At 35.3% G+C, this 68,785-nt stretch overlaps 9 protein-coding genes and 1 pseudogene across 15 annotated transcripts in view; 3 read left to right on the forward strand and 7 right to left on the reverse strand.

Moving 5' to 3' along the window:
• Positions 1–8,688: 8,688 nt before the first annotated feature.
• Positions 8,689–12,298, forward strand: LOC130820700 (mitochondrial outer membrane protein porin of 36 kDa-like). 2 transcript variants are annotated; one of them, XM_057686173.1, is made up of 7 exons: positions 8,689–8,768; positions 8,881–8,938; positions 9,036–9,103; positions 10,215–10,325; positions 10,516–10,602; positions 10,703–10,911; positions 11,676–12,298. In XM_057686173.1, the coding sequence occupies exons 2-7, from the start codon at positions 8,890–8,892 to the stop codon at positions 11,980–11,982; spliced, it is 831 nt and encodes a 276-aa protein (XP_057542156.1). In that variant the 5' UTR covers positions 8,689–8,768; positions 8,881–8,889; the 3' UTR covers positions 11,983–12,298. The 2 variants fall into 2 exon arrangements, with proteins under 2 accessions (XP_057542156.1, XP_057542155.1); XM_057686172.1 differs by having other exon boundaries at positions 8,721–8,804.
• A 99-nt stretch (positions 12,299–12,397) lies between these two features.
• LOC130820699 (hypersensitive-induced response protein-like protein 2) lies at positions 12,398–16,561 on the reverse strand. Of its 2 annotated transcripts, XM_057686170.1 has the most exons (7): positions 16,422–16,561; positions 15,411–15,515; positions 14,619–14,816; positions 14,225–14,345; positions 13,786–13,877; positions 13,606–13,702; positions 12,398–13,086 (listed from the first exon to the last, which is right to left on the reverse strand). In XM_057686170.1, exons 3-7 carry the CDS (start codon positions 14,805–14,807, stop codon positions 12,725–12,727), a joined length of 861 nt encoding a protein of 286 aa, XP_057542153.1. In that variant the 5' UTR covers positions 14,808–14,816; positions 15,411–15,515; positions 16,422–16,561; the 3' UTR covers positions 12,398–12,724. The 2 variants fall into 2 exon arrangements, with proteins under 2 accessions (XP_057542153.1, XP_057542154.1); XM_057686171.1 differs by lacking the exon at positions 15,411–15,515.
• Positions 16,562–18,491: 1,930 nt separating this feature from the next.
• LOC130820975 (protein NRT1/ PTR FAMILY 6.1-like) lies at positions 18,492–21,024 on the forward strand. 2 transcript variants are annotated; one of them, XM_057686556.1, is made up of 4 exons: positions 18,492–18,943; positions 19,019–19,236; positions 19,341–19,921; positions 20,020–21,024. In XM_057686556.1, the coding sequence occupies exons 1-4, from the start codon at positions 18,766–18,768 to the stop codon at positions 20,849–20,851; spliced, it is 1,809 nt and encodes a 602-aa protein (XP_057542539.1). In that variant the 5' UTR covers positions 18,492–18,765; the 3' UTR covers positions 20,852–21,024. The 2 variants fall into 2 exon arrangements, with proteins under 2 accessions (XP_057542539.1, XP_057542540.1); XM_057686557.1 differs by having other exon boundaries at positions 18,560–18,943; positions 19,377–19,921.
• LOC130821789 (receptor-like protein 9DC3) lies at positions 20,922–25,337 on the reverse strand. Its single transcript, XM_057687568.1, has 4 exons — positions 22,581–25,337; positions 22,246–22,371; positions 21,997–22,143; positions 20,922–20,939 (listed from the first exon to the last, which is right to left on the reverse strand). Exons 1-4 carry the CDS (start codon positions 25,335–25,337, stop codon positions 20,922–20,924), a joined length of 3,048 nt encoding a protein of 1,015 aa, XP_057543551.1.
• A 5,994-nt stretch (positions 25,338–31,331) lies between these two features.
• On the reverse strand, positions 31,332–32,314 carry LOC130821790 (histone H3.2-like; annotated as a pseudogene).
• Positions 32,315–43,268: 10,954 nt separating this feature from the next.
• LOC130820921 (DNA repair RAD52-like protein 2, chloroplastic) lies at positions 43,269–48,571 on the forward strand. The gene is made up of 5 exons (XM_057686472.1): positions 43,269–43,705; positions 43,802–43,839; positions 46,759–46,850; positions 47,840–47,970; positions 48,077–48,571. Exons 1-5 carry the CDS (start codon positions 43,359–43,361, stop codon positions 48,078–48,080), a joined length of 612 nt encoding a protein of 203 aa, XP_057542455.1. The 5' UTR covers positions 43,269–43,358; the 3' UTR covers positions 48,081–48,571.
• Positions 48,534–50,486, reverse strand: LOC130820922 (MLP-like protein 28). Its single transcript, XM_057686473.1, has 2 exons — positions 50,157–50,486; positions 48,534–49,089 (listed from the first exon to the last, which is right to left on the reverse strand). The coding sequence occupies exons 1-2, from the start codon at positions 50,338–50,340 to the stop codon at positions 48,824–48,826; spliced, it is 450 nt and encodes a 149-aa protein (XP_057542456.1). The 5' UTR covers positions 50,341–50,486; the 3' UTR covers positions 48,534–48,823.
• A 132-nt stretch (positions 50,487–50,618) lies between these two features.
• On the reverse strand, positions 50,619–55,070 carry LOC130820919 (probable inactive purple acid phosphatase 16). 2 transcript variants are annotated; one of them, XM_057686469.1, is made up of 5 exons: positions 54,092–55,070; positions 52,911–53,135; positions 52,305–52,581; positions 51,807–51,978; positions 50,619–51,273 (listed from the first exon to the last, which is right to left on the reverse strand). In XM_057686469.1, exons 1-5 carry the CDS (start codon positions 54,348–54,350, stop codon positions 50,923–50,925), a joined length of 1,284 nt encoding a protein of 427 aa, XP_057542452.1. In that variant the 5' UTR covers positions 54,351–55,070; the 3' UTR covers positions 50,619–50,922. The 2 variants fall into 2 exon arrangements, with proteins under 2 accessions (XP_057542452.1, XP_057542453.1); XM_057686470.1 differs by having other exon boundaries at positions 50,947–51,277.
• Positions 55,071–55,211: 141 nt separating this feature from the next.
• LOC130820920 (OVARIAN TUMOR DOMAIN-containing deubiquitinating enzyme 1) lies at positions 55,212–60,203 on the reverse strand. The gene is made up of 8 exons (XM_057686471.1): positions 59,783–60,203; positions 58,213–58,278; positions 58,024–58,107; positions 57,807–57,929; positions 57,422–57,474; positions 57,258–57,307; positions 57,066–57,166; positions 55,212–55,844 (listed from the first exon to the last, which is right to left on the reverse strand). Exons 1-8 carry the CDS (start codon positions 59,948–59,950, stop codon positions 55,587–55,589), a joined length of 903 nt encoding a protein of 300 aa, XP_057542454.1. The 5' UTR covers positions 59,951–60,203; the 3' UTR covers positions 55,212–55,586.
• Positions 60,204–60,518: 315 nt separating this feature from the next.
• LOC130820918 (protein MEI2-like 4) overlaps positions 60,519–68,785 on the reverse strand; it is a 9,101-nt gene continuing 834 nt past the window's right edge. Inside the window, exons 1-15 of one of the 3 annotated variants that reach the window (XM_057686467.1) lie at positions 67,463–67,539; positions 67,209–67,254; positions 66,455–66,565; positions 65,692–65,991; positions 65,141–65,550; positions 64,848–65,006; positions 64,467–64,583; positions 64,183–64,334; positions 63,918–63,988; positions 63,457–63,843; positions 62,656–63,301; positions 62,413–62,497; positions 62,207–62,275; positions 61,916–62,095; positions 60,519–61,224 (exon numbers count right to left, since the gene is read on the reverse strand). In XM_057686467.1, coding sequence (XP_057542450.1) covers positions 61,072–61,224; positions 61,916–62,095; positions 62,207–62,275; positions 62,413–62,497; positions 62,656–63,301; positions 63,457–63,843; positions 63,918–63,988; positions 64,183–64,334; positions 64,467–64,583; positions 64,848–65,006; positions 65,141–65,550; positions 65,692–65,989 — 2,727 coding nt within the window. In that variant the 5' untranslated portion in view covers positions 65,990–65,991; positions 66,455–66,565; positions 67,209–67,254; positions 67,463–67,539 and the 3' untranslated portion in view covers positions 60,519–61,071. Of the gene's footprint in view, positions 61,225–61,915; positions 62,096–62,206; positions 62,276–62,412; positions 62,498–62,655; positions 63,302–63,456; positions 63,844–63,917; positions 63,989–64,182; positions 64,335–64,466; positions 64,584–64,847; positions 65,007–65,140; positions 65,551–65,691; positions 65,992–66,454; positions 66,566–67,208; positions 67,255–67,462; positions 67,597–68,785 lie in introns of those variants that run through there. The other 2 variants (XM_057686466.1, XM_057686465.1) reach the window with 2 other exon arrangements.

The raw sequence follows: 68,785 nt of genomic DNA on the forward strand, positions 1-68,785 counted from the left end.
ATGGGTGGTTTAAGGTTTAAAACGATTGATGAAAGTTGTTTGATTAAAGCAACAAGAAAAGAAGCAAACTGTGAGTGGCTCGACCAGGCGCTCGCTCGAGCAGTGCCTAGCTTGACCGATCGAGCGGTGTTGGCTCGGTTGAGCAGAATGTCCAGAACAAGTCAGTAGCTTCATTGGAAGCTCGCTCGACCGAGCGAGGTAGTGGCTCGATCGAGCGGTAGTCGAACATACTACATTAAATCCTGTTTTTGGTCAGAATTTATAGTGATTATGCAATAATGTGGTGTATTACTCTATTGTTTATTGTAACGTTTATTATCATAGTTAATTGGGGTGTTAAAAGTGCTTTATGGTGAGTAATTGAGAGGTTCTAAGAATGATTGTAACACCCCGTCATTTTATGACATCATTAATTATTATTATTATTATTATTATTATTATTATTACTATTATTATTATCACTTTTGGAGATTTTATAATATATTAAGTATTTTGAGTTAGTCTCAGTAAATTTCATTCACATGAGAATTTAAATATTGACATATTTAGATTAAAAATAGATTTGCGACAACTAAACTAAAGAGGTTCGAATTAAAATTATTATTTTATTAAAATTTGTGAGCACACGAAGGTCCATCGCAAGAAGAAGAATCTAGATAAATAAATAAATAAATGAATAAACAAAATAAAAAGGATCGGTTAGGACTTTTAAGTGAGATAACCCTTCCCTCACCTTGCGAAACCCACGGCTGCCATCTCCTTCCTTCCCTCTCCTCTTCTCTTCCCTCACCTCTCTGTGAGCCGCTACAACCACCAAGACAGCAGCCGACAACCCTCACTCCCACCAATAGCAACCGACGCACCTACCTCCTCCCTCCTGGAAGTAGCAACAACTGCGATTTCTCCCCCCTAAAAAGCAAAATCAGTTGTGTTTTCTTGCACCCCAACAACAGCTACGGCTGCCTGCACCGCCACCAAGGCCACCGCAGTGTCTTGACCCTCCTGCGCCACCACCACTATATTAAACACTTGTCTTCTCACCCCTCCTTTTCTAGTTCTCCCATTGTGTGCCTCTCATCTTTACTCTTAGTAATTTTCCTAGTTTCTAATTAGAATTTTATTAAGCTTATGAGTATAGTGTTGAATTTTGCCTTATGATTAGTGAATCTTATTATGAGAAATAATTAAAGGTGCTATCTTTGAATATTAAATAATTAGGGTTTGATTTAGAGTTGAAATTAGTAATGGTGTGGACTTTCATGTTATATTTTGGTGCTGTATTAGTTTTATTGATTCTTGCTATGGATAATGGTTAAAAGTGTTATCTTTGAACATGAAATGACTAGGTTTGGATTTAAAGATGAAATTACTAATGATATGTGTTTTATGCTATATTTTGGGTGGTGTGATGATTGATTAAATAACCTTAAAATTTGTTTTGAAACTTAGTTGATTGATTATTGTTGTGATAATTAATAATGGTGATGATTGTAGCCGACTATGGAAGTGATTTTGGTGGTTAAATTGGGAATAATAGTTGCTAATTGCTGTGATTTGATTGTTGTGAATTACAAGTATTCTTATTAGGGTGTTATTAAATTCATAATGCGTAATCTTAGTAAGGCCATGAGAATGATATCAACTTATTGTAGAAGGTTGTTAAGTTGCTTGTGGTGATGCTCAATTGTAGCCTCTCTAACTCTGGAGAATGTAGCGAATGATGTCGCAATCCGACCACTTTAAGAATTGTCATCATGTCATATTAGTGTTATATTTAACCTTATGAGACTTAAGTGTGAATCGTCGTTTTTATTTTAAGATAATGTGAATCGTTATAACTCAAAGTTAGTTGATGTAAGGAAACAGTTGACATAATCCTTTTATTCTTAGTCGAAGGAAAGACTTGTGTTATTGTTGAATTGACGATTATGTTTGGTGTTGAATGAGTTGCGTACGTGCTAGAAGTAATTGAAAACTTGTCGTGAATGGATGATAGTGGTTACTTTGGCTTTTAGCTGGTATGACAAATTAGTTAAGGGAACTTATTAGTTCTATTCCTAACTTGTATAGGTTTCCGGTTCATAAGAGAAAAGTAGAATCTTAGTTGGGTGATTTTTATAACTTTTGGTCGTGCAGTGACGCTTACAGGTACGTACACGCAGTAATTAATTATCATATTCATCGTTTCAAGGTATTATCAATATTTCATGATTATATGTATCATATTAGAATTATAGAGCGTCAGAAAGTAAACTACACTATCGAATAGTCATAATAGTGGTATAGGCAAGTAGAATGAAAGTATTAGGAGACTATGAGAACAAATTCCTAAATAGTAGAGAACGCACTATGATTGTGTGTGGTATCGAAGTGATTTCCTACTTATTGAGCCTTGATTATGAATAGTTGGCGAGACTCAACTGGATTATGTCTGGTTGATTTAGTAGTCCCCTAAGTGAGATCCGACGGGATCACCGCAAGGGGGGTGTGAGCATACTTTTGTCATTAGGCACTGGGTGGCCGATACTGCCTCTTGACCGAGGTGTTACCATGCGGGCCTTGCAAACCCCAATATGGTGGCCTCTTCACCGGATCGGTACTGACAAAGCTATTTTTACAGTTGCTTATGCTTGCCAAAGTAATTTACAACTACTCCTAAATACAATAAAACTAAGTAATATAATAGTAAGCAGAGGTTCGATCCACAGAGAAAATATGACCTCCAGCTAATTCAGGTGTATCTTCTTAGATATGAACACTAATATAGGAGGGAGGGTTAAGTGTAATGAGGAGCAAACTTGTTTTAAATTAACTAAGAACAACTAATAAAGATTATGTGGTTGTAAGAAAGTGAAACCTATTGAGTACTTGTTGGTATTCCAAATTCATACATTAATTTCCAATCTTCTCAAATCAACACAACCAACTAGTCTATTGAATGGAAAAGTATCCCTATCTTGATTATAATTGCATAAATAAAAAGCATCAAATATACATCATAACAAGTCAACAAACTTAAGGAAGTGTAAATTAAAGAAAACTTACAATTAACCAAAATGATGATACTTCTTAAACAACTTATAAACTAAAGCAAGACTTGTAAATTGTTCAAGTTGCTACCACATTCAAATTAGACAAAACAATCCAATTCAATAGCATGTGAATAAGCAATTAGAGAACCTATTTGCAACTAAGCATTCCAATTAACCCAATTCCATTCATATTCAAAAGCAAAGAGATTATCAAAGATGATTGTATTAATAAAAGAGAAAGACTTACAATTAATGACAAAAGAGGACACTAACTTTCCTCAAGATGAGTACCTTAACCAACAATGGCCATCTCCAACAAAAGCATGAGGAAGAATGAGTTTTAAAGATTTTCCCAATTTACAACCCTAATACAAATTCAGCTAAAGTTTCTTGATTGCAAAAAACTTTTCCTAAACTATTACAATCCATTCCTTTTATATTTGTTTACAAAAGTTTACTTGCATAAGAGAAGAGAAGAAATCATTACTCCGATTTTTGCCATTTCTTCGTCAACCATGCTGCTTCTTTTATCCAATCGCATCCCAAAAGTGAAGGCAGCAAGTTTCAAATCATATAAAGTTGGGGCGCTCAGGTCGTGGGCCGCGACTAAACTCGCGAGCCGTGAGTTGCTGCTGTTTCATTTTCTGCTTTAATTCTTTCCCTCTTTCTTGATTCTAATACTAATAATATTAAAACTAATAATTAAAATAATAATAATAATAATAATAATAATAATAATAATAATAATAATAATAATAATAATAATATTTAGTAGTAATATTAATAATAATTATTAATTATACTGATAATAATATTAATAATAATATATACATATATAGTAATAAAAGTAGAAGATGGTAATATTTAGCTAATAAAAAATTTAATAAAAAGAAAATAAAGATAATAAAATAATATAAAAATAAAGCTCTATCAGGTACCCTAGTGTGTTAGTTTTCCCGAAGGTAGGACTCGTGAGGGTCAACTGGTGGGGGTATGAGCTCATACTTTGCCATGGGCGCCGAGTGGCCGATAACGCCCTTGGCCGTGTCATTATGCCATGAATAGAGAAAAGATCCACTACCTTTGAATATACTTTAAGGGATTAGTAGTTTAAAAGAGAAATCATGAGTAAATAGAGGTGTTTAAACAAATGAGTAGATTCGTTATTGCTATGCTATATCGTTGTCTATAGTTTTGTTCAATGGCTCTAATTGTTATAAGTTCATTGATTACTGACATGTATGTGTTTGTTGTTGTTTGTTCATGACTTCCTATGATGTTCCTGCTACGACACATTTGACTATGGTCATTATGTTGAGCAGCAGGAGGATCATAGCTTGGCATGGCAGGTATAGGAGCTTCTTTTGCTTCGCATTGGGGGAAAGAGTGGAGCACAATTGTAGCAATTGTGTACAAGTTGCCTAACGCTTGTAGCTTTTACATTACTTGTAAAGTTTTCTTTTTAGGATTGTATAATTCTTTCGTATGGAGCCATATGACTTCTTGTATGATCCATAGTTCCGCTGCGTAGTTTTTGGATGTATGGTAGTGAGAATACTCCTTTAGTATCCGTCAAACCGATGCATTAACACTGGAACCACGATCCTCGTTAGAGTTAATGATTTGAGAAGCCGACGATGATTCATTCCGTTGTGACGTATTTTTAAAAGGCATTAAAGGCCTCAGATTAGTTTAGTTATGTTATCCATTATCTTTGTCACATCCTCAGTTTTTAACAGAAATGTTGTCGAAATTTTCACTCACTCACCTTTTTAATTAATCTTTAACGTTTATTTAATTTATTTTCCTTTTCTTTTTTGTAACACCTAAATTTCCTCCCATCCTTCACGATTTCTGGTTTCGTTTAAGGGGTTGGAAATTCAGGGGTGTTACAATGATACTCACCTTCCACTATTAAAGGGAGTATCATTCATAGAACAAAGGTCACCAAAAACACACATATTGTTAAGAGGGCTATTGCATTGTTAGAAACTTGAAAGTGTGCTTTAGTATTTGTGATCTTGAGAGATTGTTCTTAAAAGAAGGGGAGGTTTATTATACTTGTAATTGTTGAATTCAATATAATAAACTACATTGAGGGGGAGATATCCAAAATATCTCATAAAAAACTTGTGTTCATCTTTGCATTATATTTTTCATTGTTGAACCTTTTTGAGGCTTTCATTTCATTGAAAAATGGTTAGAAATCAATGGTGAACTCAACTGCCCCCTAAACTAGGTAGAAAAGACGTTTAAATTTTAATATATATTTATTGGTATTGAATTTTTGCTTGTATTTATTAAATTTTAATATTTGCTATGATTTTCATAATGTGATTGTTTGTTCATGAATTTAATGTAGAAAATGTTTGAATTTAATGTAGAGGATATTTGAATGCAAACCCTAATTCAAAGTCTACCTCTATTCCTTCTTTAGAGTTATATGTAGAAGAGGTACCCCTAGGGGATCAAGATGTCAATGTTGTAGAAACAAATGCATTCTTGAATGTAACTTCTTCTGCTCCTTCTCATACGCCCTTCCCTACCAAAGAAACTAAAAATCTTATTATGCCATCTTCCTCTTCTCCTTCTGATGAACCCAATCAACTTCAAATTCAAGTCTCAAATGACTTAGAAGATACAAATGAGCCTTGGGGTGATGTTAATAGTGAGAGTAATAAATTCGTCGAAGCTTCTTCTGAGGACGATGTGGGTGTTGACGAGGAGGCTCTAGCTAATGACATGAGCTTAGGCAACATTCAAACAATCATTGCTCCTACACATTATGCACTAGTTCCCCCTCTAGATGAACACGTTGAGGACAACTCTTGGAGGTCTTGGGCTTGTGATACAACCTATACCAATGAAGGAGAGTTTCAAAAGGGTGTGATGTTTAATAACAAGGATGCGTTGTTGGATGCTGTTAGATTGTATCATATTCGTAAGAACGTTGAGTACCGAACTGAGACTTCGAATCAAACCGTGCTCACCTTGAAGTGTAAGAGAGCGTGTGCTTGGAGGCTTAGGGCTAGGAAGAGCTCCTATTCACCTTCATGGGAGATTGTTACATATAAAGGGAAGCATGGGGGTTGTGTATTAAGTACTGAAAATGTGTCAGCTGGACACATTCATTTGACATCTTCCGTGATTAACAATCTTATTAGAAATTGTGTTGCTGAAGACCCATCAATTAAGGTCTCTGTGGTGCGACAAATGGTGAAAGACCAATTTGGTGTCGAAGTAACCTATAAGCGGGCATGGTGTGCTAAACAGCAAGCCCTTCTCTCCATCTACGGGACATAGGAAGACTCTTATCCTCTCCTTTCACGCTTCTTGAAAGCAATGCAAGTTTCTAACCCCGAGACTGTAGTTGAGTGGTTCTTTAAGGAAGATAATGATGTTGGTTTAGAATTTTCCAACGTGTGTTCTGGGCTTTTAAACCTAGTATTGAGGGCTTCAAGTATTACAAACCCCTTATTGCCATTGACGGAACACATTTGTATGGTAAGTATCGCCATACGTTGTTAACTGCGATTGCTCAAGATGGGAACAAGGGAATCTTCCCGCTTGCCTTTCCTTTGGTAGAGAAAGAATGCATAGCCGCGTGGTCTTGGTTTATAGCGTGTGTTCGTAAGCATGTGAAGCATAGTCCAGGTTTATGTGTTATTTCCGATAGACATGCGAGCATTCTAGCAACCATGGAGGAGCCGAAATGGCAACCTCCGAATGCCCATCATAGGTTTTGCTTGCGGCATTTGTTAAGTAACTTCAACTGTCAAATGGGTAATGTGAAGCTGAAGAAGATGTATGGAAGGACTGCAGAGCAAAGACAACCACATAAGGTCATTGAGGGATTGAAAGCTATTGGTGTTGCTAATCGAGAAGCTCTTTTTTGGATTGATCAAGTTGGTGATATGTGTAAATGGTCAATATGTCATGATGAAGGGTATAGGTATGGTGTTACTAATATCAATTTAGCCGAAGTATTCAATAACGTGATAAAGGGTGTACGTTTCTTGCCTATAACTACTCTTGTGGAGTTCACCTTCTACCGTGTTAATGATTATATTGTTAAAAGACGCGAGAATGCAAATTCATGGCTAATTGGGGGAAGTAAGTACACTTCACACGCCACAAGAATTATTACCCGTAACACTGAGAAGGCAAACTTTTATGAGATCGTCGCATTTGACTACAGACGAGGCCTTTTTCAAGTTAAGACTGGACGTGGTAATAGAGGATCTGCCAAGGGTGGTAAAATACAAAGTGTCGATTTGAGAGAAATGAAATGCACTTGTAACATACCCTTCATATGTCACTTACCTTGTTCTCATGTTCTTGTCGTTTGTATTAAAAGACACTTATCGTATAAGCGTTTTGTGGACTCTTGCTACACTACCCAGAGCTATGTAAATACATATGAATCCATATTTATGCCGTTGATTGATAAGAGGTCATGGCCTCAATACACCGGTGTTGAGGTGATACACGATCCAGATTACATTCGTGGACTAGGAAAACTTAAGTCAAGGAGGATCACCAACGAGATGGACGAAGGATTAAGGAGACGCAACGCTTGTCGACGGTGTGGTAGTGAAGGTCACAACACTAGAACTTGCACGTAAAGGTAAACAGTATTTGTATTTGAGTATATAAACATAAACAGTATCTTAAGTCTTTTTACGTATAATCATAACTACAACTTCGTTATTGTTGAATTGCAGTAGAGATGGATCCCGCAGCTCCGGGCCCTCGAGACCTTAGTGTACTGACGATGCAGGCGGATCACAGGAGCATCGACGATGACACACTTTGTAAGTATTCTTCAACGTTGATTATTATCCATAAAACTTACATGTTATACATTTCATTAATACTTCAGTCTTAATGCAGGCACAGGGCATTGCATCTGTCATCAGCTCCAACCGAGCGTCATGCGACGGCCTCTTACTATCGTAGGAGGCGTCGTAAACCGTCACAGTTAGACAGGGCACAGGAGGAGGATTAGCATTAGTATACTGTTTGTATATATTGAACATTATTGACATTTTGTATATATTGAACATTTGCACATATGCAATATTTGTAACATTTAGACTTTTGTGTATAATTGTAATATATATGTAGACGTATATATTTTTATCGTATTATCACACGTTTATTATGAATGAAATGATGTTAAGTACTCAGAGTTTTCGGCGATGAATCATTCTGCCAAGAATGCGGTATGAATTTAATCAAAAACAAACAGACAATCATATTCAAATAGGGAAAATACTCTCGAAAATTCAACACAATTTCATTCATGTTCAACGAATCCATATCAAATTCCATATCAACGGCTATTTTCAACTTCATAACGGCTATTTTTCAATTTTACAAAGGTTAGTTTAAATCATACAAAAAGATCAATAAAAGTCAAACCAGGTCAAGGGATATGTCGCTGTTAGTAACAGCGACGTAATAGTTTGACTAATCAACCAGTCGCTGTTAGTAACTTGACTAAATTTTTGACCATTTCTTTTAATTCGCTGTTAGTAAGTGCGAGTATACACCAAGCTTAGGTTTGGAGGCAATGACGCTTATTTTGGGTATGAATAAGCTTATTTTTTTTAAATAAAATTGTTAAATAATCTTATTTTTTTTCAAATACTCACGTTACAACAACATTTTAGTCCTAACTCCTAATTTATGTACATCAAGGTGCGAGTGTGCGACTTCTCCAAATAAAAAAAGGTGCGATTTTGTAATATTCTTTGATTCTCATCCCTGGTATGTCATTTCATCTTCATCTTCATCTTCATCTTCATCTTCCCAAACCCTAATTTCTCTCTGTTAAATCCGTTAGTTGAAGAAAATGGTGAAGGGTCCTGGACTTTACTCTGAAATCGGCAAGAAAGCCAAAGGTTCCTTTTTTCATCTTTTCTTTTTCTGCGTTGACAATTTTCAATTTCTTCAATTAATCGGTCAATTAATTTGGTATTGATTTTGTTTCTATTATAGATCTTTTGTACAAGGATTATCAAAGTGATCACAAATTTACCCTTACCACCATCACCTCCGCCGGAGTTGTATGTTACATCATCGCCCTTTCTTTCTCTCATTTGATACTTTCGAACTTAGATGATGTTCATTTGCGTTTTTGTTTGATGGAATTCTTTGTTAGAATTATGAATGATAGAAATTTAATTTTTCAGATGAATGATAGATTTGTTTTTACTTTTTAGGGTTTAGTCTGAATGTTTGATTATGCTTATGGGTTTTGAATTTCTTCTGGGTTTCATCTTGATGGGTTGAATTGCTTGTGAAAATATGCAAAACAATGGATGCTGAGGGAATGATCAATGTTTAGGATTGTACCTACGATTAGTTCGTATTTTCTGGGCTTTTGTGTGTTGCAATTGTTCATGCCTGTGAAGTGATTGAAAAGTTTGTAATCAAATTGTGTCTATAAGAGATGGATAGATAGAATCCAGCTCCTATATATTAGTGCTTTTGCGTTTTGGTTTGGTGGAGTTGGATTTACGATTGGTAGAAGTTGAAATTTTTTAAATTAACGATAGATGGATGTATAGGGTTTGGTCTGATCTGATTGTTTGATTATGCTTTGCTTGAGATAATATGCAGAACAATGTATGCTGGGGAAATCATTAATGTTTAGGATTTATCAAGATTAGTTGTTATTTCAGGGCCTTTTTGTGTTTCAATTGTTCATGCTTAATAAGTTTGTGACTGTCCATTGGGGTCTATAAAAGGGTGGAATTCTTTAGATTCACGTATTATTTCGGTTAAGAATTTAATTCTATTTCTTCACTTTTACGTAGATTGTTTAATGGATATTGTTCAACAAAATCTGAGCAGGATGACACTTTTGTTTCATTTTCCATCATTGGCTTCATGATATAAAACCTTTGTGCCTTTGTATATTACTTGTTTGATATATGGAGTATGAATGTAATTTGAGCGAGTACAGAAACGCATTACAAAGGGCAGTTGCAATCATAATTTATTCTGTGGCATGGGTATGAGTTAAGAAAAACTAACCTAAGTTTAAATATAGAGTATTTCGGATTGCTAGTTATTGCTGAATGGTTTACTTTACTATATGGTTAGAGGATGAATTTCCGACATGCATGACATGATTCTTTGTAAACTTACAGTGTTAAACTTTTTATCTTGCAGGCTATCACTTCTACTGGTTCAAAGAAGGGAGAGTTGTTTTTAGCTGATGTTGGAACTAAGTTTACAAACAAGAACATTACCACAGATGTCAAAGTTGATACTAACTCCAACGTGAGTAGTATATTTTTATGTATATTACTACCAATTTTCTAAGTTTATGATACGATGAATATGATTTATATAGTTTGTATAACTGTTGATTGAGTCATGAGATAACAGTTTATGTTTGAACATTTGTAAATATTTGGATTCTGTATAGACCTGACCTTCCTACTTTGTTGTCTCTGGCTTTTCCCCATAGCTTCTCACTACAATTACAGTTGATGAACCTGCCCCTGGTTTGAAGGCTATTTTCAGTTTTCGTGTTCCGGATCAGAGATCTGGCAAGGTAATAATCAATCAGCCATCATCTAGTGTTTTTCTTTATTAATCTATATTGGTTCAAGACATTGAACGGATACTCTAATTTTTATAAATTATGTCAACAGGTTGAACTGCAGTACTTGCATGAGTATGCTGGCATCAGCACAAGCTTTGGTTTGACAGCAAACCCCATTGTTAACTTCTCCGGAGTTTTTGGAAACAGTACTCTTGCTTTGGGGACTGACCTTTCATTTGACACTGCTTCTGGAAATTTCACTAAGTGCAATGCTGGACTGAGCTTTACCAATGCTGATTTGATTGCATCTTTAAATTTGTAAGTTTCTTTGCATATGGTATGCTGTTACACATCTGTTATCTTCTTTTCTATATCCGTGTGCTACACATTACTGCTGCTAAAAGAGAAAACTATAAGTTGCAATTTGATGTTATTGTGTCACAATATTATTAGTTCATAATTCATATTACATTACAACAATCAAAACAATGCTAAAGTGTTTATCCCATCGGATGGGTTTGGCAACACCAAGGATCTAATTCTTCCTCCATTCACTTCTATCTTATATCCCTGTAAATTACTAAGCTTCTTTGGACTTCTTACATCCAAATAATCTTTGGTTTTCATCTTCTTTTGAAAGTCCATAGTATGTTATAAGGTGTATTCTTTCATCATGGTAGCAATTTTTGTTGGTTATTATCGTGAATAATTCCATAGAGTTGTATGCATTTGTCCTAGAAGAAATTTTGGAGCGTGTTTGTTTGATATTTACTTGTTCCTTTTCTAATTTTTTAGTTGGATATTTGTTTTTACTCTTGTGTTGGCTATTGGGTGCTGCAGAAACAAAAATTCCTAATCAATAACCGCGGTTTGTAAATCACCATAAAGACAAAAAAAAAAAATATAATAAACAAAACCAAAAAAGATAAATTAAAATAACTCGAACCCTATCAAATACTACCACATAAGGGTGATTAACTTCACAAATAACCGTTATTTACCAAGAACCCTATCAAATACTTACCATATAAGGGTGATTAACTTCACAAATAACCGTTATTTACCAAGACCTTCTTCTGCAGGAATGACAAAGCTGACACCTTGATTGCTTCATACTATCATATCGTGAGCCCACTGACCAAGGCAGCTGTTGGTGCAGAATTGAGCCACAGCTTCTCAACTAATGGGAATACACTCACCTTTGGTACTCAACATGCATTGGACCCACTGACTTCAGTGAAGGCTCGTGTTGACAACTATGGGAAAGCAAGTGCGCTCATCCAGCATGAATGGCGTCCTAAATCAACTATCACCATTTCTGGGGAGGTGGATACTAGTGCTATCGACAAGACTGCTAAGGTTGGATTGGCTTTGGCTTTGAAACCTTAAGAGCTGCCCTGTTTTTCTGTTTGGTGAAGATCTATGAAATCGGGGAAATAAGAAGGGCAAGTCTTGTAGAGAACTTTTTGTTCGGAATTCGTTCACCATGGGCTTGTGAACTTGCTTCTTGGTGGTCAATTGTATACAATAATTATGGCTGGTGGTGCACCAGTTCTATTTATTTTTTTTCAGAAGTTCGTTTGTTGATGAGAAGGTTTTGAGTAACAGTTCAATTTGAGTGTTGCATTTTTGTAATTGCAATGTAATCATATTTTTTGAAATCCTGTATCATTTTCACTTTATGCTAATGATTTTATTTTTACTATGATCAATGTTTGGGTGGAAAATCCCCTACAGTTTAAGGGAATTAATCATTCCTATATATTCACAATCGCAAATTGAAAAACCTTAAACCAGTAGGGCAATTCGATAGGTAGCACGTGACTTTTGCTGCTTCTGATCAAATATCTAAGACTCAATTGATGAACAATCTCAAACAATATGCACAATCAAGTCGTAAACTCAGAACATATGTACAATCGAGTCGCAAACTCACCATAAAAAAAATAATCTTAAAAGGTTGCATATAAGATTTTCCTACACGTATTACTAAAACCACTGTGGTAAGGTATTCTATAAATAGCTGCAATACAATACTATAAGGAACTTCAACAATACCAAATCAAACCACCCCATGCTAAATATTTCCAAGCAATATCTACACAATATTTTCCACATAAGATTGTACCCATTACCGCTCCATTGTTTGTGCTTGAAGGAGGCCATCTCTGATTTGTGTTGCGATGTCTTTAACAGCACCTGGCCCGTGAGGAATGAACACAGAGGATGCCTTTGATGACGCACCAATCTCTCTCATTGTATCAAAATACTGGGTCACCAAAACCATGTCCATCACATCCTTGGCAGTTGTTCCTGGCACACTCTCAGAGAAGTTGAGCACACTGTCTCTCAATCCATCTACAATAGCTTGTCGCTGTCGCGCGATACCCAACCCTGCAAGATACTTGGATTCTGCCTCCCCTTCAGCTTTCTTTATTTGCAGTATCTTTTCTGCTTCAGCCTTCTCGTTTGCAGCCAGTCTCATCCTAGCAGCTATTAGGAATCGAAAGGCATAAGTCAGAATGCTTTCATATTTACAGTCCAGAAAGATACTAGTATGAATCCTAGATAATCCAAAATGTGTGCAGATATTTCAATCACAAGGTACAAGTAAAATGACTAGCTACAAAAGTAGAAATCGTAGATACTTCGGCATAATATTATGCATAAAACGGCTGAGCAGGCATCAAAGCATGGTGCATCTTGGAATTTTAACACAAAGCTTCATATGTTAGTATGTCAGAAATGCAAAACCTGTCTGAGTGATGTTTAATTTATTTTAATTTTCACAGACAAAAGTGAGGATATGGAAATCTAAAAGAATCTAGGAGACTAGGAGTGATCTCTATGAATTCACGAAACATCCACGGGAGTGATTACATATTCGAAGTGGTGGTTTGCACTAGATTACCATTTATCAGTTATTAAGTACTCCTAGCTTATATCGGAGAAAGGTGCTGGAAATTTTATAACTGAGGCATAGAGATTATAAGATCAAGTTATACGCATTACCAGCATTGATCTCATTCATTGCTCTCTTGACATTCACGTCAGGCTCAATGTCCACAATAAGAGTCTGAACTATCTCATACCCGTAGGCTGACATAGCCTGTACAAACACAAGAAAAACAATTAGTTGCTTAAATTGTTGGACAGTTCACTCAGCACACAATTTTTGTGAATCAAAACTACCTTTTCCAGCTCTTGTTCAACAGCCTTTGCAATATCATTCTTCTGCTCAAATGAAGAATCAAGTTCCAGCTTTGGTACACTAGCACGGATAACTGTCATGATAAGAGATGCAGATCAGCACAATTCAGAGACATGAAGCAAAAACAGAACCATATATCAGTTCCATAAGTCTACCAACCCACACCAAACTGGAGCTCAATAAATTATAGAAGGACCGAAACAAATCTCATCAATGAAATCAATTTCGGCCTAGATTACGGGGCCAGCCAAAAAAGAATTTCAGAGATAGCCAAATTCTATCTAATATTCATAGCGCTAAAAAGATAATAATATCAACCAGTGTTGATAATATCAGAAACACTCCTAAATCACTGATACTTATCGAGCTAAAAGCCTATAGAAAAACTGAAACCATGACCGTAAAAATTTATAATCATACCATCAAACACATAAGCTTGGATCTGTTCCCTAGTGTTACTGAGCTTATAAAATGCATCTGATGCCTTTTCTGCCAGTGCTCGATATTGCACGGAGGCAACCACTGTTACGAACACATTATCCTGAAGAAATTAGAAGATTAAACTGTTATAGAGATAACAAGTAGCACAAGAAGAAGGTAGGATCCATAAGTTCATTAAACAAATTAAACTTCAAAATTCATAAAGGCGCTTGATTTATAAAACAAAGAAAAGCAGTTCAAAGAAATAATTATCGATGGGGCCCATTAAAGTCAGTGGTCATAGAATAATATGTCAAATTAAATAAAAGTAGCTAAAAAATCCCACAGTTATCATAAAGTCCATGTACATTGCCAAATAAAATGGAAATTAAACCTTAGTTTTGGTTTCACAACGAACATCAAGTTGCTGCACACGCAAAGTGAGCTGACCCGCTAACTGGCTCCCAAGGCACCATGGAACACAGTGGCATCCAGGTTCAAGAATATCTTCAAATTTACCAAATCTTTCACTGATTCCCACAGTTGACTGACCCACTTGAATACAGCCCAAAGCTTGTCCCATGATTTAGTTCTGGGGACAAGTAAGCATCAAGGTTAATGAAAGACCTCTTCAATTACAAAAAAAGCCAATACTCAAAAAATGTCAATTATTTCCCAAGACACATAAAGGATCATCACGCACAACACTTAGTTTATTCCATGCTCACCAATAAGCTAGACCAAAATTTCCAAGACTAATTTTTAATCCCTTATTGACAAACAGAAGAATATATCTAGGTGTTACAAATTGCAGGCAAAAAACATATTAGGGTACTTTTTAAGCTGCTGGACCGATAAATTGTATTCAGATTCCGTTGCAGATCCTATATAACGGTACTAAGAATAACGTTCCTATATTTCTTTAGCATTTTACCATCCCCAAACATTCAAGCCAGTTACAGGCCTTAAAAAAGATTCCCATGCCAACAATCAGCTATATACTTTGGATTTGTTTGGACTTAGACATCATGTAGATTTGAATAAGAAAAACCATTAAAACTACACAACCAAGAAAAGAAAAAGTGAATCAATGAAGAGATATACATGAAAACCTATTCCCAAAGACATCAAATAACAAAATGAACAAAAGAAAACGCAAAGCTTCGCAAATAAATAAAAACTTCACCTTTCTGACTATAAGCAGGTAGAGAAATCAGAGGTATAGATGCTTTCCAACTTTCACACCATACCCAAGTAGAATATGTATATAGAATTCAGAGGCAATAGATATCTAGGAGAGTGGTATATAGAAGTATGTCAAATGTAGTATATATCAACAATGATGCTAGCTTCCTAGAAAATTTCTAGGAAAGCAACATCAAGAAGTCCACATTAAGATTACCAAAAAAATGAGAAAATTCAAAAACAAGACCAATCAAATCTAATTAACGTGTTCTAGGTATGTGCAAGGTGCTCAATTACTTGTTTTAAGTTCTAAAAAATTTTAAAATACACAAAATAAATAGAATCTCATATATTAATTTTGTGTTTTTACTCCGCCTATGTTATTAAAAATGCATACACTATCACCTAAGTAGGGTTTGAGGGACCGGGTATATCAATCTTATCCTTATAATAATCAAAGGTTTCCAATTAACCGTTAGTAAATTATCTCCGACTTCACATAAATTATATATAAAAAAATTATGACAATGATCAAGAAAAAGATAATTTTTAAAAATTTCAAGATAAGACCTATTGACTATGAAGCTATCGACAATGATTAAAAATGCCAGACTCAAAACTCAAAAGGCAAGAAAAGCACGTCTTCCACAAACAATAATGTATCATAATGACTGAATTATTAGTCAAAATGCACATAATTTTACAAACTTTTTCCAAAATTGTGTGCAGAAACAATAAATTAAGTCATCAACTAAAATCGATTCAGAGTATAATATATATCAAGATTTAAGACTGATACTTTCGTCATCATTCGGTGAATTTAAGGTCACACGAAACTAAAGAATTAACAAAGTCATAAATCTTATAAAAACGCTAAATTTAGACGAAAACTATCAAATAGATCACAAATTGCGACGACTCCAAACCCTAGATTGAAATGAAAATCAGGAAAAATTTAAACATAATAGAGGTTTGATTAGAAATTTAAGAAAGAATGAATTGAGTGGAGTACCTTGGAGATTGAATAGGAGAGTGAGAGAAAAACCTACGAAGAACGAAAAGTAAGATTTGGGAATTGAAGTGAAGGAGAAAAGAAAAAGTACAGCAAACAAAAAGATGGCAGAGAAGGACAACAAGGAAGGTACTTCCTTTGGAAGTATTTGCAAAATGCCATTAAATATTTTATTGATTTATAAAAATATTAAACCTGATAACCCAAATGACTTGTTATAGTAAGTTTTATTTTTTTAAAAAAAAGATAAATTAAAATAAAATGTGAAAAAAGTATTTAAAAAATTTTTAATTTTTTTTAAGTATTCGGAATTTTTTATGTGAATTTTTAAAATATTTTTTTAATTTTACATTAATTTTCAATTTACTTTTTTCGATGTATTACGTACTATTACAGGTCATCGATTTACTCAAGCTTACTCTAGGCAAATGCTCCCTAAAATTAGGATTATTCATGATTAATCAATAAGTGGGATTATTATAGAAAAATCATAAAAAAAATTAGATTATTCTAGATAATCTTTCCTTTATAAATTAAATAAGTTCAATAGATATTGTATCTTGTCTCGATTGGAAACAAGTATCACTTTTTACTGTAAAATCTTAGTTTTGTATAATAAATCAGAAAAATAGTTTGTCATATTAAATAAGTTTAATTTCTTGAAAAAGAGTTTTTTTTTTAAAATAAGTTTAAAGACCGGGCAATTAAACCAATCAATAAAAATATTATTTTATTAAATTAAAGTAAGATATTATTTATGGTAAGAAGCTATGTATTGATACTATTGAAATATTGTCCATCATAGATATCTATGATGGTTTAGTATAAGAAGTTTATAGTATCTATTGAAGTAAGATAGTAAAAGTTAAGCTAGTAATAAGATATATGTAGATTGTTGAGAAGTGGAGTTTTATTTTCTATTCTTTTGAAAACAGAAAACCTTATAAATAATTTAAAAAATACAAATTTAGAAAATACATAAAAACGAAGAAGTTTAATTAAAAATCAACAGTTAAAGTAGTCTGCAAGATTATAAAAGTATATTAATAATCCTTCCTCTATTATCGACTTGCTATGTCTTAATTTTATATTCTAGAATACTTTTTTATTCGAGTATTTTTTTTATTTGTTACACTTTCCTTTTTATAAAAGAAGTATATTGATCATGTATTGAGAGCATACATAGCCATTTGCTTTTCATCAGGAGCTAATGATGGATTAGTTGATTAAATTGCTTACATAATTACATGATAAGTTTTTGATTTAGTGTAAGATTAGTGTCATTACAATTTACAAATTTAAAATTGCTAATCATTATGATCCTTTAGAAAGCTATTTTTTGTTACCCATTTGACATTTCAATACGCTAGCATTATAACGGATTTTTTTAAGTGCTAATGTATAGTGGTATAAGTGATTATTATTCACCCACTCTAGCACTTGTTGAGATTTACAAATTTACAATTGCCCATAATTGTACTCTAGTTATATTGTATATCTTTTGTCACTCTTCCTTACACTGAGAGTTCATTAGACAAAAAATGTATATGCAACACATATTCTTCTTAACTATGACGTTATATATTGCATTTAGAAAACAATAAATGTTGATTGAGATTCAAACTCATAATCTTTTGTCATTTTGATTCTCCTACGAACTGATGATAAAATATACAAGTCTTATAAAACTGTCTCACCATAATACGAGTGCATATAATCAATCTATTTCTCTAATTGATCACTTTAAAGTTATAAGTGATTACATTCCAAAGAATAAGTATACATTAGATCAGACCAATATAGATGATCTCACCGTAAGACCGTCTTATTTGATAATTTGCCTAAAATCTATATGATTAAGATTAAAAATAGGGCGTTTAGTGCAATGTTAATGATGGCATGTTGACAGATTGGTAGTAGTGCCTTACAGAAACTGGTTGATGGTATCGTGCATTGCAGTTTGGGCAATAATATTAATGTAATCAGCCCTACAAAGATTAACTTTTAGTGGGAAGCTATGCCTCCAATAAACTTCTTGCACGTTACAGTAAGATTGTCACCAGTTATGACTAAAATGATAAGAAAACAAAATTTGATAAATATTGTCAAAAATAGGTGAGCATAAAATCTCTGTCAACCACAACAACTAATAACAGATCTTCAAAATTAATAAATTAATGTGGTCCATCATGTGTAGCATACACCCAAAATGAAATTCTCACATATTTTGTGCCACAGATTAACAAAACACAGATAAATTTCAGCTACGAGGCTGTGTACCTGACGTTGGTAGTAGAAAAACCGGTCGCCTGAAGGTGAAGTCTTCGTGATATCAGCACCAGCGATGGAAATGGAGCGAAGTGGAATCATAAACTCGCCTGAAAGTGAGTCGGATGACAGACGAACGCCTCTTGGTGGAGGTTATACTGTAGGAAGTATACCTGTTAATATTCGCGGGAAGCCTATGTTTGATGCGGATCTCTCTAAGACAGGAGGCTGGATTGCGGCCTTTTTCATCTTTGGTAGGTGGTTTGCTACAAAATTAAGATAGTTTCAAGTAGTATTTCCGTTTGAAATTCACATTGATGGGTTCACAGGAAATGAAATGGCCGAGAGAATGGCTTACTTTGGTCTGTCGGTGAACATGGTGGCTTTTATGTTTTATGTCATGCATCGACCCTTCTCGAGTTCTGCCAATGCTGTAAATAATTTCCTCGGGATATCACAAGTGTCTTCTGTGCTTGGAGGCTTTCTAGCTGATGCCTATCTTGGTCGATATTGGACTATTGCAATCTTTACAACCATCTATCTAATGGTAAGTTACCAACTGTAAGTCATTTTGTTTCCTGTTTTTCCTCATGTATACTGTGCGCTTGTGGCGGCTTTTCCCTTAATTTATCTCGTGTATGTTGAATTAAGGGGCTGACAGGAATAACGATATGTGCAACAATGAAGGTATTTATGCCAAACCAAGAACAATGTGATGAGATATCACTCCTCCTAGGCAGTTGTGAGCCTGCAAAGACATGGCAGATGTTTTATCTATACACGGTTCTCTATATAACAGGATTTGGAGCAGCTGGCATAAGGCCGTGTGTCTCTTCTTTCGGAGCTGATCAGTTTGATGAAAAGAGTAAAGACTACAAGGCTCATTTGGACAAGTTCTTCAACGTGTTTTACCTCTCCGTCACCGTTGGAGCTATCATAGCCTTCACTGCAATCGTCTATATCCAAATGCAACATGGCTGGGGACTGGCATTTGGTTCGTTAGCCTTAGGGATGGGCATATCTAATGTACTCTTCTTTATCGGCACTCCTACTTACCGGCATAGGCTGCCTGGTGGAAGTCCATTGACACGTGTAGCACAAGTTCTGGTCTCAGCCTTCCGAAAAAGAAATGCTTCTTTCACTACCAGTGAGACGGTTGCCTTATACGAGCTTCCGGGAAAACAATGTGCCATCAAAGGCAGTGCCAAAATTCCCCATACTGATGACTTCAGGTATACATCCAAGTGAATGCTTTTGTTTGGATAACATAAATGCCTAAGATCTTCAGAACAGTTTCATAATAGTACGCTTGCTTACTGTTTAATGCCAGATGTTTGGACAAAGCATCCCTAAAGCTGCCAGAAGATGGCCCAAATCCAAGCCCATGGAGACTTTGTACAGTTACCCAAGTGGAAGAAGTTAAAATCTTGATTAAATTGTTACCTATACCAGCCTGCACGATTATGCTGAGTGTCGTCCTAACTGAGTTTCTGACTCTGTCGGTTCAACAAGCCTACACTTTAAATACCCACTTAGGCCATTTCAAAGTACCTGTGACATGCATGCCTGTATTTCCTGCCCTAAGCATCTTCCTTGTGCTCTCCCTTTATTACTACGTATTCGTTCCAATAGCAAGACGCATCACAGGACATCCTCATGGAGCCTCTCAGCTTCAAAGAGTAGGCATCGGCCTTGGAATCTCCATCCTCTCAGTTGCATGGGCGGGAGTTTTCGAGAGGATCAGGAGACATTATGCCATAAGCCATGATTACGAGTACAACTTTCTCACCCCGATGCCAAATCTGAGTGCTTATTGGCTGCTAATTCAGTACTGTCTCCTCGGTATTGCTGAAGTCTTCTGCATCGTGGGATTACTAGAGTTCTTATATGAAGAGGCTCCAGATGCCATGAGAAGCATAGGATCAGCCTATGCAGCAGTTGCAGGAGGCCTGGGCTGTTTTGCAGCAACCATTTTGAACAACATTATTAAGGCTGCCACGGTCGATAAGCGACGGAGCAACCTTTCTTGGCTATCCCAGAACATCAACACTAGCAGATTTGATTACTTATATTGGCTTCTTACAGGACTCAGTATCATCAACTTCTGTGTTTTCCTTTATGTTGCTCACAGATACAAATACAGAATAGTTCAAGCAGGATAACAATGGAGGAAAGAAGCATCAGATCAGCTTTACATCAAAAACTTTTTTAACCCAAAGTGACTGATTTATTTTACTGCAGTTCTGCAGCCTTTACACAAAACAGAAAGCATGTGAAAAGTTCATCCCTAGTTACACTGTGTAATCTACATTCTTTCTGCCACTTTTAACTTCAACTTTGATTCACATAGCATTTTATACTTAGTTTCTTAACTTCTATAGGCCTTTCACATCAACTAAATGTAGTAATATTTGTTAATTAGGAAGGTTATCTGTTGTCTGACTTTTAGATATAGCCAAATGATTTGGATTAGCCTACTACGTTTGATAGGTGATACTAGGCTAGTTTAGCAAGGGCATGAAGAGACACTCAAACAGCTAAGAAGTGTGAGCAGCAAACAAGGCAAGTCAAGCCGTCAAGGTGAACGACATTCTATTTCCGTGTGCGTTTATGCAATATACATTGGTTAGAAAAAAATCATTAGAAGGTTAATCAAGGCAAGTTAAGTGTTGAACAGGTGGTCAAAAAGATACAATTTGCAACCGCTAAGAGATGCACGGAGGCTCAGAAGGAAATGATGTTGGTGTAGGTTACTAGATTCTGTGTTGCATATGAAAAGTAGACCAGCACACCCTTCCTAAAAGGTTAGGCTGGTACTAACTAAACTTGAGCAAATTTGTGCAGAACAGTTTAGTCAATCTATTTTGAGTGTATAGTTTTCCAAAGGTGACCTCTTTCGGTTGTTAATGACATTTGGATTGCCAAAAAAAACAATGTATCAAGTTATGTTAGTAACTTAGCTTTATACTACAAAATCGTATATAGTAGCTACAATGGGTCCGCCTTCATCCAAACCTTCTCATACCCTCGTCATAATTTCTATGAGTGGGATATACTGCGTATAATACGATGATAATTATGTTATTAGGAACTTTGGTTTTCAATCTTGAGGAGGAAGGCAATGTCCAAGTCTACAATTTAGTTTTTATCCTGACAATAGATCTTCAACACCCTTTTTTGCTAGCGTAGAAGCTTAATCATAATCCAAATTTCAAAAGGCATGAGCATGCAAGTAAATACTTTCAGTCTATAGCTCAATGAATGGCAAATATCTCGATACAAATAAGCAAAAACAGAAGTCACATACCAAAATAGAGAATCTCAATACAATTGCACCAACAGCACTAGTAACAACACCCAATGTGAGAAATCCCATAGAAAGGATCGTGCTCGTAACAAAAAGAATTTTGAATGATGTAAAGGTTATAACTTTACCATTGAAAATCTCAAATCTCTGCATTTACAAAATTTCCCCATATGGAAAATGACGTATGGGAAACTATTATCAAACCTGTGCTTAACTGAATTATGCGGATCATCTTAGGGCGGACCATACCCTCAACAAAAGAGATAAAGATGTTGCGGCTAGGTAAGACAAGGCAAGTAGCAAGACTAACAATATAAACCAAGTAACAATCATAAAGGCACGAACAATAATCATGGCAAAGTTGCTAATAACGTTCTTATAAATGATTACACATTTATTATGTACTATCCTCCATTGTTTTTAACTACCTGCAATTCTCTCTTTTATGTGAGAGTTTTTTGAGAGAAATGTAGTCAATAGAACAAAACGGAGAATAGTAGAATATAGAAGTACAATAACAATACTGGGAAAAGATAGTACTCATACAAATGACGTTAAAATTCTTAGTTCCTTGTTGTTCTTACTGTTCTTCCTCGTCTACCAAAATGTAGCTCACAAAAACTATGTAAAACCAACTCCATTTTGGTAGCCAATCTAATAAACAAAAAGGGTTTACCTACTGATAACATATAGTAACCCCAAGCGAAACCAACCACCACACCACTTCCAAACCCCATTGCTATGATATCCCACATTGATACTAAGCTTTCCTCATCTTCAGGATCATTATCTCCGGAACTGTCTAGAAATGGTGCAACATTTCCTCCACAGTTGGGCAATGGTTGTCCGCACAACCCATGATTTCCCTTGTATGAATCGGTTGAGAATGTACCAAAGTTACTCCCATGAGGAACAAGTCCATCCAACATATTGTATGACACATTAAAGACACCAAGAAAAGTTAAACTAACTAGTTCTTGAGGAATATGGCCAGTAAGCATGTTGAATGAGAGGTCTAATGAGTCGAGCATGGACAACTTTCCAATGGATGAAGGGATGTGCCCTATAAAGTGATTGTGTGACAAATTAAGGAGACGGATTGAGAACATTTGCCCGATAGGATCTGGAATCTCTCCCTCCAATCTATTGTTTGACATGTCTAAAACAGCCAAAGATGTGATGATCTTCACAAAAAGTTGTTGGTACCCATCTTTTGTCAACACAACTGAAAACGAGTAAAAATCTGTAATTTCATCTTTTAAGTACTTTGGACTTCCTGTAGAGTCCATACTTTTATTCATCATTGCTCTTAAATTTTTGAGAAACTGGACTGGTAATTTTCCACTAAAGTTATTGTTTGAAAGATCAAGAATACGTAACTTTGGAAATGGATTATCGACTTCTAAAGAACTCATTAATGGACCATGGAAGCTATTGAATCGTAGGCTTAGAACTTGTAGCTCTGGAATGCTGTCAAGCCAAGTGGGAAATGTACCACTCAACTTATTGTTTCCAATATTTAAGACGGTCAGTTTTTGGCATTGAGACAATGACTTAGGCACCCCTCCTTCCAATTGATTCTCACTTAAATCTAGATACTGCATAAAATCTGAACATTTTTGTATTGATATGGTACCATTGAGCCTATTTGATTGTAGATTCAATACTTGAAACACATTACCAGATCCCAAGCAAGAAGGAATTTCACCACTTAGATCATTTTTTGCTAAATTAAGGATTGATAATTGACTAAAATTGCAAATAGATGGAGTTATGGTTCCACTTAATCTGTTATTTGAGGCAAGAAAGAATACTAAATGAGGTGCACTTGGATAAATTTGTAAAGAGTCTTGTAACATGTTGTATGAAAGGTCGAGATAGGACAATTTCTTCCAAGGGATATGCTTTAGACCATGTGTTAGAGAGTTCCAAGAGAGGTTCACAGACAGAAGCATGACATTCTGATGAATGTCCAATAACTTACCAGCATTTTGTAGCCATATCGGAATCTCTCCTTGGAGATTGTTGTTTGATAAGTCCAACCACTCCAAATATTCAGGGGTTTCCAAAGAAGGAAACTCACTAATATTGCAAGATGATAGGGCTAAAGAGCTGAGCTTAGGCCAGATTAAAGAGGAGTTGAATTTATTAGTGCTGGTAGAGGTAGTTATCAGTGAAAGACCTGTATTTGATAAATCAAGATTACTCAAATCTTTGAATCCTGAAAATGCGTTAATGTGTACACTACCACCAATGGTGTGGGAGCTAAGGATCAATTCTTTTAAAGATACGAGACGGGAAAGTGTGGAAGGTAAGGTTACATGTAGTAAATTACTTCCAAGGTCAATTGCTTCTGAGATGTTCCACACCCATGGTGGTATCATCCCGTACAAATTACACCCATTTAATTTTAACTGTCTCAGGTTAGGCTTTGGTTGGTTAAGGGAATATGGAAAGTGAGCCTGCTGTTTAGTGAATTTTACTGATGAAAGGTTTATTATCTCGAGGGAGTTGCTCCAGTTGCCCAATTGCTTATCTATGTATAGATCTGGTTTAGATCCTACATTGAGAACTTTCAATTGAGGTAAGTCCAAAATCTCAGAAGGAAATCTACCATGCAAAAGGCAATTGGATAACGATAAATATGTTAAGGAAGTCATGTTCATCAATAAGCTAGGAACATCTGAATCAACGCTAACCCCATCAAGTTTAAGCCTAGTTAAAGCAGTTAGATTCTCCATAAAAACTTTGAAATTTGACAAGATAAGATCAGAATTATAAGAAAGATCAAGGGTAGTCAAACCTTTAAGATGAGAGATTTCAGATGGAATTTCACCTTGAAACATTGAAAAGGAAAGATTAAGGTGTGTCAAATATTGAAACTGGCCAAACTTTGGAGAAATACGAGAGTCATACAAGACATTGTTAGCCAAATTAAGTGTTTGGAGATGGCGGAGATGAAACAGTGTGCTGTTAGACTCAATAGTTCCGTAAAACATAGCACAACTAAGATCGAGACCAATAACATGGCCTGTAAAAGGATGGCAAGTTACACCATTCCATTCACAACAGTCACTTCCCAGCTTCCATGGTTTATCTTTCAGCTTAGTAGCTTCTTTGGAGCACAGGGTTACGATTGGGAAAGTGACAAGGTTGAGAGACTTCCTGAATTCTATCAAGGCCAAACTGTCTTTACTGTCACAGAGATGTTTGGAAGAGTTGGAAAAGGAAAGACTATAGCTTACTGGAATACAACTCAAACCCAACACAAGACAAACTAATACTATTAGACTCACACAGGATCCCCAAAGATTGTACTGTAAGATCATAGGTGCGCACATTTTTCTGGTTTTGGTCATCAATACAAACTCCAAATAGAGGTACAGAATACACTAACCTGCTAAACGAAGGTTTTGGACGGATGATGAATGTTATCAACCTTGTTTATATACTAGTACTTGTAACTTGTAAGTCTCTAGTTCACAAAATTCAAAGGTTTGCGTAGAACTAAGAATTTTAGGAGAAAATTCAAAGTAGTAGTCATTTTAAGATGAGAAAATTTTAATTATTAAACCTACTATTGCAGCTCATCACATATGACCTGTGGAGAGAACTGTCAATTATGAACCCGACCCGCTAAATCCAAAAAAACCCAACCCGCAAAAAGTGGGTTTTGAATAAATTTTTTAAAAAAGTGACCCGTTTAACCCGCTTTTTTAAACCCGCAAAAAGTGGGTCAAAAACGGTTCGGATCGGGTTGGACCCGTCGGGATTCAACCCTTAAAAGTTAAAACTTAAAAGAGAAAAAGCAAGCGTGAATGTGTGATAAATTCTTAGCCCTAAATCATTTCTTCTTCATCCTCAGCCGCTTCTTCTTCATCCTCAGCCTCAGGCGACCTCAGCCCTAAATCTATGGGACGTCGACCTTCAAGAAGTAGCCGCCGCCGCCCTCCGTTCCCACGAAAAGGGTGTTCGCCATCACCTCTTGGACAATTCTTTTCTTCTTCATCATCTCCCACTCCTCAAGAAGGTAATTTGAAGTACCAATTTCATTTGTTTACTTTAGAGGTGATCATGGGCGGCCCGGTCCAACCCGGCCCGAAAAAGTGAGGGTTTGGGTGTCAAAATATGGCCCGATGGGCGGGTTTGGGTAGAAAATAAGTGGCCCAATTTTTTTGGGACGGGTTTGGGATTTGGTGTTTGGCCCGCGGGCCGACCCGGCCCGGCCCGAAAAAGTGTGTGTTCATGATTTGCATTTTAAATTTGTTTTATATTATGTATAATATGTAACAATTGTATTTGATTATTTCAATTATTTTTAATTTGTGTTTTAAATTATGTATAATATGCAACAATTGTATTTGTAGTTTTGTGAATTTCTTTGTCTTTTTTGGTTTTATTTATTTTAGTTTTATATTTTTATTTTTTTGGTTATTTACAAATCACGGTGATTGATTAGAAATTATTAAATAAAAAATGAGAGTTTTTAATTTAAAGCATTATTGATGAGTGCTTTAAGTTATAGTGAAATAATCATGGTTATCTTAAAATTAATTTAAAATTAAAAAAATAGAAGAAATTGTTTGGTACAACAGTGCAAGCAGTAGGAGGGAGGCAGGGACCATGAGTTTGTCATTTATATTGGCTGCTTCAATCTCTTTAGATTTTCAATACTTCATAATAGTACCTTTTAGATTGAATAAATAAATTTTACATAAAAATTTAAAAATTATAAAGTTATTTAAATTTTACATAATATATATAAATAATATATAACATAGGCCCGCAAAGCCCGCACAGTACGGGTTTGGGCAAGAACTTTTTGGCCCGCACTTCGGCCCGGCCCGCATCAATGGACATATTTTTTCCTCTCGGCCCGGCCCGGCCCGGTGTTTGATCACCTCTAGTTTACTTGTTGCCTTGTTGTGTTGCTCTCGAATTTCTGCAAAGCAATGGGTTTCTGATTGGGAATTGCCGAATTGGGTATTAGTTTTCTGCAATACTTGTTGACTGACGAGAAAGAAATGGGAATTGGGAGCAATGGGTTGCTGTTCTGATTTTAGGTATTACAGTTACTGTATTAGTTTTACTCACTTGATTCATGCTAATTTTCTTAATTAATTTAAAGCCCAAAATGAAATCCATTGCTTTAACTGATATTGTTGAATCTGGCTGTACTTTTTATTCTTTTGATATGGCTGATTTACTAGTGTTCATAGTTGCAATTTTCGAAATGTGATTGAATCTGGCTGATTGATGAAAGTTTAGGAAGGGGGAGGAGATACATTACTCTGTAATCTACATGGACCATTTCCATAATTCGTGTTGGTTTAGTGATCTAGCTTTAGGGAGGATACACTACAGAGAATTGCATCATAATTCTTAAAGTATCTTGATAGAGAAGACTAGTCGTAAAAAAGATGGGAATGGGAAATCTCAACTCTATATTTCGGGGAGTTTAGTCAAGAGAAAAAAACTGATTGTCGTTTTAATTTTGAGTACTACCTATAAAAGTTTCTAACTAATTGGGAGAGAGCCATACCTCCTGAAAGCCTGCTCATTATACTACGATCTAGTTCTTTACATGTTTGATCTGCCATGGCAGTTCACAACATTTAATTTAATGCAGATCTATTACCCATGACCTCAATTTATGACTTTATACCAACTACAGATACCATACCCTATAGATCACCCCCGTTTTCCTTAGAGCCAAATGATGATAGTTGAGCCAAATGAAATCCATTCTTGCTTCCTTTTGTTTTGTAGGAGTTGAGCCAAATGATGATAGTAACAATCCTGGAACAGATGGAAGTTATGGAACAGATGTTGAGACTCCTAACATTGGGCAAGAAGCTACTCCCACATTCGGAACTCGCAAGAGAAAATGGACATCAGATTGTTGGGAGTTGGGACCATTACAATACTTTCAATGGTGATGAATTCGCTGATAAGAGATTCATTAAGTATTCCAATTACTACTGTTGCTTCCGAGTCGAGTTTTAGCTTGGGAAGTAGGATACTAACAAAATGGAGAGCTTCCTTACTACCGGAGAGTGCCGAGACTTTGGTCACAACCCGAAGTTGGCTATATGAATATGATGTTGAAAAAGGTAAATTGTCTTTCTTTTTTTGCATTTTGAGAAATAAAGAGATTCATAGCTAATTAAATAGTTCGTTTTTTATTTGTGTGAAGATAACAATTCTCTTGAAGACGGTGTTGAAATTCCGATTTTGCGGGATCCAAACAAAGAACCTCAAGTTATCGGCGTAGAAGAAAGCGGAGTTGAAATTCTTGAAGATGATGATTTTTAGTAAATGTTGTCTTAGATTATTAAATAGTAGACTATGAACAAGTTTATTAAATTGTAATTATCATACTTTGTTGAACTAATTTTATTTTTTGTTTCATGCAACTTTTGATATGTACTCAATTACTCATTCTTGGTGGATTGAAAAATTAGAATTGCAATGCAGTTGGGTCAACTAATTATATACTCTCTTTTTTAGGATGTTGCATTGAAGAGCAACTCTATATAAGTTACAATTTTATCGTAATAGGTACATATTAATATATTATCGTAATAGGTACATATTAATATATTATCATTGACGTAAATTATTTTTTCAAAAAAGTGCAAAACCCGTTGGGTCAACCCAAACCCGACAACTTAGGGTCTTAAATAAGGTAGTCAAAACCCGAAACCATAATTTTTTAAACCCGTTCAACCCGAACCCGAAAATATTTTTATACAAACCCGACCCGTCCGACCTGTTTGACAAGTCTATGTGGAGTATTTTAAGTGGGTTGTATCCATCATATAAATAAAATACTCTACATTTAGTCTACATTTTATGAACAAAAAAACACAGTTGATCAACTAGGGTGAATGTGTGTCTAGAATTCTTAAAGTTGATCAGATGAATGTTAAGTTAGTGATGATTCGTCATGTAATTACCCCAAGAGGCCACTCGTGTAAACACACCCACTGGGTACTCGTGGGTTCGGGCTCACAAACCCACAGCCCCACGGGTAATGACGGTTGACTTGCATACACACTTGATAATATTCACTCTTTCCTAAAATCATATGGTATTGGGAGGATTACCCACTAAACATTATATACAAGTTCGCAACCCACTACTTTAATGATGTGGGATCTTCCTCACATGTGAAGTATATCGGATAGCGACATCATATCCAATTACCACCTTCTCCTCCGATACCATGTTAATTAGGTTAGACTTATTGTCATTCAACATATAATCAGAAAACACGAGGTGCACACACTTCATAAGCCAAAGAGATATCATCTCAAAACCATATGGTTTTGGGAAAGAGTGAAGCTCATCAAGTATATATGCAAGTCGATGCTTATTACCCGTGAGTTTGTGGGCCCGAGCCTACGGGTGCCCCGTTGGTGTTTTCACACAAGTGGACCCACGAGGTGCTCTGGTGATAAATAGTCCAACCTAACATGGTATATGCGCCGATGGTTAGATAGAAAAATAATAAATGATAGATCCGAAAAGAATGGTTTTTCTACCCTAATTGATTACATTACACCCACATGTGAACCTAACCTGATGGGGGTTCAAATGTAAGGGGGTGTTGGAATAATGGGTTGTAAAACATCGACGAATTAAAGATAGTGTGCACACTTTATAACTCATTCGAGTATTTCTTCCAATTGCCATATGGTTATGGAAAGGTATCTCCTTAGATTATAAAGCGTGTACACCTCGTGTTTTCTAATTATATGCTAGCGTTGGTAATAAGAAAATATTAAATAACTAGGGTGGCTTTGTCCAACCCGTCCTAGAATATAGATGCATCGTCCATACCGATGCTTTGTCAAGGGTTTCAGTTTTGTTTCTTTGTGTTTCGGGTCTCCTTTCATTTGGCCTTTTGCCTTGTGCTTTTTCGCTATTTATTTATAGATATTGAGACTCAAACGTGTTTTTAAAACTATGCAAAAATCAAATGAGACTAACTTACTTATTGAGACAGAGAGTATTAAAACAGAGAAAGTTTTGAGGTGGTGGTGGACTTGAAAATAAAAAATATTCACATATGCTTAAGTGATCATACAAGCCTTCAGTGATTACATTAAAAGTGATTACATAATCCTTAAAAATAATCATATGTGCGGCTTGATCCTAATTTTAGGATCGCGGCATACAAGAATTCCTCCAGCTGCTGACTCAAGAAACTCGCGAGGTGCAAGATAAGTCTCGAGTCGCGACCTGCTGGACGCCTGCTTCCAGAATGTTTCTGACCTTGTTCGCGAGCCGCAAGCTGCTTCTCTAATTGCGAGGCCTTTGCCGCACTGTTCCAGAAACTTTATGCCCTTCACTCGCGAGCCGCCAAACTTATTTTTTAGGTTTTTCAAATCCCAATCTTTAAACTTCGCCACCTTTTCATTTTATCCCCACCCCTTCAAATGAAATTACGAATTTGCCCCTCATTTTTTAAAAATTACAATTTTACCACTCTCTACAAATTTCTTATTTATAATAATAATAATAATAATAATAATATAAATAACAACAATAATAATAATAATTAACTTTTTTTGTATTCTTCAAAAAGAATATAAATAAAATTAATAATAATAACAGTAATAATAATCATAATAACAACAATAATAAAATTAAAAATAATAATAATTATTCAAAAAGAAAAATAAAATAAAATAAAAATAAAAATGAACCTCCCAGAACCGGGCGGTTGGACCCCGGTTCAATCGCCAAAAAAGTGGCGATTGAACTGGGGTCCAATCGCACGGTTCTGGGCGATTCATTTTTTTTTCTTTTTGGAAAATTTATAATAATAATAATAATAATAATAATCATAATAATAATAATGATAATAACAATAATAATATTATTAAATTTTTTACATTCTTTTAAATAATAGTAATAATAATAATAATAATAATAATAATAATAATAATAATAATAATAATAATAATAATAAATAAAAATAAATGAATTATTATTATTGTTATTATTATTGTTATTAATATTATTATTATTATTATTATTATTATTATTATTATAAATTTTCTAAAAAAAATTTAAAAAAAATGAATCGCCCAGAACCTGGCGATTGAACCCCGGTTCAATCGCCACTTTTTTGGCAATTGAACCGGGGTCCAATCGCTCGATTCTGGGCGATTCATTTTTTTTCTTTTTAAATAATTATTATTATTTTTAATTTTATTATTGTTGTTGTTATTATTATTATTATTGTTGTTGTTATTATTAATTTTATTTATAAGGATATTTCATGATATACCACTGAGTTTCTTCGAAATTCACCATATACCACACGAAATGTTTTAATTCACCATATACCATTGAGTTTACGTCCGTTAGCACAGAATATCATTAATGACAACTGCCGTCAGTGTACCGTCAACACTTCCTTCCTCTAGGGTTCTCCCCATTGAATTCCTCCATTTACTTGTCTCTCTCCTCATCGAGAAGATACTAATTTCTCTTTAATTTCTGAATTTATCATCAACAAAATTAAATTCAAGCTTCCACAATCGTTCCCTGGTTGGCTTGAGATTCTTCCTTTTTTATTCAATTGTGTTTGAATCAATGGGATTCTAACTAAATTTGCTGATTTCAAACTTAGGTTTGCAAGACTTGTGTACACAAAATAATGGAGATTTGTTGTTCATATCAAATCAAAACTCCAGCAGATTACTAGTAAGGTAGTAATAACAATAATTGAGCGATGATAGACAAAATTAGCATTACTAATAATCCTTCAGATAATCATAATCATACAGAGCATGTATAAAGCATTACTAATATTTTCAAAATACCTATGCTAACCAAAATTCCAATCAAAAATCAAAATCTAAGCCCTCTCACCCCGAATCCTACGGGCAAGCTGAATATCCTTAGGCATAATAGTAACTCTCTTAGCATGAATAGCACAAAAATTAGTATCCTCAAACAATCCAACCAAATAAGCTTCAGCAGCTTCCTGAAGAGCAGCTACCGCAAAACTTTGGAAACGAAGATCCGTTTTGAAATCTTGAGTGATTTCTCGCACTAATCTCTGAAATGGAAGCTTACGAATCAAAAGTTCAGTGCTCTTCTGATACTTACGAATCTCTCTCAAAGCTACAGTTCCAGGCCTAAATCTGTGAGGTTTCTTCACTCCTCCAGTCGCTGGTGCCGATTTCCGAGCAGTTTTTGTTGCTAGCTGCTTTCTTGGAGCCTTTCCTCCGGTAGATTTGCGGGCAGTTTACTTAGTACGAGCCGTTATTGGAGGGATTTTGGAGTTTTGAATTCGGAATTTTTTGAAAGATTGAGATTGTGATGAAGGAGGAAGGATTGGTTGTGGGTTTTATGGAGCAGAGAGAATGCTTAAGGGCATACCGGTAATTTACCACAAACGGCATACTGACGGCAGTTGTCATTAATGGTATTCTGTGCTAACGGACGTAAACTCAATGGTATATGGTGAATTAAAACATTTCGTGTGGTATATGGTGAATTTCGAAGAAACTCAGTGGTATATCATGAAATATCCGTTATTTATATTCTTTTTGAAGAATATAAAAAAGTTAATTATTATAATTATTGTTGTTATTGATATTATTATTATTATTATTATAAATAAGAAATTTATATGGAGTGGCAAAATTGTAATTTTTTATAAAAATCAGGGGCAAATTCGTAATTTCATTTGAAGGGAGGTGGCGATAAAATAAAAAGAGGTGGCGAAATTTAATAACTTTCTTTTTTAGCTTTATTTTCTTATTTCTTTTTTATTTTTATCTTTCAAAATTACTACTCCTTCCTGTCTATTCATCTCAAGTCACAAATATCTTATCTTTCTGCCTTTATACCTATTAATCCTATTTTACCCTTATTAAAATTTAAAAACAACTATATTTTTTTCTTTTAAATATGGTTCAATTTAACTATCTAAAAATTGGTGAAAAATAAAATGGGATTTAAAGTTTTGTATACTTATACTTAATACTACCCATTAATTTTTGGCCATCATTTTCATAATACTACCCATTAATTTTCATGGGATTTAAAGTTTTGTATACTTATACTTAATCTTTTATAATCTTTTATACCTTAGTGACTTTTATACCTTTGTAGGCTTGATTATCTAACAATTAAGAGCCACAAACACAACATTAATTTTAGCACAAACTTATAAGGCGATGATCGCAATAAAGATGGAATTGAAAGAAGACGAAAGAGAATAACACTAAACAAAAAACCAATCTGATGGAAAACCAAACACCGAAAAACGCACCAGGTTTGTTATTGATTGAATCGAAAATGTATGAACACAATAGACCAAGGATCAAGAGAATTGAGAATGATGAATCTTTAGTTATTCAAACGCACCGCCGCGGTCGAGAAGGAAAGCTGCGGATGGTACGAGAGTAATGACGATTCGAGCTTTGTGCGAAAATGTAGATGGATTATAGAGAGAACTGGTGGTGCTAAAACACGAGATAATGAGATTAGATTCAAAGATTTAGGTTAGTGTTAAAATTGGGGGAGAAACCTCCATTGAGATTGAGAGACGAAGAAGGTGTTTCGAATGGGCGATATGATAAGGGTTAGAGGCTAGAGCTCCGGCAGTAACATTTTCCTGGTGAAATTGTGGCGGTTGTGGTTACTTTACAAATTTTTTCCCGATTCTTATTTGTCGCCACCATTTTCATTTTATCGCCACCCCTCGAATAAAATTACGACTTTGCCCCTGAAATTTAAAAAATTATGAAAATGCAACTAACCTTAAAACCTCTATAAAAACACTTTAAATTCACTCAATAACACTTTCATCACTTCCATAAACTCAAATTCTTCACATAAAATTAATCGGAGCTAAAACTTTGGAATCGAAGTCGTCAACAAAAATTCGAGGTAAGTTTTATTTTAAATCAATCGAAGAAAAATTGTGCGACTGTGCTGAAACCATTTTTATTTTTTTATTTTTTTAATTTCGAAAGAGTTTCTTGTGTTTAATTAATTAATTTTGTTAGTTAATGTTATTTAGTAAATGTTGTAATAGAATGTATTATGATAATGTTATTGTAAGAAGTAGTTTTTAATTTGGACCTTCGAAATAGAAAAAAAAAATAAATTTGAATATCCAATCGCACAACCCAGTCGCACAAAAAGTGCGACTGTAGTCGCACATTTTGTGCGACTGGGTTGTGCGACTGGGTTTTCAATATTATTTTTTTTTTGGAATGAATTTTTTTAGTGTAATTAATTTATTAAATTTTAGTTGTTTAATTATTTATGAATATAATAATTGTTTAATTGTTTGTAAATGTGAATTATTTTTCTTGTTACTTGTTTTTAATTTATTTGATTCTAAGTGTTTATTAAATTAACTTTGGAATGTCGTCTTAATTAAAAATATGAAAATTGTAGTAAATGGCTGGAAATCAAGGTAAGGGAAAAGGGTTTTTTAGGGGGTTATTAAGCGGCAATAGATCTAGGCCTACTTTACTGAGAGGTGATCCCCATGAGAAGGGGGTTACGGTATCTGCAAGGCGAGCAAGGCAAGAACAGGGGGCCATACATAGTCAGGTCCAACGTTCAAGTACCCTAGAGCAAGTGCGTAGTCGCTTTGAGCGCCAGAGTAACCTACATAGTCATACGGTCGGCTGGACAATGATACTAATTACGACGAGTCTCTTAGTCGGGAAGAGTCTCTTGGTCAGGATGAGTCTGCATGTCATCCTATTGATTGGACGCTCGTAAGAGGCCATGCTGGTAAGTTCAGGATTAGAGGGCAGGGCTCGGGTGGCACTTCTGATCAGGCAGGAGTAAGCCATGCTAAGGATGCGGCTCCACGGGGAGGAGGCGCTCGCAGTCCACGGACACGGACTGGTTAATCACATCACCCCAGCCCGAGGGCCCTGTTGATACCACTTTAATACCCAGCTACGGTGGCCACGTAGCAAAGGTTATATTTGAGGGATCGGAGCGCACCCCTCCGATTTTGGAATGTCGTGCTCGTAAGAAGACGTTGGATTCAATCATCAGACTTCAAGACATGTCTGATGAATTGTACAGGGTGTTACCTGGTAGTCCCCTTGGTCGTCTGCCGTATATAATGCACTAGCACATCGACAGTGCTCTCATTACGGCATTTGTGGAAAGGTGGCAGCCTGACACCAACACCTTCCACATGCCGTGGGGGGAGATGACCATAATGTTGCACGACGTGCAACGCGTCTTAGGAATTGGCATTGACGGTTCACTTCCCGTGGAACCGTCTGATGGTGACTGGATGCTTGGCCTGGCCAGCCTTTTTGGGGAGCCATTGTCAAAGCTGCGTGGGAAGGGGCACTTCACAAGCGGCAGCATTAATGTTGGTGCACTGTTGCAGCTATGCCACCGTTCTCAGTCTATGGATACTCAAGCTACCGCCTACTACATGGCTATAGTTGGTTCCACGTTGCTCGTGGATAAGACTAGAGTCGGGATGCGTCCTCACCCTGTTGTTGTTGTTACCGCTGATCAGGCTGACATTGCTTGGGGTGCAGTGATGCTTGCTCACTTGTATCGCCAACTGGGTATGGCGACAAGGACTGGGTGCAAGACTATTGCTGGTTGTCTGAAACTGTTGCAGACATGGATTTACGAGTACTTCCCAGCCTTCCGCCCCCATCCGCGTCAAGCTGACATGCCGAACAAGACAAGGGCAGAGATGTGGTCCCCGCCGAAGCCAATCCGCGAGCTGAGCAGACTGAGAGACTGTAGGAGCATACTGGACGCCATGACAGAGGCACAGGTTTTGTACATGACCTCACACTTAATTATGTTTATTATTTTAATTTCATGTTATGTTGATTATGTATTATTTTCGTTGTGAGCAGGTGGAGTGGACTCCGTACATGACTTCTGCTAGGTCTTTATTGCACGAGCACCCACGTACCGCCTATATCGGTGGTATTACCTGTTTCGATATCGTGGAGGTCTATTTGCCTGAGAGGACAGTGAGGCAGCTCGATTTTGCACAGGACATTCCCCCCGCTCCGCTGAGACCTACCCAAGCTGTGCGACCAGCAAAGGGCTCCTACTCAGTTACATTCGCTTCTTCTTGTATGTTTACGGAGATGTGGAGTAGGTTCCCTTACTGTGCCCGCGTAGTTGAGCAGGCATTGCGTCGGGCATCGGTTCCATCAGAGGCTGCCCCGGATTACGTGGACTGGTTTAGAGTGTCTTCCCACTGTTTTCTCATCCCAGGTGAAGGACCTACTGCTGCGTTTGGTGTTGCGGATAACAGAGTCGAATATGTTAGTGTTCCTAATTATCTATTTCATTTTTATGTTTCATAACATGTATTGACTTTGCAATTGTCTTGTTTTTACAGTTTGCTGCTGAATTTCCAACTCGACTTGTGCCATTGCTCAGGAAGCCAGCTATTGCTCAAATGACGCCTCGGGAAAGAGATGCTGCTGATATGTATTTAGATGATCTTAGAGAGTTGTTTGCCGAATGGCAAGAGTGTAGAGGGCGCAGCCCTTAATAGACATTTGTCTGTTTTGTAATGAATGAAAAATTGTTTTTTTAATCTGTATAGATGAACAACTTTTTGAATGACACAATTTGTTTGAATCACTTACACATTTATTGACTTAATTATTACAATGCATTGAATTATAAAAATGATAACATTGAATTATATATAAACACTATGGAGTATCTAAATTCACCGCGTCTCCGGCGGTGTTATTATGCTGTTGTCGTTGTACGCCGCACATTCTATTCCAAAGTGATATCCTATTACGATATTGTCTTTCCAAATCTGCACATGAATTGTTTGCTGCTGCTCTCCAATTTTGTTGGACTGGCGGCAATGGAGATGAATCATCGTTCATTAAAAGCTGAACATAATGATTCCCGTTTACCCAAAGAATATGTATAAGTTTATTTACGCCATGCGTTCCCCCTGTTCTTCTTAAAGGAAGCACTAAACAATTGTACATTGGATGACCATCCGCAGAGCCATAATACGCAATTGCTATGTTTAAAAACGTTGCTGCAGAATACAGTGTTGTCATTTCCAACCAGTGAGCGTACGGAGCAGGTCCTTTTTTGTGGGCACCAACTCTGAATATAGCTTCCTCCACCGAATCAGCTGATAGATATACGCGTGCATATTGTTCTCTATGCGTTTCCATTTCCAAACTCATTGCACGTCGTAACAGAGGCCATGCTTCCTCACCCCCTAACTCTGTGGCGGCAATAGCTCTAAATCCAGAATTACCGCCACCTAAAACATCAATCCAATCAAAAAGATATGGCGGAAGAATAAATGGAATTTGATCTGGCCACGGAAAAAGTGAAAAATCACGACCTGTTGCACCATCTGAAAAAATAACAATATATCAATATCATTCAATTGATATAAAACATATAAGATTATATGAAAAGAAATAAGGGTACCAGATAAGTTGAAACTGAAGTTAATTCCAACTGACGATTGATGCGACCGGATGCTTGATCTACCACTGGATCTCCCGCGTGATGAAGATCTTGATCCGCGACCCCTTGAGGACGATCTATTGTACTCAAACGCACTTTTGTTTCTCCTCAAGGTTCTGCTTGTCATTGGTCTTCCTTTCCTCGGTGGACTTGCTTGGGGCTCAGGTATGTCGTCACCATCGGGGTGTAGCTCATGTTCAAGTAACTGAGACACGCGTCGTAAAACTGAGGGGTCGGATTTTAAAACTTCATCCTCCAACGATTGAAAGTACTCTTTATCATCGGCGTTTGCGTGCCGTACTTCTTCGTTGGCATCTTCTTCTGCATCTAAATACTTTAACGTTTTCCAAAATGGATGTATATCGTCCAAGTACAAAGCACCATTAGACCTGATAGACAAGTAACAGTAACACGCGCATGGTAATCCGTGGGTTTTTTGAATGACACAACCGCATTTTTCTAAAAGACAACTGCCCAGGTTTAACATCCGGCTGTGCTCCATCATCAATAGTTCTAAGGCAAATATAGAAACATAACGATACAAAGGTCTTAGAAAATTAAGTCGCGACGTCCTTGAAATGGAATTCTTAGATTCCTCAAGAGCTTGTCTTATTTTCGATTGTTGATTCGTTATTTATGCGTGTGCCCTTTTAAACAGCGTATCGAATGAGCTATTACCGCTACCCAAATAGTACTTGAGGGAAGAGTGTTGGCTTTCAACTCTACTGGTAGTCTGGTTACCCAACTGCAAACAATCATTCGTCCACGCACGCACAAATTTCTCTTTGTGAGGAATCCATGTTCCTGCCAAATATCGCACGACCCTCCGGTTCCTAGTCGACCAAGTGGACACAATCCCTTCCCATCTGTTTTCAAAATCGGCGATCGTCATACTGTTAACCAAGGGGTTCCATTTTGTTTGCCTGAATTACTGCCCCTGTTGATTTTTCTTGCCGCCACACAATTTATCGACCATGTTCTCCACGTCATTGCCAATATGCCATACGCATAATAGATGTCCTACATCTGCATTAAACATAAATTTAAAATTAATTCAGATATATATAATATATAGATCGACGATAATTAATAATTAAAACCTGTTTACCTGGAAAAACAGCATGAATAGCTGCAGACAAACCCTCATCCCGATCCGTTACGATTACATCGGGCGTCTGGACTCTCCCGTAAATATCCCTCAACCTCTCCAACACCCAAGAATAAGACACAGCCGCCTCATCTCGCATCAAACAGAATGCAACCAAGAAATTATGATTCGTTAGCGTCTTTCCAATGATTTCGCAAAGGGGCCACTTTTGCTTATTCGTTTTGTACGTTGTGTCTATCAACACAACATGGGGCCACGAACGTAGCATCTGGATAGAAGTTGGATTCGCAATCAATAATCTAGTCAACTGACCCTCACTATCCAAGTCCGTCCAAACTACATAATTATGCTCCGTGGCCATATACAGACAGTGTTGAAGAGGAGTCCTACCATCCATCTCTTCTCTCCTGATTGACTGTCTCACATTGTAAATTTGATTCATACTAGCATAAAAACGAGGAAAATTTCTTCTAATTGAAGACATTATAAATGTTGGTTGCATGCCAGTTGCACTTAGATCTCGTATGTGCTGCCTGATATCCACAGTCATCCTATTTACTCTTATTTGACCATCTCTGTACATGAAGAACGGGTGGTTATGTATTCCTTTTTCACCAGGAAACACTCTAACCGTCCAAGGTCTTTCCTTTGGGTTACGACTAGTTCCTAAAATCATAAATTTACACCCACAACCGCTACTTTTGGAACCAGGTCGGGCAGCATTGTCTAAGTTATGCAAATCAACACTTCTTTTATCGTCGCGGTGACATCTTAAGTACAGACTCACTCTAGAACGCCCTTCTTTTTTTATATGAAGCACGTGTAAATTGAAAACCAATTGTTAGTGCTATCTCATTAGCCCAAGCATGTAAATTATCTACAGAATCAAATTCTCTATCGGTAACAAATCTATCAGAATAATCTACATTATCTCCTAAATTTTCAAAGTCCTGCAAATAATAATTATAATAACATTATCATAATATATCAAAATAATAATAACTTCAAAAATAATTATAAAAAATTAGAATAATTAATTTTTCTATAAAATAATTATAATAAAATACCATTATTATAGCACAACAATACATTAAAATAATATAATTTAATTAAACAAAATAAATTTTATAATTCGAAGTTCAAATAAAAAAAAATTTTAAAAACAAAAAAAAAATTAATTTCAGTCGCACAAAACGTGCGACTGTGCCTAGGCTGAGTCGCACAAAATGTGCGATTCAGCCTAGGCACAGTCGCACGTTTTGTGCGATTGCAATTAAATTTTTTTTTTATTTTTTGAATTTAAAAACACCAAAATAATAAAAAAAAAATAATAAAATTTTTGGAAGCAGTTGCACAAACCAGTCGCACAAAACGTGCGACTCAGCCTAGGTCCAGTCGCACGTTTTGTGCGACTGGTTTGTGCAACTGCATTCCGATTTTTTTTTTTTCCAAAAATCGAACCGGTTAATTACTTACCGAATCGTTATCATGCTCGTCTTGGTATGCCATTGATGTTCGATGTACAGTTCTAGCTTGTTTAACTTTACGTAGTTTTTTTAGAAAGTTTTTAGAGAGAAGGTGTCGTGTTTGAATTCGAATATACTACAATAACGACTCTGAAAATTCAATATATATATAGTTCCGATAATAATGTTATTAAGCGATAACAATGTTATTATGTGTCATTTATATTTCTTAAACATTTTTTAAGTTAAGTGGCATTTTTGTAATTTTTTTAAGTTCAAGGGTAATATGGTAATTTCATTAGAGGGGTGGCGATAAAATGAAAAAGGTGGCGACAAATAATAATACCATTTTTTTTTGAAATTATCAATGGTTCATTGGTACTGTTTTTGCACTTGTGGCCGTAAGTTTTTTCGATTATTAATGGTGTCCTCGTGTTATTGAACGTCTTGCAATCGTAATATTTTAATTTTGGCCGTCCAAATTGTTAATTTTTTTCTTTTTTTTTTATACTTTTTAATGTTTTAAATTGAAAAATAAAAGAAAAAAACTTAACGATTTTGAATAATTTTAAACGAAAAAAATTAGAAAAGATTATGATTATAAAACGCTCAATAAGATAAAAGTGCAAAACTTAGGGGTACATCGGTAAAGTGCAAAAAATTGTGAAGGATATTTTGATTATCCCTTCCCCTTTTAAACTTTGATTTCTTCAATATTAATCAACAGGTCATCTTTCACTTTTTCTAATTTTTTTAATTTATATTTATTTTATAATTAAACATTAAATATATATTTTTTTTTCTCACTTTTTTTCTTCCTTCCACTTTCTTCTTTCTTAATCCAATACTAAAATGGGTTGGTAAATTTAAATCTTCTAAGTTTAACTTTTTCAATCTCTAATAGATAATTTCTGGATCAAAATATTGAAAAAAGTTTGTTTATTAAACTAAGAATAATTACTTAAAAAAACTAAGAATGAAAAAAATACCCTAAAATTGAGATGAATTTGTGACTAAATTTCTAGAGATTTATAAGGGATTGTAATTAAGAACATCTTCTTCCTTTTTTATGGTTTTAAATCATACGTTAAATTGAAATGGGTTTTCAATTAACTAAGAAAGAAAAACTCAAAATAAACCCAAAAAATTAAAATGATTTTTTTAATCAGAAATTAAGATGGGGTTATAGAGATTTCCTGTGGGATTGAAATCAAAAACTCAAATATAATACATGATTTTAATTTATTTTTTAGAGATTTAAACACTAAATATTCAATTAAATTTACAAATGGTTAAAGAGTTGGTGAAAAGGAAGAATGGTAGAGAGGCCATAGTAGAATGAAATTATCATCATCCTACTCAGTATATTTCGCTCATAAAATAGTAAAATGGAATAAATCAAATAAAAAAACGAATGAGATGAAAAAGATGAAAATGGTGAAGATGCCATGGTTAAGGAATCACGAACTATGGCTGGACGGAAAGATTAAATGAAAAAAAACAAAGAGAAGAAGAAGGTAACATGTTTTTCAAGTTACTAAAGCTGGTAAAAGTAAATACAACTTAAAGTTGAAACCTTAAAAAGATTAGTCACAGTTAGATTTTTTAAAAGCGATAAAGATAAAATTCATACTTTTAAAATCATAATTTTCTTTTTTAAGGGCTATTTACAACTTAAATATTCATATTTTATAATGGTTAAATTAAATATATAAGGAAAACCGAAATTGTTATGAATAATTCCACATATTGTTTATCTATTGTGAATAATCTCTAATTATTTCTAAACCATTTATGTTTTAGTTTACAACAATTCTTGTCAAATTTTAACCATCTATTATAGCTACCTACTACTAAAGAGCGATAGGGGTAAACCAATGATAAAACATAAGGATGAAGAAGAAGTGAATGTAACCACTAATAGATAGACCAATTCTTGTCAAGTTAAAAAATGGCAAAGATAACGTGAGCAAAAAATAACATTAAAAAATACTCCCTCCGAACTAATTTAGATGTCCCATTTGCTTGGGCACGGTTATTAAGGATGGTGTGGGGTCCATTAAAAAAGATAAGTAGTAAAGGGTAAGTAGTGAAGGGTAAATAGAGAAGAGTAGTTGGGTAAGTAAGGTATATGAGGGTATATTCGTAATTACTTGTGTGAACTAAGGATATTTAGGTAAAAAAGATTGACAAAAATAGAAATGAGACAACTAAAAAGACTTTACCAAATAAGGAAATGAGACAACTAAATTGGTTCGGAGGAAGTATTAAAAGAAAGTTTATAGAAAAAATATAAGAACCACAAGCAATAAAAAGAATATTTTTATAAATTTGGTGGAAAATGTAAGGACCATAAAAAAGATAAAAATGTTAAAATAAAGTCAATAGAAAATATGTGAAGACTATAAATATTATTAAAATATTAAAATTAAGATATAATTTATTTTTGTCTAAAATTTGTGATATAAACATTATGCAAAAAAATTTGTATATAAAATAGAAAATTTATTTATGGAAACAAGGAAAAATCTCAAGTAAATGAGGGTGTACTACTCTTTCAAGTTCTAGTGGTAGGCTGGAATACACGGACACGTCACTGAACCTGCGTGTCGCGTGTCGGACACAAACACGCGAAAATTCGTGTTCGACACGTCAAATGAAGTGTCTAATATTTTAATATTTTTCCGGACATGCGGACACGGAAGGGACACAGCAAGGGACACGGCAAGGAGTCAAGGACACGTTTTTTTTTTTTTAAAAAAAATTATTTTTTATTTCTACATGGTGTTGCCCCACCTCCATTTCCATTTTTTGTATATGCTCTTTGATTATTTGTTAATTGTTATTTGTTAATGTTAAATTGTTAATGTGTTATTTGTTAATCTTAAATTCTTAATCTTAGTGTTTGTAATTTGAATTTTGAAAAGTTGAAAAATTGTGAGTTTTATGTTTTTAAAGTGTTTATTTACATATATCAAATGAAAGATTGTAAAATTATCTTTAATTTGATATATTTATTATGTTACCATTTTTATGTCCCCGTGTCCGCCATTTTTAAGTTGGCGTTTTTTCGTACCCGTGTCGTGTCCGTGTCGGTATTAGTGCAACCTAGGTGGTAGGTGAGATTGAGATATAAAAAATGGCAAACATAATTAAATAGAAAAAATAAATTCAATAAATCTATAAATTTTCTTTTCATATTTGAAAATCAGTCTTTGTAGTTTCAGTTCAGTTTCAAGACGCGGCCGTAGTAGGTAAACAAAGTCAGCGCAGAGCTTGTGGTTAATATGGCTATGGCACTCCAAAACACGAAAATCCTCCCCAAATCGACGTCAATGGTGTCCATGGATAATCGATTCCTATTGAAATCGATTCATTCACCACCATTTCGATTGTTTCTGCCGATTAAGCTAGGTTACATACAAAGACAGCAAATCGTGGGAGCTATCGATCCCAAAATCAGTGGTGGTGGAGGTGGCGGAGATGTTAAAAAGGCAGTTCCCAACGCTAATTACGTGGTACCGTTTGAAACGGCTTCTTCTTGTATCACCCGTCCACTTGCTGAGATTCTTCGAGATCTTAATAAGAGGATTCCTGATAACAATCTTAAACCTGAGGCTAAAGTTATTCCATGGTGTGCCATTTTTGTTTTTGATCAATTTGTGTTACTTATTTGATTATGACATGCGCTAATTTGTTTAATAAATTGATTTCTTTTATTGTTGATCAGGTACCATGCTAATCGAATGCTGAGCTTTTATGCTCCAGGTGCTGTACAATCTTAACCCTTTTTTTAAATATTTGGATTTGGATTGTTTTGTGATGCTAGGGTTGGACATTTAAAAGTAGTTGATTTCTTATGTTGTGCATATAGGAGTATGTTTCTATTTGCAATTCCTAATTTGTTAATACTTCTTTAAGGTCTTGTCTCAGTTCGAACGTTTACAAGTTTCTTTCATGTAAGTTCTTAGGTTTGATTTTGGTTCCCCTTCCGGACCTCCCCTAGGCCCTAGCTCTCCTCTTGGGTACTTAAAAACATACTTTTACTTCCTTTGTTAGTCTACAAGTAGACATGACTCTCGTTAGTAGTCCAATGGTGGGTTATGATAAAAGAAAGATATGCCACATAAGTATATTAATATATTCCAAGATATACACAAGGAAGTATAAACCAATTTTAGGATATATAGAGGTTCCATTAAAGATTTTCCAATATTAGTCTACATCAAGGTTCTTTTTTCAACCATTTCCTATTCACGGTGATCCGAAAATAAATAACAAGATCTGTCTCGGGAGGGATTTCATTGTCTATGTTGTTCGCGAATGACTTTATCTCAGCGGATGAACTATAGAATCAAATGAGTTTGATTAAGTCAAAGTAAGACGACATATATAAATTTTCGTTTAGGCATGGAGGATCATAGTGCACGTAAGGTTGGATATGAAAGAGTTCACTCTAAGTTGGCTCCTTTTTTTACACTAAACATATTATTAAGATGTAAACCAAAGGATTTTGTACGCTCAACTGAAATAGAGAGTTGCGATCAAAATACTATGCAACCGAGGTGTGTCAAGGTCAAAGGAAAAATTTATGGCCATCACTATTAGACCAACACTACTATATGAGTCAAAACGTTTGTGATTTTAAGGAGATCATCTAGAAATATGTGAGATACTTATGATAAAATGGATAAATGAACATATCTTAAAGGATAAATTCAAAATAAAAACATAAGAATAGGTTTTAGTCACCGGTATTGAAGACAAAATTAGAGAAGGTAATTGACATTGGTTCAGTGATGTGCAAAGAAGATTGAAAATTGAATCAATTAGAAAAGTTCACTAATAAGTGGAAGTTTGAAACTTGAGAAGGCTTGAAGAAAAAGAGGTAGGCCAATGAAAAGTTTGGATAACATGAGTGAAAATTGCTACGAATAAGAATAAATGGATGAGGAGAATATATGTGGTTGATCAATGCAATTGATGTTCTTAATTCTTATTTTTAGGTTAGTATTAAAGATAAGTTCAAATAAGTATTGTCATTGTTGTGATAATCTTTCACATTTATTTGTCTTGGTTTTTGTAGCCAACCCCATATTATTGGGGTTAAAACTTTGGTGGTGTTGTGGACTTGTGGTTTTTAAGTGGTTTTATAGGGAACTTTGATATATGTGGAAGAAACTATTATAATGTAACTTCATTGGATGATCTTCTATTTAAGTGTCTTTTATAGTGACGTGTTGAATTCTCGATGAGGCTAAATATATATAGTTCTTTGGTTTTTTTATTACAGTGAATCATATTAAAGGAGTTGTATGGTCATGTGAATTTATTTATGTCAAGTTGGAGATCATGAATTCTATGAAAGTCAATTGAAAACAGCTTCTTTGTTTTTAGAACGGTAAGGTCCCATACATCCCACCCTTAATTCTTGTTTAGGTGAGACCATGAGATTCTAGTTGCGAATCACCGACATTGAGATAATAGAATCTTGTCGTCTTTTGTTGGTGAAGAGGAGTTGGGAGTTCGATGCATAAAAAGTGGTAGAGGGAGCTGTTTAGTGGATTTCCTTAATCATGTGCGATGGGAGAATTTTTTTCTCCTTCTTAATTGACTTAGTTGTTACATCCAATCCTCCAATCTCGCTTAGGCAAGAGCCACTCGATGGCATTGATGGAATGCAATGCTAGATTGCTAGTTATTGTATATCCTTTATGGACCTCACCTAGAGAAGGCTATTGGCATGAATCATGATGAACAACTGTCTGAAATCCTGATCCCTCCGTTGCATCCAGCAATTGGCTTTACTTGCTGGTCAAATTTGCGTGGATCGTTGGCTTTTTCCCTTTGTATGGGTATTGAATTGGGGAATGTACATTACCACAATTTTTTATTGAAAAAACTTGTTCACTTGATGATGAATTAATTTGATAGCGAATTCTTTTTGTGTGGCTTTTGTACCTTATAATTTAGTTCTTTTCGAAGTCTGATCCTTATTCTTTTTGCCTTTCCTTTTCTTGTTCGTATTTTTTATATAGTTTTGTGATAGGGTTTTCTACAAATTATTTGGGAGCTATAGATTTACTTTTTAGGACAAGGCATGTAATCTTGGGCTTCTTTTGAATATCGATGAGTATTAAATCAACTAGGATAAGATCATCTTTATATGTAATATAGAAATAATCAAAGATCGTGTGATTGTATGCTTAATCCTTGGTGCTGAGTCCCTGAATCTTGTTTTGGCATTTAAGAAATGAAAATCTGTGAATGAATTATGAATTGTATTGTCCTGAAGTTCTTGTATCTGTCCACAACGTGCTAGTGGGGTGCTGCCATGATGATAGTCCAAGGCAGTGTCATTTCAGTGCCTTTGAAGAGGAACCTATCCACAGGATAAAGAGATTACTGTTGTGTTTCTATTATGTCTTTGCTCAGAAATGCCACGGCCATTTTTTACTTGATTTTTAATAGGTGTGAAATAACTGAGTTTGGTCCCACTATGGCTAAAAAAAGTAAATATTTTAGATTTATTGAATATATAACCTATGCCTCAATGCTGCTAGTTTGATGAAGATATAATGAAACTTTGTAAATAGCCGGTTGGAGTGCCAAACAGAAATTCCATGAGAGAAATTACCAATTTTCCACTACTTCCAACAAAGTTGACATTCATATTTGCATGTGTAGGTTGGTGTGGTGAAGTGAGGGATTGCATCTTCGCTGATGATGGAAGTGTAACAGTTGTCTACCGTGTCACTATACGAGGATCTGATGGAGAGGTGGGTTTCAATCCTTTTGCTGTTCTTTTTCATGGTTTAGGGTATTTGGGTCTCTGCTATCGTATCAAGTCATCTTAGAGCATTATTGGATGTATGTTTTGACTGCATTATTGGAGGGTAGGTGAGTAGTTGAAAAAGTTTTTGTACTAGACTAGAAATGTTTTTCTATAAAAAATTGTCCTTGATTCCTTATTTTTGAAGTTTATTCTGGATGGATGTTTTCCCTTTATCTTTTACTTTTTTTTTTTGTGCAGGGTAGATGATTAGTTGAAAGATTGTTTAACTAGAAATGTTTTCTATCAAAAATTTGTCCATGCTTCCTTATTTTTGAATTTCATTCTGGATAGAAAATGTTATTTTTCCCGTGTCTTTCTTGAAAGCTTGGTACCATTTTTCTATTGTGAAACTTAATCCTTAAAAGTCTTTTAGACTTATGATACAACTTGTTTTCTCTTGGTCACATGTCTTTTTTTACCTATCTGTGATGCACAGCCTTTGTTGCTAGTCGCCTCTGTTGATCCATGCTTGGTGTTTCTATGGGACAGTAAAAGTTATCTTTCTGTTCCATGTAGCACTCTGATCCACTTTAATAGTTTATCAGCCCTGTCTGGACTGGCTTCTAGCTAGTATAATGTTCTGTGCTTGTTGTATTAGATCACACCACTTGGGTTTTATTATACTCCCTTGTCCCGGAAAGAATCGCCACACGTATGAAGTGGGAGTTTTTAAGGGTTAGGGGGAAAAGGTGTACTTTTCTGGGAGTTTAGAGAACTGTGTGGTTTTGATAAAAAGATAAGTTTCATATGTGGATGAGAATCAAAGAAAGAGCATGATCATAGCAAAAACTAGAGTTGTAGCAAATTCTTAAAGAAACTGAAAAGGTAATTGTAGCAAATTTTTTAAGATAGATTAAAAAGGAAGTTGTAGCAAATTCAAGGGCAAGGGACCACATTCTAATGGCGAGCTTTTTTCTTGTTACTTTGTTACAGGCTTATCGTGAAGCTACCGGAACAATATTGTCTAGTGACCCTAATACCGCTGATCCAGTTGCTGCAGCAGAGGAGAAAGCTTTTGTCAAGGCGTGTGCTCGTTTTGGGCTCGGCTTGTATTTGTACCACGAGTAATCTATTTCCCTCATTTAATCTGGATTTTGATGTACATACAAATCATATCTAGATAAGGGCATGACATATCGTACGTGTTGACATTCGAAAAATGAACATCAGGTGAAAGCTTGATGCTGCCGAGTTGTAATTTCTTGCTGAGACTAAACCCGAACAATGAATTCATGATGGATGCTAAATGGTGGAGTAATGGTGTTGATGCTATAAGACGGCAACTCCCATTTCGAGCAATTCTTTAGAGCAATTTTCAGAGGTTATATTGTCCATTGATGTAGCATTTAAGTAGTTCTGTTGTATTTACTTGCACTTTTACAATAAGTTTTCTTTTGCAGGCCATATTTCGATTGTGTTGTGATCTCATTTAAGAGGCTTTTATCTATTTACGTAACGAAACAACAAATGCTCTAGGATAAGCTTAATTCTTTAAGATGATTTTTGACATTACATAAGGGTTTGTTTGGCGACCGTTTTAAGTAGTTGTTCAGTGTTTAACATGACTCAAACACTTTAGGTGCATATATGTTTTCATTTTTCAAGAACGTTACAACCTGTAGCGTTATGGAATTAATAATGTAGTTTTATTTAATTTCTTTTTCATACAACGTGTTGCATGGGCATGTTATGCAACCTTAAAATTACAGTCATTTCTTTTTATTTTTAAAAATCACTAAGTATCGTCTAAAACATTTATATTTTAAAACGATCAATAATAAAGTATTAAAGATACAACACACACATAGTAGATAGCAAACATCGTAAAGTTTACGTTCATATGAATTTTCCCTATTAACCCAAAAAAACACGATCAGTTCTGAGTTAATCGCACGAACTAATAGTTGGTGTTAAATGTTAAGTAAGGTGAGAGACAAGTTCTTTGAAAATAGCAAGTCCAAAGTGAAGCAAATGATAAGGTTCAGGTGCATCTTGGTTCATTTTCTCATATTCAAGAATAATTTTAACCAAACATGTATTTCCCTTCGGAATTACTTGTAATGTGCTTGCAAATGACTTGTAATGATTCTTCATTATATTTCCATCAATTGCTCTACGATGAATAATCTTGTTCTCTACATCATGTGCTTCTATCCTTTCAATAAGGTACTCTGCCTTCCCATCTGTTAATTGCAACAAAATCACCTTTGATTATTCTTAGTACGAGGACTTTGGACTTTGAATAATTTTAATGTACTCCTAGTCTATATGTTAAGAACCAAATTAACAAAAAGCTTAAGCTGATGGTTGAACCTTCAAAATATTTTCATAAATACATAAGTGAGACGGTTTCAAGGTCATACCATCTCTATTGGGCTGAACATGACATCTAGTGTATAAAGTGATCACTTACAATTTAAAGTGATCAATTAAAAAATTGACTAATTATATATTTATCTCATAGTGAAACAATCTCATACAAGACAAACTGGGTTTATTATACCCCTATCTTATTTTTTTTTTATTTTATATAAGAACCTTTAGATTAAAGGGTGTAGATACCATATTTACGCATGCCCTAATCCCTATGGGCTATGTCTATATAGAAGATAACACAATTGACAAGCTCAAAGTAGTGGTGACCTTAAATTATCACAAGGCAAAGCCTTTAAGCCATTAACCAACTAACATACGTAACAAGCTTAGAAAATTAGTTGAGTAAATTTAAAAATACAATCATACTATTCCTATTTTCATAACTATTTTTTCTTCACAAATTAAATTTATTGCGTAATTTTAAAAAAGAGGTAATATAAAATTGTGATCAAAAACACTTATCTAAAAATGAGATCTATTTTAAGATGGAAACAATATAACATATTTTTCAAATACTAAAATTTATCAGCAATCAGATATGGGCATGATTTTGGACCTGTAAGTCTAGACATAGATTCGATCAGAATTTGAGGGTTTGAGACCTACTTTTCTTATACCCTATAGGTCAAGCTTGAATTTGGGTTTTTTTGTGTAATAGTCTGAATTCAAATCTAGATTTATGTTTTTTTAGCCACAAAACTAACCTAAATTCAACCTATAAATCCTTTACAGTAAGATCAACAACGTAGTCTCATCTTCCTACAAACAATACAAACTTCCCACGGAAATCCACCTCCAACATGAAACAAACGCCTTTTTAATTAGTTTCACTATTACCATCATTCACTATTAAAAAAGAAATAAGATTCAATACCAATGACATAGTCCCATCTTCTGGTGCTGCCCACACTTTCCCAGTCACCTTGGTATGCTTCAACCTTGCACATGTTGGCACAAATGTTTGGAATATTGGCTTGCTTCACCATATTCATCTTGAATAGCTTCTCTGCTGAACAATTCAGCTCTATTTGCCCTTCTAACTTTCTTATTTGAGCCATAGTTTTCCTTCTCCTTTTGTTAACCAAGTAAATAATTTAGTGACTTAACAAATATGGACTATAGTAGGCCCTTGTCTATATATAGTACTAAGCTACTAATCCGTCCCTTTGAGTCTGCCTACTTTAACCGTATTATATAAGAGTTTTTTTTGGTTAAATGGGACAAATTCTAAGAGACAGAAAAAGTATATATAGATGGGTATCCACTTACCTTTATTATAACATGTATATGATGATAGTTATGTTCTCTTGTCCACTTAATTTCTCAACAATGGCTTGCTATGAACGCATATTTGACTACTTTTATTATTCCTTCTTTTTATTTTATTTTTCAAAATATAGAGAAAGATATTGTGGATGTATTTGAATGTCTACGGAATATGCTACTTTACACTTATCATAACAGAGTATTAGAATTTATATAGACGAACAATAACAGAAAAAATATGGAGTATACGTATATGGTTTAGGCTAAGGGAAGGAGAAGACTTGGAGAGGGGTCGGGCCAAATTTAAACTGTTTATAATAATAAAATGTTTGTATATTTGTGATTTATTACAACTTAGATTACACATCTAATAATCATAATAGGTTATAAGAAGTCGGTGAGAGGAAGGCTTGTACTTTCGAAATAATAGCCGAGAACAAGGATTTGATGATGCCAAACAACAAAACCAAAAGTAAAACCCACAAAAACAAAGTTGGAGACATAGAGATTGTTTGAGAACTCAAAAGAATATGACTATGTACAAAGCCATCTTCCATCCTTATCCATGACTTGAGGGCAAAAGGGTGGTCTACGATCTCCAAAATTCTAGCTCCTCTCGGCCAATTCCCATAGCCACCATAACCAGTGTGTCGAGCATAGCACAACCACATTTTCTTGTAAGGGCAGCACCAGTCGTTGCCATGGTCGTGGCCTACGAACACAACCTACCTCCACATAAACAAAGATGGCTAGTTAAGATCATACATTGCAATACTTATTTCAACATTAAAACTAATAGAACTATGCATAGTAAGATGGCTTTGGGCACATGTCCAAAGTACAAAAACTCGCAAAACTATATTTGTTGTCAAAAGTCTGTTAATTAGGTTTGAATTATTGTGAATGTCAGCATCTTAACGGAAAAACACAAGGTGCACATACTTCATAAGTCAAAGAGATATATATCATCCCAAAATGATATGACAATGGAAAAAAAGGCTCAAATAACATATAAAGTGTGCACATTATCTTTAATTTGTCGATGTGGGATAAATCATCCAACAAGTTCAACCGAAAACAACCTCTTTGTTATCACTAACAAGTAAAATTACGTACATCCGACCCCCTAAACCCCACTCAAGAGGCAGTCACTTAATGGCATTGGGATAATGAAATGTTGTTATAACGTGCAAACTTCAAAGTTTCTTGAGTAATGTACTCTGGGGTTCTCACTAATGTTTTTAGGACATGAAATTACCTGGGCCGATGGTCGATCTTCCAAAACCTTCATGATCCCCAATTCAGCTTCTTGAGTAGAAACAGAATCCTTATTTATTGAACCCACACAAGGCTTTGGAATCAAATATAACCAAGGTGCAACCCTTTTATATGCTTTATTTGGTATGTGCCAAAAGAATATTTCAGGAATTCTGCAAATTAGAAGAAAAAAGGCTCTTTTATTTCCAAACAATTCACTCCACAACTTCAAAAGCATGCTAGCCAATTAAGTTGCTCCTACATTCTAGGGGGGTTTATGGAGTCAGATGAACGCAACTTTACTTTTGTTAATGACAACAAAGAGGTTATTTCTGATCGACTCTTGGTAGCAAACATCATCTACAACTTCACGTAAAACTTCACATGAATCAGAAGTGCAAATGATTCAATGAATCATTTTAAGATAGTCTATTATAATATGAAACCAAAGAATAAATCTTTGGGCCCATCAAAATGAGGGACAAACATACTTCATTACCTATGGTGGGGATTAATTTCTTTCGAGATGTTTTTAAGCCACTCTGCTTGGGCACTCGAAATGACTTCAGGGTAGGAACCTCCTCCGGAATCAAGAAAGTAAATGAATGCCACGGGCAACTTTGAGTTCTCTGACGATGAGATTTGCAGGACATAGTTCGATACGCTTGGCCATAGATTTTTCGGTCCCTGCTGAGAGAATGATAGCGTGTCATTTTCTATCTGATTCTTCATCAACTCGACTCTTGTTGTACCCGAAAAGCTGCAAGTTCCATCGCCTGATATGTATCATATAATGTCACCATTGCTGATGGGAATAATCGACACATTCTAACCCCAATGTCATTAAGTGGTTCCCACCTAGGCGAGTTTTTGGGGTCGATGTACGCAACCCTACCCTTGTTCGTGATAACAAAGAGATACTGTGCATTATGTCCAAAACCAAAGAACTAAAAATCTTCGGCCCTAGATCGTATACTTGAGGGGTTTTTGTTTTAACAAGTGTGCAAAAAGCTCACTTTGCAAAAACAGGAATTTGAAGTCTAGTAGAAGTGAATTATGTTGCTCTTGCATCTATAATAAGATATGTACGAATTACGATCTTTACCCATGAACGAAGAGCTAGACGGTAAGCAACATCGAGCAGGAATCCCATCTTTTTCGAACCATTCCTTAGGCCACACGAAGTGAGCATCATCATGATTACCGAACACACCGGCCCAAGGTATGGCCCTGTCTTTTGTGGGTGAGGTAGCTTGATTCCAATACAGGCTTGCATTTGCTATTGCTAGATTGTTGGCTGTAATCACATCTCCAAGATATACAACAAAATCTGGCATGCAAATTACAAACAGCTTATACCCATCACAAACTTATAGGACTATTAACTTCATTAAAGTATAATCATGTATCTAACTAACGAACCGAGAGGGATTTCAACCATAACCACCTTGAGGGCAAGGTGGAACTTCATGTGGTCGTTAATGTGATGAATTGGGTCAAAGGGTATTATCGACATTTCACTATTAATTAGTCTTTGTGTTTTGTTAGTTAGAATAGTTGTTATTTTAGTAATTGTTTTTGGGCTTAGGCTATATATATTTAGGTTAAATGATGACAAAAAGTTATTTTTAAATGATCTTTGGTAGCAAACATCGTCTATAAAAAGTGCACGTAATTTAATGTGATGGTGTGATAAAGTATTTTATAAACCAAAACCCAAAAACTATAAGCATCATTCTACATATTGTTTGACTGTATAAATAGTTATATAACTAACAACAGCAGCTAAACTTAGACAAAATTGAATATACCACACTTAATGTATGAATCTCCTCTTAGATGCCAAAAAAAAAGAGAAAGCAATTGAAGTGGGCAATCTTGATATAAACAACAATCTTTTCAAGTACATGAAAAAGTTATACTCCTCTCACCATCCTAAAGATATGTTCCGACTTTTTATTCATATGAGTCTATTATATGATCAAACATAAACATATCTTTTATCTAGTATTAGAGAAAAAGCGAGTCAAAAACACCTAACACTACTATCAACATATCAAAAATCAAATAGTAAAAACAAAAAAATTAATTTACTAAAACATACTAAATTCACCAAAAATTAGCTATAACCCCAAATAATTAACAACAAAATTCTAAAACCCCACTTATATTTCATAGTACCCTCTCAAAAAGTGCAAATACAGCCATGATCACTTTGAAAGATTGAACTTTCCACAGCCAGAGGTAAAAAGAAATTAAAAATTAGAAGGGGAAAAAAAGGAGAACCTGGGTTTTCAACCTCAAGAATAGAGGACATGACTTTAAGAGAATTGACATCTTGTTTAGGACCCCAATTAGTCCAAGTATTCTCCCCAAAATGCAAGTCTGCAAAAATGGCAATTTTGAATGAAGATCCTACTTTCCTTGGCTGCAAAATTTTCAACCCAAATGTTGAGTGAGAGCTTAATAGAACCAGAATTTGAAGGAGTATGAAGAACAACTGATAGATATTTTGCCTTCTTCTTGTTTGATTATCGGAAACCATTAATATTCAAACAATAAAAGGGATGAGATTAAGAAGTTCTGTAGGAATTGGAAATTGGAATTGTGTTAGTGTTTAGGCTTCGTTCTGTTTCTGTTCAATAAAAATGTAAAGAAGGTAATTTCTACTTGCATTTGTCAACGCTTTATACGATAAAATCGTCTCATCATAAAATGAATTTATATAATTAGTCTATTTCTCAAATTAACCACTTTTAATATTTTAAATGATCAGGTTATAAGCAATCATCACTCTACGATTATAAAAATTATCACTTTAAACCTTTAAAGAATCATTTTAAAATTATAAATGGTCACTATAAAACAATAAATCTACATTAGATTAACCTAATAAAGCTATTGTGTGAGACCAAGTCAAAAGGTTAGTTAAAGTTGACAAAACTAATAGCTAGACATGTCAAAATGAGGCAGGTTTCGTGTTATCGTTTCGATCAAATTATTTTGGCTCAATTTTTTCCCAATCATTCAGATCAAAGGTTTTTGAAATATTGTTTCTTATCTGTTTTTTTTTTTTCAAATTTTTTTGCCTCTAAAAAATTTCTTGAAAAATGATCAAATAGACCTATTATATTTCTAGTCAATCTTTTAGCCTTCCAAACTTTTACTCATCACTCTGATTTGGATTTTCAAAGAAAAATCCAATCACATTAGTAATTAGCAAATTATCAATTCACATTCATAGTATCACCATGTTGCCTTTTCTCAAACCTCATTGTTGTTAACTCGTTATAGGCCATATTCAGTCACTAGTCAGCGGTCGCAAATCCTCAGCCAAAACCCAGCCATTGCGTCCATAATTAGAAGAGTTCAACGGGACAGGGCAACATCTTGACTAACCCGGGTATGAAAAAAGCAATTGAGGGAGCATTCAACTAGGTATGAACAAAGCAATTGCCATTCGGATTCGGAAATGACATTTATACAAAATCCGCCTTCCCTAGGTAATCGTCACCACCTTATGTAGAGGAAAATCTCGATCTATTTCACGAGGGTACAATATTTTTTAAAGTGAAGCAAATGACTGGAACTATAAATTGTTTTTGAACAGTCGCAACAATTCCTCAGATGCAACATCGAGGCTTTTGTTTGAACAATGAACTTTACTTAAAATGAGAAAATGCTTAACTGAAAGCTCCCACCTGCTGAATTGCGTCTGCAACTATTCCTTGTCACGGATAATCACCCTTCTTATCAGCATTTACAGAAATGCAATGCAGCATTACATAGGGTAAAGAATGTCGTAGTGGCCTGGACGATAAAGCAGGGTTATGTATGGGTTGATCTCCGAGCCATCACCACCAACACTTGACAGGGCAGAAGGTACGAAATCATGATGATTGACGTTAACACTACCGTTTTCACAAGAGCTACGGTCCAGGTATACAACCCGAACTGGCACACCTAATGCATCTGATAAAGCAATAATGTGGACGTGATCACTTTCTTCACCCATTGGCTCCACCGATGTTTTGCAAAACTACACATAACGAACAATATAAAGATATTAAGCGTGTGAGAGTCCATAAAAAATATAGACTTATAGAGTTTACAAAAATCTATCTAGCAAGATCTAGATTCTGCAAACTGCTTTGTTAGCGGGTACTTTGCAGGGAGCAGATCAGTGCAACCTGCAGAGTAAATTGGGGTCTAACGACTAACGGAAAACTAATTCCCACAATCAAACAGCTAAAGAAATAAAGAACAATGTGAAGGCAATAACACAGCCATCTCTAGTTACCAGCATTTTTGTGGCAAAAGAACATTCTGATCACTAATTAGCAATGCTTTTTTCTGAATTAGAGAGAATTATGATTATGATTCACGCGGTATGCAACCAAACGATCATAGTGGTCCGGAAATTTGATTAATGCGGCAAGAAAATTCAGCTTTCTTTCCCATATATGGTTGGCATATTCTTGATAAACCAAATGCTCTTTCGGCGAGAAAATTCAGCTTTCTTTCCCATATATGGTTGACCACTTTTGGGTAGACATGGAAGAGGCCAGCTGCCAGCTGCTACTCGTTCCAGAACTGTAATGGGTTGTTCGAGAACTGTGATGGGTCGTTCGCGCAGCAGGATCAGCTACTGTCTCGTTTCTGATTGTGTTGTTTTCCTCTATACTCCAACATATTCTGGTAAATAGTAAGCCTAAAGTCTCATTTGTAAAGTTCTCCTATTGCTTAAGTTTATTCTCCTCTTAGCTCCTCTCTTCCTCCATTATTATTCCTTCAAGATTGTCGATTGTCCTTTAAACACATTATTAATACTCTCCTAGCTAGATATGGTGGATGTAGCCTTAATTTGGTGAACCACCTTAAATCTTGTGTCTTTATTTAATTTGTTCATTAAGTTATTCATCACATACATGCATATTTGTTTCTTATCTTCATACACACTATAAACATCCATCTAAACTCCAAATTTTGATTATTTTATCTAATATACTCCAACAAAATAAAATAAAAATCCCCATTCTAAACCCTGGACTCAAACATGTGCCTTCTATAACTCCTAGACAACATTACACTTCGACAGTTATTTAATTAAATTAGAACTTGTATGTCATTAACCTAAAGTTACAAACCATTTCAGAAGATGTCAATGAATACAAAGTCAATTAAAATTTATCAGCAACAATTAAACAGAAAGATGAAAAAAATGCTAAATGTCATAGACAATTCCAAAGTTCAAACAAACCTTATCCACCGTGGCATTTGTCAATCCCAGTATGAACGGTTCAAAGAACTCTGAACGCTTTCGTATCTCCCCAGAAGTGACAAATCTAAAAAACATTACAACTAACAAAAGAAATAAAATCATGTCAACAGATTTCCAAACAAAAGAAATCAATATTACATGTCTAAGTGTCTAACACGTAATATAACCCACCATAATCAGATATGGATTGATCCTGGCACCTCTTGACAAGCTCGTCATGACTGAAGACCAAAAAGAAGCAAAAGATGACATAAACTACAAGTGTTAGCATAAGTTTATCTAAAACAAAAATAAACAAATGAAAATATATGGGCGTAGAAAATCAGCAAGAGGACCTAATTGAAGCATCCGTCCCTTGAACAACGCTTTCCAGCTGCTCAAGAAATAACTGCACATATCCCCCATAGCAGGATTTTCAATATTGGAATTGAAAAAAAAAAAAAAGCATATAAAAACCGTGGTTCCTAAACACAATAGTGACCAATTGTCAATCAAAAACAAACCCTTTGTTATTACAAAAGTAAAGTTGCATACATCCTACCCTCCAAAATCACAATTACTCACTTAGTAGCGTTGGAATAATATAATGAAATGTGCAAAAGGGTACATGTGATCAGACTTGGGACTTGGGATGTTAGGAAATGAGCGATAAAAAGATCATGGATCTATCCCAATAATGAAATTCCCTGTAACAATCCAGTTAAGTAAAAGTGCAGTCACCGCAAAAAAATCTTCAAATGTGAAATCTGCATAGCCAAGATTCTGGAGTGTCTTCCGACATTCTTCAACATTAGCCTTGATACGATCTACCTCAACCTCATCTTTAGTTTCTAGGATATGCTCCTAAAAATGTAAGAGTACAAGACACTCAGAATACAAATTTTTTTTTCCAAAAAAAAAAACAAAAACAAAAAAGGAATCATCTTTAGAGCCCTACCAAATATGAGAACATAAAACTTCTGAAAAAACAATTTCCATCGCCTCGAGTTCGCCTTATTGCAGAGTATTTTTCTTCAAGAAGCTGCTCGATATATATAGTTATCATGCACCAAAGATCAAAAACCATTCACTCGAAGATCAAAAATAAATTAATAAGAGAGTTCAGCCAGCAAGTCGGAGCAAAAACCTTTATCTTGTCAAGCAAGATAGAACTCCCTGATTGGTATTCTGCAGCTAAAGCAGAGAGAGGCTCCTGGAAAAGACAGATGGATCCAATCATATAGCAAATCAAACACATGTGAAAGTTTATATGAAAGCACTGATTCATCAACTCAGTTGTTAACTATATCTAAATAAGTCAATAGAGACAACAAAATATGTATACATCAACAGGTAGATATTGGAGGATCAAACAAACAATTATTGTTGAGCATGCGAACAGACATTTAGGTTTTTGAGTGCATGGGCATAGATGCAAGTGGAAACTCAAATAAGCAAGCGCCATTTAGCTCTTAAAAGTTTTTCCATGATAATGGCAATTCAAATTGTTCCCAGCATAATGCAAAAAAAAGGGCAACGGTCTCTTACCACCAAGTTGAAATCATGAGATATTCATTGAACCGAACTGAAATGCAATTTTTTACACCTTGACAACATGGATAATATCGGTTCGGTCAATTTGAAAGCCTTTCCAACATGGCTAGTACGATACGACGCAGCCTTGTTTTTTCACTATGTCTCACATAAATGGTTTTGTCATTCAAAGATTAGGGTTTTATTTAAATCTGTTAGCATTAAATTCTTCAAGGTCCTCACAACCAGTTACCCAAAAACTATCTTTTCTAGCTTAAGATTATCTCCCCATTTCTTTTCCATTTTCCCTCATTTCAAAAACTGCTCCATTCTAGCAACATATGATCTAGATTTGAAAATGCAACAGACATAAGAGAATAAGAAATACTTTGGTTATCAAAGCTCTAACCTAACACAGAATATGGAACCTATACTTCTCTATCAAAGGCCGTGTACTATAGAAGGTTTGAAAAAATTGCTTGAACGATTCTCACATATAAAATCTTTCCTCTCACACAACAAAAACAATAATGATAATGTCAGAGCCTTAATCTTAAAGAAAGTGGTCTTAAAAATTCATCAAAATTTCATTCCCTTAAAGTTCCTCTCACACATTAACATATTAGAAAAGTTCCTCCCCTTAAAGTTCTCTCACCATCAAACTCCTATTTCATTACGTACTTCACACTCATCATATACTCAGTTCACTTCAACTTATCCTGTGAACGTCCAACATCGAATGGGAAACATTTTCACTTTCCATGACCATCTGCAATTGCACTAGCTAATCCAGCCACCACTCGACTTAATAGTGGACAACCACTACACGAGAGGGTAGACCCTAAATAGCAAATTGTCTAGGCTACTAATACTCCATCAAACTGACGATTTAAAAGATAAAATAACTCCAAAGAATGTCATCGACATGAAAGATTATCATCTAACAGCAACAATAACTAGCCACGCAATTAAACTCCAACCTAAATGCAGCAAGAAATTAAGACGAAATTCACGAATAAACTCGACAACCCAATTGGTAGTATTAAGAAAATAGATTACAAAAATCAAAGATCAGATAATTGCACTCAAATAAAATGATCAAGAATCGATAATCTAGGGTTTGCCAAACAGAACAATAAAATGGAATAGTCAGATTAAGAGAAATTAGGGTAAGAAAAAAAAACCTTGTCTGCAACAAAAGGAGATATGTCGGCAAGTTCTGCAAGAAGAGCAGAATGTTGGCATGTGATGCCATCGTCCCTATAATTCCCCCAATTTTCCACAACATTAGCAGTTGGATTGGAGCTCGACGGATGTGAATTAACTTCTTCCTGTTCTTCCTGTTTCTCCATTATTGAAACCCTAAAAATTCTAGCAATTGGATTGTACAGAGTGTTGAAGCACCAATAGTAGAACTTATATTTCTGAAGTGAAGCACCAATAGTTGTGGAACATGAAATGAAATTGCAGTGTTAAATATCTATCCCTCCACGACTCGATGGTACAACTTCGTTCACCATCACAACACTTGACGTGCACATGTAAAGCTCGTCAGTTTAAAATCAATTTTGGGTAAAAAAATATATATATAAATTACAATTGTGTTGTAGCTTGCGCGTCGTGTTCACGGGTCATTGTTTAAAGGTGATTGTATGCCATGGTTATTTACTGTTTATGACGCGGTCTACCAGGCACGTGGCCTGCTCAGCACTGCCTAGAATGAGCCAACACAATTACAACTCGTCTTATATAAGACCGATTAACCATGAGACGAACACATATAATTAGTCAAATTCTGTAATTGATCACTTTAAAATTGTAAATGATTACTTTAACGCACTATAAATGATAGGTTCAATTTGAATTATTTCACATAATTAAAGAAATTATGGACTAATTATAAATGATAGGTTCATATGCAGCCGAATTTCCGTGTTGGACTAAATCATTAAAAGTGCAACATAATTCACTGGTTAATTTCATCATACTCATAGAAAACTATTTATTTATTATTTTCAATTCGTGGTTGGCAAAAAGATTTAGCAAAATCACATGACACTAGACTTCACCAGCAGGAAGCTCATTTCAAAGGAATGCTAGCATGCATATGTAATGCACATAAAAGCAAAAAGATTAGTAAAAGAAAAGAGGTTAATCCCTCATCAAAGCATTTGTACAGCAGCCCTTTCTCAAGAGTTAGATACAACTATACATTTACAAATATATTACGTTTATAAGACTTGACAAGAATCAAAATTTTTAAAGCTCGAGTTGGGGCTCGCATATACCAACCCTCCTCATAGTTACATACAATAATAAACTGAGAAAATGAGGATATTTTCTCTTAATACTTGCTGTTAAATTGTGTTGTACAACCACGCCGAAAATTCTTCACCATCACCCATCTCTTGCTAAAAAAAACTTCCAAGAGGCAAGTGACTTTAGGTAAGTGTGCTACTCGAGTACTCGGTACTCAATCTAATTCCTTTCCCGAACTTGAAGACGAATCTGCAGAAAAATATTCATCCTTGCTGGTCAATAGGATCTCTAGGTTATCATCCTCGTTGTTGCTTGATGTTGATTTACTAGGCCTGGATCGAATGTTAACACCCATAGGAAATGGCACCTGTAATAAGGAGTTGGCAGGGAATCAGAGATAATTCAGGGTTACTGAATAGTTGGTACCATGGATAGTGATTGTAGTTATGAAACGTGGATGCGGTAACACGAGTGATGCAGCTATCGTAACACCAAAATATCGATGAAAAACATGAGATATCCCTTGATGCCGCCCAAAACATGGTTTTTTAACACTTTACAAAGCGAATAATATAGAATCCTTTTTATGGAACACCTTTACAATGCAACCAATGCAATGCGATGCGGCCTTGTATTTGCACCATGATACGCCATCAATATCAAATACCATCAAGGCATCAACTTAACATCTATAACTAAAATTACACAACAGACAAAGAAGTGGGGATCAAATGTAATAAAGCTCACCCATATACCCCTTCTGTCCAAAGCAAATAATACTTGATATTTTGCCATAAAAAAGTGAAAAAGAAAAAAAAAAAAAAAAAAAAAACGTTTGATCTAGTTCCTTGTACTTCGCAATAAAGTAATATTGATTCTTTAGGCTATTTTATAAATGTATACCATGTTCTAGTTATATTCGCTTCTGTCATTTTTACTTCTGAATAAAAACATTCTTCAACTAGTCAATACACTGAAAACAATATATCACAGAGCTATATTTAACAAAATAACTAGTAAATAAAGCGATTATTGACCTGGCTTAGAAATACTCATACCTGATCACCTGCATTGGTGCCATCACTATGAAAAAGAATAGGTCTGCAGCGCTTGTCTTCATTCATTAAGCTAGAATTCTGAAAATGGGCAACAAGAGCAGCTTTCCCTTGTATGCGAGCGTAAGCAAGTGATGCGACCTTTTCACTGTTAAACTTCTCCCACTTCTTCCCATTTAATGTCTGTCAATATGAACATCTCCAGTCAAAAGATGCTAGAGAATGATATTGAATGCAAAGAACGGGCAAAAATACTGAAATAGAGTTTACTAGTATATAATTGAGGAAACTGACCTCATATAACGGGACGATATGGCTTGGATCAACCATATTGATAAAGGCATATCCCACATTGCATTTGTTCTGCATAACAAGGCATCATGTTCAAAAGGATCAGAAAACACAAAAAATGATATAATATTTATGTTAAAAAAAAATATTCAGATCCTATCCATTATCCATGCAGTGCAAAAATATTCACCAATTTGTAGAAATCTTGCCTTAAAATCAATAGGTAAATAGATAAAATCGTAAGTTCCACGGTGGCGTTCATCAATGGCACCCATAAGCATCTTGGAGGTGTACCTACAAACATAGAAAAGCACTGTAATGAACAGCAGCAATTATTCATGAATATAACATGTTGGATATTTACAAGCAATTCACAAAATTGACTCATTTATACAATCGTCTATAATAAAAATAATTAAGTGCTATTCAAAAGAAAATGTATGTGCTCATACTTGTTAGGAATGTTCTTTATCATAAGAGTGGTTCGATTGTCTTCCCCTCGACTGATACGCTCAATATCAAGTTCATATTGTTTCTTGTTGTCAGCTTGAGAGGAAATGTTTTCACTTCTGCGGCTTCTGGTACGTTCACCAGGATGTTCAAATGAGCCAACCATATTCATCTGGCCCCTAGAGGGATAAATCATGCCTCTTTGATTATGGGCATGTAGACCAACATTTCTCGAAGAGATCGGAAGGTCCATGCTGTTCCCACCAGCATGAGGAAACATATTAGGAGAACCAAAATCGATGTGATTCAAAGGGCTGCCAGAAAGTCTCATATTCCGTAAAGGCCCTTGATGGAAGATAGATGTTTCAGGCGACTCTCCGGAATAAGAATTCCATCTGTCCCACAGAGAATGATTAACAGCTGGTGCTGATCCGACATGATGACGATTCATGGGTAAAGCTGAATTCAAAATATGAGATGGTGATCTCGGAAGTCCATGAAACCGGAGTTGGGTTTGAGGATTACAAAACCCATTTGAAAGCGAAGGTGAGTTTGGCCACATGAAAGCTGGTGGTTGGCAGTTGTTTGAATTGCTCCAAGCATACGGATGCCCAGGACGAGAACCACTAGCAATTCCAGATGTAAAACCTAGCAAAAAAATGGAAGCAAAGAAGAGAGTTTAGGAATTTGAACAAGGACTAAACATTGAGGCTCTACACATGCACACTTTGACTAGGAAAGCATACAAAGCTAGATTTCAATTATAAACAATCGAACAAACATCACATTGCACACATCAATACCTGAGTTTATCCTGCCGAAGTGAGTACTCTCAAAGCCCTCATTAGAAAAGGAGCTATCCGTAGCAAGAATGTTACGATCAGAACTACAAGGAACACCATTAGTTAGACGATCGTTATAATCTGGAAGTGAATGAGGATAAAGAGTCGGAAGGCCTTGAAAATCATGTTTGATTTGGCTGACTGAAGTCCTAGAGCCAGATAGCCCTGCTTGACTGCGGCTTGTCTCAGCTCTAAGAAGGGACGGTAAGCCACTGGGAACACTTGAAGAAATTCCGTGACAGGAAGAACTTTCTCTAAATGAACCCAGAGTTTCCTTCATTCCAAAACTTGTACCGCAACCAGTATCGCTGTCTATGCCAGTAGAACTGATAGAACCATATGAAAATCCTGCAAACCAAGTTTTTTAAAAATTACAATTTTTCCACCTTACAACATTAGCATATCAAGAAAAATATTTATACCAGCACTACGTTGCGGTACATAGAGACCAGATTCCTCTTGCTCCAGATCTGGGCCCAGTAGTTGCGTTGAACTGCACGAAGTGAAACAAAATTTAATGAAAACATAACCTGAAGGAGAGGTCAAAGAAAGTGCATTATGATTTATAACATAACTTAAAGGTAGCGAACAGAGAATCGGGAATGGGGTAGATAATCAACTCGCCAAGCCAGTAAAGGGGCAAGTAGTGAAGTAGACCACTAAGGAAAAGCATTTCAAAGAAAATACCTTCGTCTTGCACCCCCAGGATGAATTGGTTCAACCTTAACCTTCTTCCCAGCAATATCACTTTTGTTCAATGCTTGAAGAGCTTCATCAGCAGATCTGACATCATAGAACTCTATAAGCTTTTGATTACTTTTGTGTGGAGTTTCCCGTATCTGTTATGCAAGAAAATGAAATATGAATGTCATATCCATCTAAAACATATGAAAATAAAAAAATAAAAAATAAATAAATAAATCAGACATCCATTTAAATCTAAAGCCATGTGCAAAGAACATTGTAATTACCTCTTTAACCTCTCCGTAAGCACCAAAAATCTGCCTGAGAGCATCACTAGAAACAGAAGAATCAAGGTTAGATACCAAAAGAATACCTTGATTCACATCTTTCTCTGAAGTATTATCCTGTAAAAGACAAGGGGAAGAAAGACAATGAGCAACTACCGCTTTAAAGCTCTAGAAAAGCCAAGTCAAAGCATACAAAGAAGTACAAGTGGAAACTTGATACCGCCTTTGGTGGAAAAATTAAAAAGGTGAGCAAAGTGGTATTTTACAGGAGCGTGGGAGAAATGTGTGAATGAAATAAAAAGGTAAGTTAAATGTGTGGAAAAATTTAATGAGACGAAGTAAAAAGAAAATAGGGTAAATTTAATTGGATAGAGAGAGTACCTTTGGGATTGAATAGTGTATATCAAGCCTTCTTCTTCTCAAAGGCTCATCTTGAAGTGCCTTCATAGCATTTCTAGCTGCTCGGATGTCGAAGTATGAAACCATTACAAAACCCCGGTGTTTACAAGATGTATAAAGATTACGGATATCTCCGTATTGCTGCAAGTTCAGATAAACAAACAGTTTAATTCCTTGGATTACACTGCTGCAAAGTGAGACAGGAACGTCATGATTTCACTATATTATTAACACACATAAAAAGATCAAAAGTGACAACTAAATCATATTATCACCTCAAAGAGAGCCTGCAACTCATGGTCTTCAACATTGCTGTTAATATTTCTAACAAACAAAGTGCGGGAAGGTTGTTCCCCAAATGGATGCTCCCCATAAACAGAGTTATTTGCTCCAATCTTCTGCCCATTTGAAATACCTGAGAATTCAGAATTCCTTTGTTTCACAGAAGATGTATCATCTCCTAAATCCATTCCTCCAACACTACTAAAAAAGTCCAGATCTTCTGCATCATCCTTGCTTCGTATGCCATCAACAACACCAGAGAACAAGTCGTCATCATCAGGAAGCAGGTTTCCTATAGTCTGGGCCTCCATTTCTTCAAGGGACTGAAAAGGTTCTTCCTCGTCATAGTGTGAAGCAACAGTATCAGCCAAGTTACCACAAAAGTTGCTTGAGGATAGATGCACTAGAAAAATGAATTGATAGACATTAAGGCCAAATTAGTCATAAAGAACAAAGAAACACAACAAAAACTCACATAATAGAATAACAGACGTAAACTAAAGAACATAAAATGACGCAAATCGCAGCAGCCATGTTCACTTACACTTTCGGCTAAACAACTCTGACATTGAGCTTGAAAACAATCCATTTTCAAAGTGAGTGGATGTTGTGTTCTTGTCGCATGACAGATTCACATTAGGAGAAGCTCTCGTGATAGGATTGAGGTCCATTGAACTCCATATATTCAAGGACCGACTTACAGCTCTCTCTGCCCCCACTGAATGTTTCTGTAAGTTAAAACTGACCTTCTGTTCAGGAACTTCAAAATACTTGGTTGCTTGAGAATCCACAGCTACTAGTTTCTCCATAGGTGGAGTACCAGAAATTGCATCAGTCTTCATACCTACAAGTTGGCAAAAGAAATCTGTGTATTATTCTCCAACAATGATAACAGAAACCTAGGCTGGAGTACAGTAAACATAAAGAACATGAATCAAAGCATTTTTTTTTCCTCCAAATTTAATCTTGAGGCCTAATCACATAGACAATCAAGCATATCCTGATCAGCGGATAGTATCTGGTATGCAAGGATTCAAAGTAAGAGCACATTATAAGGAAGCAGCTGAACTCAAGTTACAAAAAAAGACCTCCCAAGAACCCACAACACCGAGCAAAATAAATAGGAGTAATTCTCTAAGGTCAGAAACTGAATATATGGCACAGAAATAGATTCCTCAAAGAAAATCTGATTCACTCTAGAATTTTTTGTATGCCTTATATGCTTCTGTGGCACTAGGGGCTAGTAACTAGTAAGTATGTTTTGAATTGTTGAACCAAAAAAGAAAGCCATAGTGGGTATTGTTCACCGTGTTGTCTTCATAGCAAACAGACTGCATATGCTCCCATCCAGATTCCAGACGCAGGAAATAAGGGGTGTTCAACAAGTCGTATGGGATCTGGGTCAAGTAAACACTGGTCTGCACAAAAGGCATTTGCAAAAAAAAACTTACTATCTCTGATATGAATCTAACCCCACTTCTGTGTACAAGATGGTGGACACAGTTGTTGATTCAGAAAATCATTATGGATGTTGCTGGCAACGGATGGCCAACCAAGCCAGTACGCATGAATAACTAGCTCTTCATAGACCATATAATAAAGCCCTTTTTAAATTCTCTTTAAACCCACCTATCATTTTATATAAAAGTCTATTTTCAGCCCAGCTCTCACTGATACCTCGTAAAAACAGACTAGATTGGTGCTAAAAAGGAGCCAACGCTTCTTAAACACCCTATGCAGGATATAAGTGAGTGAAGAATTTCAAAGAGTATGCACACACGAGACGAACTAAAAACAGAAAAGAAGGAAGAGAGACAAACTAAAAAATAACACCAGTCAAAGAGAAAAATGCAAAAGGTAGTGTTTCATTTCAAACAAAATTTATGTCAGATTACATGGAAGATCACAATTACAGGTTGTAAGAATTTCCGGATAACTTACTTGAGAATTTATAATTCCTCTACATTTGACTAACCTCCCGTAATTCAATTATATTAATATGGAAGATTCAATTTTCAAATAAGACATAATCATAAAAATTTATAATAAGTAGTTAAGTACCATAGTTAGTCCTGAGAGAGTCCGTCTTCCAAAATCCAACTTGTCTCTAGAAAATATAAAAATAAAAAAATTAGATTGAGCAAGCACAAATCCCAAAAGGTAATGATAAAATTTTCTTAAAAATAGAAAATCATAGATACAAGTATACAACCCTTGTGGCTGTATTTGTATAGAAACACTAAATATATTTCCTAAAATGAGATCACTAAATACTTCTATATTTCCAAAAAAAATTAAAGTAAATATCAACTGACCTCGCCACAAAATTGAAGGTCCCCAGAAAAGTAAGGTGAAGCAGACATGCCCTGCTGATCTATCAGTTGGGAAGGCATTTAGAAACACCAACTTGACAAAATCAAGTACCTTGAAGATTTTGATCCTCTACACCCTAACAATAAAAAAGGAAAATTAGCAATATTGGTAGAAAATTACCATACACATAGGGGAGATTTTGGCCATGTGCAACATAGCGGACAACATGGGGCCTTCAAAACTAGGGGATCAAAAATATTAAATGACACATAAATACTAAAGTGATTTAGTAGGTTGTAGAAGGTTTAGTATGAAATAATGTATCATGTTCTTAATGCTCATCAAGTCATGAATAATTTTTTACAACACAGAGCCTTGATAATATTTGTCAATTTTTGCTCTGCCCATGCAAACACATTTATTTATTTCACCAATCTTCAAGCATAAGATGAACCAGACATAAGCAATTATAGATTTTACTACCAACCAATATTGTCATAGTGGGTTTCAGAATTCTGTTAAAAACCCTAAACAGAAAAACTAGCAGAAATCAATACAAAATTCAAAAAATGCACAAATGAGCAAAATCAAAGACAATTTACAGCATAGCATCCACATTTATTTATCCACGAATCAAGCATATGATGAATATACTCCTAGGACATAAGCAATTATGGGTTTTACTGCCAACAATTAAAAATGTTAACTTTTGCAAAACCATAGTTGTCATTAAAGTTTATATTTGATGTGTTTTAAGATTTAGTTAAGAACCCCATACGGAAAAAACAACAACAAAATAATGTCAAAGCCTAGATTGGAGTCGGGTACATGAACCATTAACGTCTACATGAGTTCTTCTTCAAGCATATAATGAACCAATAGATCAATTGGGAAAAACTAAGAGGGATCCAAAAGTTTCACAAACAAGCAAAATTGAGAATTAAGGGCATAGCACCCACATTTATTTCTCAACTCTTCAAGCATATCATGAATTGGACTCATCAATTATGGATTTCACTACCAGCCAACTAAAAAGGAAAGTTTTTGCAAAACCAAAGAGAATTAAGAGCATAGCACCCACATTTATTTATTTCACAAATCTTCAAGCACAGCATGAACAGATAAGCAATCATGGGTTTTACCACCAACCAACTAAAAAAGTAGTATAACATTTCCAAAACCATAATTGTCAATTTGTCATTATATATAACACTTCTCAAGTTTGTTAACAACCCAATACAAAAAAAAAAAAAAAAAAAAAAAAAAAAAGGGATCCGAAAGATTCACTAACCAGCAAATATTTATTCACAATTCTTCAAGTATAT

The sequence above is a fragment of the Amaranthus tricolor genome, chromosome 8 (genome assembly GCF_026212465.1).
Source record: "Amaranthus tricolor cultivar Red isolate AtriRed21 chromosome 8, ASM2621246v1, whole genome shotgun sequence".
Classification (NCBI taxonomy): Eukaryota; Viridiplantae; Streptophyta; class Magnoliopsida; order Caryophyllales; family Amaranthaceae; genus Amaranthus; species Amaranthus tricolor.

What these genes read in the sequence shown, in the direction of transcription:
- LOC130820700 (XM_057686173.1), top strand. Translation starts at nt 8,890, where the DNA reads ATGGTGAAGGGTCCTGGACTTTACTCTGAAATCGGCAAGAAAGCCAAA. An exon ending in CGGATCAGAGATCTGGCAAG is followed by an intron (nt 10,603 to 10,702) that starts GTAATAATCAAT and finishes TTATGTCAACAG; the next exon opens with GTTGAACTGCAGTACTTGCA. An exon ending in TTGATTGCATCTTTAAATTT is followed by an intron (nt 10,912 to 11,675) that starts GTAAGTTTCTTT and finishes CTTCTTCTGCAG; the next exon opens with GAATGACAAAGCTGACACCT.
- LOC130820699 (XM_057686171.1), bottom strand. Translation starts at nt 14,807, where the DNA reads ATGGGACAAGCTTTGGGCTGTATTCAAGTGGGTCAGTCAACTGTGGGA. An exon ending in CCAAGCTTATGTGTTTGATG is followed by an intron (nt 13,878 to 14,224) that starts GTATGATTATAA and finishes TTATCATGACAG; the next exon opens with TTATCCGTGCTAGTGTACCA. An exon ending in TTGAACAAGAGCTGGAAAAG is followed by an intron (nt 13,703 to 13,785) that starts GTAGTTTTGATT and finishes GTGTTTGTACAG; the next exon opens with GCTATGTCAGCCTACGGGTA.
- LOC130820975 (XM_057686556.1), top strand. Translation starts at nt 18,766, where the DNA reads ATGGAAATGGAGCGAAGTGGAATCATAAACTCGCCTGAAAGTGAGTCG. An exon ending in TGCGGCCTTTTTCATCTTTG is followed by an intron (nt 18,944 to 19,018) that starts GTAGGTGGTTTG and finishes ATGGGTTCACAG; the next exon opens with GAAATGAAATGGCCGAGAGA. An exon ending in CCCCATACTGATGACTTCAG is followed by an intron (nt 19,922 to 20,019) that starts GTATACATCCAA and finishes GTTTAATGCCAG; the next exon opens with ATGTTTGGACAAAGCATCCC.
- LOC130821789 (XM_057687568.1), bottom strand. Translation starts at nt 25,337, where the DNA reads ATGTGCGCACCTATGATCTTACAGTACAATCTTTGGGGATCCTGTGTG. An exon ending in TTGGTAGACGAGGAAGAACA is followed by an intron (nt 22,372 to 22,580) that starts GTAAGAACAACA and finishes ATCATTTATAAG; the next exon opens with AACGTTATTAGCAACTTTGC. An exon ending in CTTTATCTCTTTTGTTGAGG is followed by an intron (nt 22,144 to 22,245) that starts GTATGGTCCGCC and finishes TTGTAAATGCAG; the next exon opens with AGATTTGAGATTTTCAATGG.
- LOC130820921 (XM_057686472.1), top strand. Translation starts at nt 43,359, where the DNA reads ATGGCTATGGCACTCCAAAACACGAAAATCCTCCCCAAATCGACGTCA. An exon ending in GCTGAGCTTTTATGCTCCAG is followed by an intron (nt 43,840 to 46,758) that starts GTGCTGTACAAT and finishes TTGCATGTGTAG; the next exon opens with GTTGGTGTGGTGAAGTGAGG. An exon ending in TACGAGGATCTGATGGAGAG is followed by an intron (nt 46,851 to 47,839) that starts GTGGGTTTCAAT and finishes ACTTTGTTACAG; the next exon opens with GCTTATCGTGAAGCTACCGG.
- LOC130820922 (XM_057686473.1), bottom strand. Translation starts at nt 50,340, where the DNA reads ATGGCTCAAATAAGAAAGTTAGAAGGGCAAATAGAGCTGAATTGTTCA. An exon ending in AAGATGGGACTATGTCATTG is followed by an intron (nt 49,090 to 50,156) that starts GTATTGAATCTT and finishes TGCAATTAACAG; the next exon opens with ATGGGAAGGCAGAGTACCTT.
- LOC130820919 (XM_057686469.1), bottom strand. Translation starts at nt 54,350, where the DNA reads ATGGTTTCCGATAATCAAACAAGAAGAAGGCAAAATATCTATCAGTTG. An exon ending in TCTTGAGGTTGAAAACCCAG is followed by an intron (nt 53,136 to 54,091) that starts GTTCTCCTTTTT and finishes TTTGCATGCCAG; the next exon opens with ATTTTGTTGTATATCTTGGA. An exon ending in AAGATCGACCATCGGCCCAG is followed by an intron (nt 51,274 to 51,806) that starts GTAATTTCATGT and finishes ATGTGGAGGTAG; the next exon opens with GTTGTGTTCGTAGGCCACGA.
- LOC130820920 (XM_057686471.1), bottom strand. Translation starts at nt 59,950, where the DNA reads ATGGAGAAACAGGAAGAACAGGAAGAAGTTAATTCACATCCGTCGAGC. An exon ending in GTTTTATGTTCTCATATTTG is followed by an intron (nt 57,930 to 58,023) that starts GTAGGGCTCTAA and finishes TTACATTTTTAG; the next exon opens with GAGCATATCCTAGAAACTAA. An exon ending in TCAATCCATATCTGATTATG is followed by an intron (nt 57,167 to 57,257) that starts GTGGGTTATATT and finishes TTCTTTTGTTAG; the next exon opens with TTGTAATGTTTTTTAGATTT.